Source organism: Xyrauchen texanus, chromosome 1, assembly GCF_025860055.1.
Source record: "Xyrauchen texanus isolate HMW12.3.18 chromosome 1, RBS_HiC_50CHRs, whole genome shotgun sequence".
Classification (NCBI taxonomy): Eukaryota; Metazoa; Chordata; class Actinopteri; order Cypriniformes; family Catostomidae; genus Xyrauchen; species Xyrauchen texanus.
The window spans coordinates 65,150,552-65,222,640 of record NC_068276.1 but is presented as its reverse complement, the minus strand read 5'-3'; the positions used below and the strand labels follow the sequence as shown (position 1 = coordinate 65,222,640).

Here is a 72,089-nt window from a genome sequence, read left to right as displayed (position 1 = left end):
CCCCTGGCCACCTGATCATCTTCCTGGATTGTTCATCACCTTCTGCATAATCCTACCCTCCGCATCCATCTTTGGGGCATCAGGAGCCCCCATGATAATGGAACAGCCTGCTCTGAGATATTAGATCTGCTAAATCCGTCTGTTTTTAAATCACGTTTAGAAACTCATTTGTATAGAATTGCTTTTACTTCTTTGTACATTTTTGTTTTTACCTTGTATTTTACTGATTTTTACAAAGTGTGATTTATATTTTGTGGTGGACTGCTGAAAGGTGCTATATAAATAAAGTTATAAGTTATTACTCTTATTATGTTTGATCATCCTAACTGTAGAGAGCCCCACCCCACACACACACAGTATGTAACCATTTATCAGTAATGTACAGATGTTAGTGGCTCTTTTTGCTCAACACAGGGGTAGAGGTGCGCACAGTCATTTTTTGGGTATAATTTCTGCTTATAGTCTCTCAGCAAGATAATGAAGACAATGTTACAACAATATTGCCTCCTGCACATTACTTATTTATATATGAACAGAATAAAGAATACATGAACACTGAGACAGTAAATCTACAGTATAGACCTGTGCACCCACATCACCATCATGTGTTTTCAGCAGAATGTATTTTATAACACACAGAGAAATAACAGAAGATAATAAATAAAGAAGAAAATAATAAAGATATTAAAGAAGAAAACACTCACAGAGTATAAGAGGCAGCACACTGGACTCCATACTGTCACTTTAATGAACGGTTTAAACTGTGCGGTCTGTCTAAACCAAACCCTTCCTGTGTTCAAACGTCATTTCACACTTCGGAGACTGAAATAAAAGTGGCGATGCCAAGAGTCTACAGACCAATGCATGCACAACACACAATAAGATATTTAACTTCTCTTTTCGTGCATTCAAGCTGTTGAAGATGTTCCTCTTTAATTTGAGTAAAGACTTGAACATGAACATCTAAACACACACATGCAAATCATGTCGACTGAATCAGACACACAAGTGTCTCTGAAGTGAATTAAATTCAGACTGTCTGTGATTCACAGTAAGATTTAAAACATGTTCATTTCTCCTCTAAAGGAGGTCTGAAGCACAACAGTGAGAAGTGGAGCAACATTCAGGCCTTTCTGAACACAGAATGATTTATATGTTGGTAAATGAACTGAATCTGCTGCTGTGAATCTTTTGATCTTCTGCTGAAATTTGGAGCTTTATAAAACCAAAGATGCATAAATAAATAAATATCTGTTGTTCTCACACACTGGTAGAAACCACATATTTCTAAGAAGAGGGAAGTAAAATACATTGAGGTGAATCTGCTTGTGGAATCATTCAGTACTTACTAATAAACCAATGATGCAGAAATGTATTAATATCTTTTGTTCTTCCCACACTGAAACTGCAGATGAGGAACAGAGCAGAAGTCAAACCACAATTATGAGCTCATCTCTTTTATTAAACAAAAGATATATGAAATAAATATATTAACACAATGACAAAGTGTTTTAAACACAATCATAGTAAAAATATTTCTATCGGGAAGACACGCAGGCTTGAGTGAAGTTTGAGATGCCATTTATTTGATAGATGTTAAACGGGAGGTGATGTCTCTCTCTTTGGCGTAGGCCCCGTCCGGCAGTCCGAGGGAGTTGTACCCAGAACCGTCATGTCCTGCCCGAGATAGGAGGCAGGGGCAAGGAGCCTACCCCCAAAAAGAGAGAAAGTAGTATACTACCCCCAAAAGAGATGATCCAGTTTGGTACGAACCAGGTCTTGTGTTGGGCATTCATTCTGGATGAGGAATTAAGAGATGCGAGTGTCAGAATTTGACATGAAATTTGCAATACCTCTGGCGTGGTTGTGTGAAGCCTTCGCGATGGGAAAGCAGTTTTTTTTCTTTTTTTTCGTCTCGAGTTTGATTTCATCCCTGTGCATTTCCTCTTTGTCCTCGAGTGTGATTTTGGGCACTCAGTCGAGAGCCCCTGGTTGAGCCGAATCTTTGCTTTAGGCCGGCATTGCTGTGCAGTGTCTTTGTTGAAAGATAAACGACATTTGATATGAAAACCCTCCGGCGAGGGAAAAGTTGTTTGATGCATCTTTGCCGAGGGGGACAACATGTGTAGAGCCATACGATAATGTCGATGTTGCGTGCAGTCTCTTCGTTGAAGACATTTGATATGAAAACCCTCCGGCGAGGGAAAAGTTGTTTGAGGTATCTTTACTGAAAGGTGAGCAACATGCTTAAAGCCATGTGATTATGGCGACGTTGCGTGCAATCCCTTTGTTGAAAGAAAACATTTGATATGAAAACCCTCCGGCGAGGGAAAGTAGTCCAGCATCTGAGAGGCTGCCATGTCCTGGTGCGGGTGGACAACACAGTGGCAGTCTCTTACATAAATCACCAAGGAGGTCTGCTGTCACGCCAACTAAACGGACTAGCATGGCAAATTTTGAGTTTGAGCCCAGGGCAATCTCCTGTCATTCAGAGCAATATATATCCCTGGATGCCTCAATGTGGGAGCGGATTTACTGTCCAGACAGAAAATACAGACGGGAATGGAAACTCCACACCAAGGTAGAGAAACAAATCTGGATAAGGTTTTACAAAGCAGAGGTGGAACTCTTCACCTCCCAGCAGACAGCACAATGTCCAATCTACTTCCCTCTGAGTCACCCAGCCCCCTGGGTCTGGACGTAACGGTGCATACATGGCCCAAAATGCACCTGTATGTGTTTACTCCATTTTCAAAACATTCTGCACTATTTCTCACACTAGTGCTCAAGTGAGTTTTGCAACAGATTTTTTGCAAAAGTAGTTATAAAAATCAAGGTGGGAAATTTAAAGTTACAGTTCCAGATTTGAGAGGTTGTAAGTAACAATTTGTGGTTGTACTGCAAAAATGAATTATAGAACAAAAGTTAATGTGTAATACAAGTTTGTGTCTGTAGTTGTATTTATGTGAATATCATTTTACACATTTTGACTATTTGTCTGCAATTGTAAATTCAAAACAGAAGCTTTGAATTACTGTCCATGAGTGCATATTACAACCTTCAACTTCAAATTTTTATATTACAAGTTTTCACATATGTGCTGTGTGTAAATTTCAACTTACGAGTACACATATTTAATGTACAAGTTCTCAAATGCAAATATTCAAGCTACTGATTTAACTTCATAAAAAAGTTACAGCTGGTGGCTGGTCAAATTTAAAGCAGCCATTAACCAGGGTGCGCTTCTCCGTTGGATGAAGCTCTGAAGTATTAAACCATTATGCAAAATTAAAAGTCTAACAACTCTAAGTGTGTTCATTTCTACCTTCTAATATAAATTACAAATTATAGTGTACCAATAAATTCATTAATTTCTTTCTTTCATCACATTCCCAGTGGGTAAGAAGTTTACATACACTTTGTTAGTATTTGGTAGCATTGCCATTAAATTGTTTAACTTGGGTCAAATATTTTGGGTTAGTTAACAATAAGTTTCTGGAATTTTGGCCCATTTCTCCAGACAGAACTGGTGTAGCTGAGTCAGGTTTGTAGGCCTCCTTGCTCGCGCATGCTTTTTCAGTTCTGCCCACCAATTTTCTATTGGATTGAGGTCAGAGCTTTTTGATGGCCACTCCAATACCTTGACTTTGTTGTCCTTAAGCCATTTTGCCACAACTTTGGAGGTATGCTTGGGGTCATTTTCCATTTGGAAGACCAATTTGCGACTGAACTTTAACTTCCTGTTTAATGTCGTGAGATGTTGCTTCAATATATCCATGAAATTTTCCTTCCTCATGATGTTATATATTTTGTGTAGTGCTCCAATCCCTCCTGCAGCAAAGCACCCCCACAACATGATGCTGCCACCCCCATGCTTCACGGTTGGGATGTGTTCTTCGGCTTGCAAGCCTCACCCTTTTTCCTCCAAACATAACATTGGTCATTATGGCCAAACAGTTTGATTTTTGTTTCATCAGATCAGAGGACATTTATCCAAAAAGTAAGATCTTTGTCCCCATGTGCACTTGCAAACTGTAGTCTGGCTTTTTTATGGTGGTTTTGGAGCAGTGTCTTCTTCCTTGCTGAGCAGCCTTTCAGGTGATGTCCATATAGGACTTGTTTTACTGTGGATATACATACTCATCTACCTGTTTCCTCCAGCATCTTCACAATGTCCTTTGCTGTTGTTCTGGGATTCATTTACACTTTTCACACCAAAGACATTCATCTTTAGCAGACAGAATGCATCTCCTTCCTGAGTGGTATGATGGCTTTGTGGTCCCATGGTGCTTATACATGAACGTGGTACCTTCAGGCATTTGGAAATTACCCCCAAGGATAAACCAGACTTGTGGAGGTTCACAATTTTTTTCTGAGGTCTTGGCTGATTTATTTTGATTTTATCATGATGTCAAGCAAAGAGGCACTGAGTTTGAAGGGAGGCTTCATAATACATTCACAGGTACACCTCCAATTCAGTACACCTGCAATCAGAAGCTTATTGGCTAATTGTCTAAAGGTTTGACATCATTTTCTGGAATTTTCTAAGCTGCTTAAAGGCACAGTTAACTTAGTGTATGTAAACTTCTGACCCATTGGAATTGTGATATAGTCAGATTAAAAGTGAAACAATCTAGCTGTAAACAATTGCTGGAAAAATTACTCGTGTCATGAATAAAATAGATGTACTAAATGACTTGCCAAAACTATAGTTTGCTAATATTAAATCTGTGGAGTGGTTAAAAATGTGTTTTAATGACTTCAGCGTAAGTGTATGTAAACTTCTGACTTCAACTGTACATGTTGAGATATGGGGATTTTATTTTCAACTTTAGGTTCAAATGTTGTGAATTTTGTGTTAAAATGTGTACCTGACAAGACAAGTAATTTCATAATTACACACAGGCCCGCCGACAGGGGGGGACAAACGGGTCTGTTGTCCCGGGCCCAGGGTGGGGGGGCCCAGAACTGGGCCCTCATTAAATTATGGAATAATTGTTAAAAAATAAATAAAATAGGCATATTTGTGGAAAAAATATCTAATATTTGAGTTACATAAAAGCTTTTTATTTGTTTTCTTCCTAATTGTCCTTGAAATAGTGGTCAAGAACCCCGCCCACCCCAAAACAAAAATGGTTTGGCCACTGATCAAAATTTGATGTTGTCATTTGATTTGAAGTTCAGTAGGCTAACGTTACGATCAAAATGTCCGGTCAGCACAAGTCTGGTGCTCAGAAAAGAAAAGAAAAGAGAAGAAGGGAAGAAGAAAATAGAGGCCTTCGAGATGTCCTAAACAAATATTTTAAAAAAGGTGGTGACGGAGAAGCTGGAACTAGTAAAGTCAACTTAGAGCAAGGTAAGAAACAGCGCAGCCAACGTTTATGAGTGTTGTCAAAGACCCGGTACCAAGTCGGTACTAATTTTGTTTTAAACGTCACGCCACGGTACCAGGTTTTCTCAAACCCGGTACTTGATGCGCGTGCATGCCCGAAGCGCGTGCAGTTGCGTCCTCTTCATAAAAGTGCTGAGACATTGCGACCGGCGGTGCTGCTGATGTGGTGGCTGTAAATCCACTTGTTGATAAGAAAGGAGGAAAGAGACACATATGGAAATATTTTGGATATTAGCTCATAATAGCGACGCGGCGCGCTCGTTTTTACAGGCGCGCAAGTTCATTGTTGCATAGCAACGACAGACGCCACGGGAGAGCACGCGCTTGTGGAAAGGAGAAAGCGGTGCGAACTGCGCTCTCCATGATGACGAGGAAGTATTAGCAAAGAATTCATTGATTTCTAGCCCTTGCATTAGCTTTACTACTAGATATATTTATGGAGATGAGAAATAAAAAGCCGGCTGAAGAGCAGAGGAGGGGAACAGGAGAGGAAGAGCAGAGGAGGGGAACAGGAGAGGAAGAGCAGAGGAGGGGAACAGGAGAGGAAGAGCAGAGGAGGGGAACAGGAGAGGAAGAGCAGAGGAGGGGAACAGGAGAGGAAGAGCAGAGGAGAGGAACAGGAGAGGAAGAGCGGAGGAGGGGAACAGGAGAGGAAGAGCAAGGGAAAAGGAGAGATCTGGGCATGGGGGGGCCCATCTAAGATTATCTTGTCCCGGGCCCAGGCAAGACTGTCAGCTGGCCTGATTACACATGCAATATGAAATTATATGGATTGAATAGGCTACATGGAATTTCTGCATTATAAATCTAAAATGGGTTTATGTAGTGAAAATAAACAAACAAAATATAATTAAATTGTAGTACTTCTGCACTTCAGAACCTACATTACACAAAATCAACTGTAATTTACACAAATCATCCTGTTCAAAAGTTTGCACACCCTTGTTTCTTGGGTTTGTGTTTCCTTCTTGAGCAACAGTGAATGTTTGCACATTTTGTAATTGTTGTGTCTGAGTCCATTAATTGTCCTAAGTGTCAAAAGCTGTACATCTACACTCACCTAAAGGATTATTAGGAACACCATACTAATACTGTGTTTGACCCCCTTTTGCCTTCAGAACTGCCTTAATTCTATGTGGCATTGATTCAACAAGGTGCTGAAAGCATTCTTTAGAAATGTTGGCCCATATTGATAGGATAGCATCTTGCAGTTGATGGAGATTTGTGGGATGCACATCCAGGGCACAAAGCTCCCGTTCCACCACATCCCAAAGATAATCTATTAGGTTGAGATCTGGTGACTGTGGGGGCCATTTTAGTACAGTGAACTCATTGTCATGTTCAAGAAACCAATTTGAAATGATTCGAGCTTTGTGACATGGTGCATTATCCTGCTGGAAGTAGCCATCAGAGGATGGGTACATGGTGGCCATAAAGGGATGGACATGGTCAGAAACAATGCTCAGGTAGGCTGTGGCATTTAAACGATGCCCAATTGGCACTAAGGGGCCTAAAGTGTGCCAAGAAAACATCCCCCACACCATTACACCACCACCACCAGCCTGCACAGTGGTAACAAGGCATGATGGATCCATGTTCTCATTCTGTTTACACCAAATTCTGACTCTACCATCTGAATGTCTCAACAGAAATCGAGACTCATCAGACCAGGCAACATTTTTCCAGTCTTCAACTGTCCAATTTTGGTGAGCTCTTGCAAATTGTAGCCTCTTTTTCCTATTTGTAGTGGAGATGAGTGGTACCCGGTGGGGTCTTCTGCTGTTGTAGCCCATCCGCCTCAAGGTTGTGCGTGTTGTGGCTTCACAAATGCTTTGCTGCATACCTCGGTTGTAACGAGTGGTTATTTCAGGCAAAGTTGCTCTTCTATCAGCTTGAATCAGTCGGCCCATTCTCCTCTGACCTCTAGCATCAACAAGGCATTTTCGCCCACAGGACTGCCGCATACTGGATGTTTTTCCCTTTTCACACCATTCTTTGTAAACCCTAGAAATGGTTGTGTGTGAAAATCCCAGTAACTGAGCAGATTGTGAAATACTCAGACCGACCTGTCTGGCACCAACAACCATGCCACGCTCAAAATTGCTTGAATCACCTTTCTTTCCCATTCTGACATTCAGTTTGGAGTTCAGGAGATTGTCTTGACTAGGACCACACCCCTAAATGCATTGAAGCAACTGCCATGTGATTGGTTGATTAGATAATTGCATTAATGAGAAATTGAACAGGTGTTCCTAATAATCCTTTAGGTGAGTGTATATCATGTAGCCATGGATGAGTTGAAGAACCGATATGTGCAGAGGATGCTGGGAAACCAAAGAATGTACAGTAATTGGTGGATTTTTCTTAAAAAAAATGTGGGCAGCTTCACAGTCAGGATGATTTGTGTAAATTACAGTTGATTTTGTGTAATGTAGGTTCTGAAGGGCAGAACTACTACAATTTAATTATATTTTGTTTGTTTATTTTCACTACTTAACCCCATTTTAGATTTATAATGCAGAAATTCCATGTAGCCTATTCAATCCATATAATTTCATATTAACATTAGTTAACATGAACTAACAATGAAAAATATATGTATATTTTTACAACATTTATTAATCTTTGTTAATGTTAATCAAAATAAATGTGTTAATTGTTAGTTCATAGTACAATGGGTGAAAATGTATTAGTATATGTTTTATTTGTCATTATTAATAAATGCTTAAAAAGTGTTGTTATTTCATTGTAACTAATGTTAACTAATGAAACATTATTGTAAAGTGTTACTGTGTGAATAAAGTTTAAAATGTAAATTCTTCATATTTCTTAGTTTTTATTTATACTTATTTTATACTTTATATTTTCATCTAGCAAAAATTATATAAATAAATAAAGGCCATTAAAAATATGTATTTCTATTTTAGTATTTCTCCTGTGGAAATGATGTTGCTCAATAAGTACCTGTTTCTCTTACTGGGTAAAGTCAAATGTGTCTCATTTATATATATATATATATATATGTCAATCAATGTATCAAACTCACCATAAACCTTTTATTTCTACAGGGATTTGTACAGTTCAAGACAAGGTAATTGCCACTTTGCAAGGTAATAATCCATTAGTTAAACCTTTTATATTTATTTAATGTTTTAAAAGGCTCTCGTTTCAGCTGGCAACATTTAACATGCACAATTAAACCAGTGAAACTGAGTCATGTATGTTGAGCTTTCACCTAGACACTTTATTTACCTTCAGTGGGATTTGCATGACCAAACCATGAACTCCATTTCTCAAAATTCATTTATGTTGTTGTTATAGCATACAGACAGGTTCAAAAGGCCTTTTTTAGTGTTGTGTGGGAGGAGGCACCTACTTTTTGTGATTCATTTGATGTACCAGTTCATTGGAGTGTTGAGGAAGATTTTTATTATTATTATTATTATTATTATTATTATGTCATTTGATTTGAACATTTAGATCTTTCAAATATAAGATCCGAGAGTCTAACCTTAAAAATAAATAAATAAATAAAAATGACTCCTGTAAATAAATTCTTGACACATTTTCTGAAAGGTCTTCCGAGGAATGCAGCACTAGGACGCACAACTGCACAATCATCAACAGCGTTGCTGTCCTTTTCTCAGAATGGTGTCGATGAAGACGTCTTTACTTGTACTCACACTGAAGTACAGAGCGATCCATGGTGGAGGATCTGCAGGCTGTGTACAGTGTGGACCGTGTGCTCATCACTAACAGAGAAGACTGCTGTGCGGAGCGGATAAACGGAGCAACCATTCGTGTTGGAAACGTTTCAACATAAGTGTACGGCAACCCTGTGTGAGTCTCTCTTTATTTTTACAGATGACACTTGAATTCATTGTGCGTTTATATATAATGCAATGAATGTACATTTTTCAGAATTACTTGAGTGTTTATGTGGATGCAGATTAAACATGAATACTTGTAGAAATAAAAAATGTTAGTGCTGAATATGAAAATAATAATTGATCCTTGTGATCATTTCTCTTTTTCTAGATGTGCTGTAATTCCCAGTATTCCAGCTGGTGGATCCTCTTCCTTCTCGTGTGGTGGAATTGCAGGATGTTATGTGTTTGTGGATATTGTTGGAGTTGAGAAGATTCTAACTCTCTGTGAAGTGGAAGTCTATGGGGATTTGAAAGGTATTGCTGTGGCAATTTTGAATTAAATCAAACCAATTAGAAAATTGAAATGCTCTTATAATATGTAGCTTTCCAAAGGTCATGCACCTCCTCGTTCTGACCATTTGATGAAAAATAAAAAGTGACTTGAATTCCAGGCCCTATTCTAAACCAGTTGGGTACCTCAAGTAAATACCCCTTTTATTTGTTAAATCTTCCGTCCAGCTGTTGTTATATTTCATGTATATTTTGTTTTTTTCGCCGGTGCACCACCTGAGTCTTCTCCTCATCTACCAGTGATGCTTGATTCAACTTTTGCAGATATCAACAGCGCAACTGGGTTGTTGGTTGCCAGATTGAGGTCACAAATGGGTTGAAATGTGTATGATGTGTTGATTGTGTGAGTAGGATGCGTTTCATGCAAGATCTGGCAACTGGACCACCTTGGAATAATACATTGATGTGATTATTCCCGGGAGAAATAACAAAACGGGGTGGGGTGAGTGTGAAATACGGGAGACTCCCGGGAAAAACGGGAGTGTTGATGGGTATGATGGTATGTGCTTAACAGTGTAATTATGTGTAAAGAACTACACTATCATGATTCTAAAGAGAAATATCCACCAATCAGAGAATCGTGGCCAACAAAGTGCACCAAAAGAACTATGCAATGACCGCCTACTCCCATGAAGCATTGTGAATGATATAGACGAAACTGGAACTACTTTTATATTTGTACATCGGAATATTTTGCAATAATCAAATTGTTTCTATCCTTAATGTCAACAACTTTAAATTCCATGGTTTTAAATGTTTCTATCATTTGTATTCAAATACAACATTGGCAGTGCTTCTTGGGATTGTTGTTCATTCTCTCGTGGAAGACGTTAAGTACACAGTGTGTTGTGCCTGTGTCTTTTTGTCTTATTTTCAAATACTTGTTTGCTTCAAATCATTCAAAGTTTGTAATGTTGTGATTCATCTTGGAGCTGGTTGGTTCAGTTCTTGGTTTGCAACTCTTTTATGAAGTGCTTTATGAGACATCTTTTGGAAAACATATGAAAACGAATGGAAAAAAACTTCTGGAACCAAGATGTCTGAGAAAGAGGGCGGGCACTGGTGCACTCATATGGAAAAGCTGCGACGACACTTCTTGCATGCAAACTCTTGCCATCATGCGGTCACGTTAACCAAGTGCGTTCCATTCAGAAGTGATCATCCTCATTCCCTACTCCCTTCCACTGTGAGATCTTTGGAGGGCTAAAGGGTGTGGAGCTCAAAAAAATATTTGTTCATATTAATCTGTTGAATCGTCATGTGTATTTGAAATTCGGTTTGAAAAGACACTGCAGCTTGGGTATCTTGATTAATCTCCCTACGAAGGCACATTTATGCCATTTGAAACACAGTTCAGGCTTCAAACTGTGATTCTTTGATGCTGCACATGGTGGCCGGGTACTCAATCCTGGTGTCACAGTTATTATAGTGTTCACCATCAAACCTTTTATGATTGTGGAACATTTTAAAAGTGGCCCAAAGAAACACAAATCTGAACTCTATCACTTTAACATCAGACAACGCACACCTGACAAAACTGTGCCTGATTTTTATTTTTTATTTTTATCTTTCCACAAAAGCACAGTAAAACATAGATGACGATTCCAGAAACTTCACAACATGCTTTATATATTAGAATGAACAGTAATGTGAGGAATTACGTAAATAATCGTATTTTTTTAATATTTTATAACAAATGTTTTGGTCTGTTTGTTGATTATTTGCAGTACTTGATTGTGTGTTTTTAGAGTTTATTTTAGGAAGGTCATTTGTAAAGATACAGTTTCACTCCAGCGATGATCTGACTGACCCTGCAATGAGAGACAAAGTCCTTCTGCAGGTGAGGGAGTGTCACATTCATTTATTTGTTTATTTATTTTTAAAAAGGGTTGATCCATGAACTTTCATCTTTGTTCCCAAAAACCTTCTCAGCTGGAATCTGCTTTGAAGATCCCAGATATCAGACTCACATGGATTCAAGCTCCTGTGCAAATGATTGCCAAGGATGCAGAAGAGCAAGATAACTGTATTAATTAGGGCTGCACGGTACAAAAAGTGTTTTTATTTTGTATCTATATTATTATTATTTTTATTTTATTTTTTTTTTCTTTATTTTTTTTATTTTTTTCAGAATTCAGTTAAATTCTGGGCCATTCACACAGGATGTATTTTATTCTGTCAGTGATATATATAATAAATATAATATAATATAATATTATAATGAATTATAATTATAATTAATTAAGTAATGTTCTAATGAGGTTATTTCTTATTATTTGCAGATCCCTTTTAAAGGCTGATCATGACCTGAACACAAAAACTCTTCTGGAACTGAGAAGCATGTTTCATATTTAATTTATGGCTAACAAACAATTTCTTGTGTAGAAAAATGAACTAACATACATGTACATTTCATCATACTTTGACGCCAGTACTAAGAGATTTTTAATTCAGTGCACATTAGCCAAAGCTTTTCTTTAACATTCAGATTTACAAATTAGTCTATAATGTGCTTTAATATTTATTTAGCAGGGAGTAAACAATTGTTTTTTGTTTGTATTTTTAAAAAAAAATGTTTTTAAAATGTTTTAACATTGTCATGCCATTAAGAATGTCTTTGTACCAGGGACATTTTGCAATGCAAATGAGTTTCTCTTTTGTATCTGAAATTGATTAATGGAGGACCAATGACTAATGCTTCATCTGTGATTGTTCCATTAACATTTGCATGTATTCATTTAGCAGAGGCGTTATAGAAAGTAAGTTACAATGAGAAGTGCTTCAGTTAGCACTGACAGTTGTTGAAAAATATATATAGTTTAGTCATGGTAACAATAGAATAGACATTGTACTTTAGATGTTAGATTAGCTAAATGTGACATCTAAATAAAAACAAAACAGCACATAAATAAATAAATACCTCATATTTGATTGACAGCACAGTGTGTGATGTGCATGATCAGAATGAGTATAGGTGGTCAGCACTTTGCAGTTATATAGTTATAAATCACCATAAAGAATTGCAAAAATAATTTGATTTTTAAGTTTATAACAAAATGTACTTTTAATAAAATATATTTTCAAAATGAACAAATGTGTTGTCCCTGCATTTGATTATGAACAAATAATGACTCGCTCCTCTAGAAATGTTAATGTCTAGAAACTGTACAAAGTGAGGCACTACTTGCATTTGAGCATGTATGAAATAATTGACTGTATCTTGTTAATAGACTATACTCCACCTTAGTATTGTAGGTGCTTTATATAAGAACAATGCCATTAATTATATAAACTTCAGTTGGGTTGTGCCGACACTCCCCCCCAATAAAATATTGTAAGATTTACACATTTTTGTTTCATAACAAAATTATATTTAATAAATAAAAATTGATAAAACCTAAATATTTTCATGTTTTTTTCAATTAATATAGATAAACATTGCACAATTCAGTTTAAAAGAATTTCCTAATAAAATTGAAATGTAGAAATCTGAAAAATAGGCTAATGATGGAATTTTAGAAACGTCATGGTTACTATCATAACCTCTGTTCCCTGAGGGAGGGAACGAGACGTTGTGTCGAATGAAGTGACACAAGGGGTCTTCTTGGGATGCCAAATGTACCTCTAAACTTGAGAAAAGGCCAATGTCAAGTTGGCAGACAGAATTTGCATGCCCCGCCCCCGGACATACAGGTATTAAGGGAAGCAGGCGTGCATCTGTCATTCAGGATTTGCACTGAGGAACCGAGAATAAGTCACGGCCTTTTACAGTGGCAGAAAAAGTGCTGTGGCAGTAGGGACACAAAGTCTCGTTCCCTCCCTCGGGAAATGGAGGTTACGACGGTAACCATGACATTCCTTTTCTGTCACTCACTTAATGTTGTTCCCTCCCCAACGCCCCCAAAAAAGATGTCATATACAGACCTTAGGTTCCTAGCACCCCTGAGGGGGGAACAGGTGCTAAATGAATAGCATGGGTGCAAGCCCGGCAGCCGCGGCCTTTTCTATCACTATGTCTCTGGCATAGGACGTGAAGCGGCTGGGGCTATCTTAACACTATTAAATGTGCCGGGGAAGACGGTCTTTCCCGGTCCTATACTTTCAGGGGGAAAAGACCCTGCGGAGGCCACATCCTGCCCAATCTAGGGGGAGGTAACGTGGCAAATACACCACGACAGTAGTGAAGCCATACGTGGGAGTGGTGCGGTGGTAGGTCCAGCCAAATGAGGGGGGAGCCCTACAAGCACGGTGACCGGAGGGCTGCCCAAGGGAAATGCGGGTCCGCCAACAAGGGGACCGTACTGTGGGAAAAACATCACGGGGAGTTTGCCTGAGAAGGGAACTAAGCCCGTGGAGCCTGACCCCAGTACAGGGCACCTGTGACTCGTAGCGGGTCTGGACGCAATTGCTCCGCTGAATTCGCAGGCCAGAAGGCTAGGGAGGAGAATATCCAGGGATCGATGCTTAGTGGTTTTTGGTTCGTTAAATGAAGCTGAATGTTGTCTTTATGTTTGTTTTTGAGTTGCCACAGAATTCAATAGACTGCTGGCATGTGTTAAGGTCAATATTAGGTAAAAAGAAACAGCTTTCTCTAGAAACTCATCAGTCAATCATTGTTTTGAGGAATTAAGGCTATACAAAGCTTGAAATTTCCAAATAACTGAAGATTTCATCCAAAGGTGTCACTACAGTCTTCAAAGACAAAGAACAACTGACTCTAACAAGGACAGAAAGAGATGTGGAAGACCAGATGTGCAACTAAACAAGAGGATAAGTACAGCAGAGTCTCTAGTTTGAGAAATAGACGCCTCACATGTCCTCCGCTGACAGCTTCATTGAATTCTACCCGCTCAACACTAGTTTCATGTACAACAGTAAAGAGAAGACACAGGGGTGCAGACATTAAGGGAATAATTGCAAAGAAAAGCCACTTTTGAAACAGAAACACAAAAAGAAAAGGTTCGAGTGGGCAAAGAAACACAGACATTGGACAACAGATAATTGGAAAAGAGTGTTACGGATCTGAACCCCATTGAGCTTTTGTGGGATCAGCTAGACTGTAAGGTGTGTGAGAAGTGCCCGATAAGACAGTCACATCTATGGCAAGTGCTACAGGAAGTGTGGGGTGAAAGGTCAAGTGCTAAAGGAAGTGTGGGGTAAAAGGTCAAGTGCTACAGGAAGTGTGGGGTGAAAGGTCACCTGAGTATCTGGACAAACTGACCGATATAATAACAAGGATCTGCAAAGCTGTCATTGCTGCACGTGGAGGATTTGATGATGAGAACTCTTTGAAGTAGTTTAAGAAGTTCTGAATATTTTTTTCAATTTGTAATAGTCATTTATCATGTTATTAATGTCCTGACTATACATTGTGATCAGTTGAATGCCACTTTGGTGAATAAAAGTACCAATTTCTTTCCATAAGAGCAAAATCCGTACATTATCACAAACTTTTGGCCACAATGTATATTCATTTTGCAGTTTATTTGGCATGTCAATATTTTCTTTCAATAGTTCTGTACCTGCTTGAGCTCACACTATTTCCATGCTGACTAATGTGTTTTTGAATAAGCAAATTGTACAAATCAGTCCATGCCATCCACGTTTTGCATGTAAAACAAATATACCAAAGAGGATGGTCCAGATGAAGGATGATGCTATAAACCATAACATTAATTTAAGGATACACTGATTGGAATAAACTGGATTAAGATATTTGAAGAACATTCATCCCTAACATTACAGGTAAATTGAGATTTTACAGAGTTTGTTTTAGAGATACTTTCAGTAAACTCTATTTATTAGAAAAAAAAAAAAGTGGACACTGGGTCCATTTGTCAGATGGGGAGATTTTCCTAAGGGGTAAGACAATAGTAACAATTGGTTTACTGTGAAAATCCAATAATACAAATGTGTGTTTTGTTGAGCATGTTGGTTTCAAACACTAAGCCTTTTAAAGACATATTTCCAGGCTCAATACCATTTAAACTCAATCAACATCATTTGTAGAATAATGTTGATTACCAGAATAATGTGTTTTGACTCATCCCTCCTTTTCCTTAAAAAAAGCAAAACTCTGGTTTACAGTGAGGCACTTACAATGGAAGTCAATGGGGCCAATTTTTGGAGGGTTTAAAAGGCAGAAATGTGATGCTTATAATTTTATAACCAACATTAATTCTTCTTTTAAAACTTTTAACTGATTTGAGCTGATTTGTTATGGTCATTTTAGGATTTACAGTGTTTCGTCATCATGGCAACAAAGTTATAAAGTTAGAATTAATTTTACAGAGAGTATTTTAAAGATAATGGATTGTCTCCATTCACTTCTATTGTAAGCAGAACCACCGGCTGCCAATACCGGCGGCCACAAATCATGTCAACTGAACTTAAATTGCACTGAACCCTGAATACACCTTTAAATTAGAACCAATTAGTGAATTCTGTCTTAAAAATGATAAGACAAATATCATCAAATTTTTACTCTAGCCTAACTCCAAGCAAGTGTCAGCAAATTTGGTCTCCCCTTACATTTCACGAATGTATTGATATTGATTTAAACTTCAAATATCATTAAATGTATTCCAAAATTTCAGCTAAGCTAAAAGGCTATTTGATAAAACAACATTGACGGTTGCAAACTACTTGATTTCTTTTTTTTTATTTCATCCAATATACACAAAACAGTAATAATGGAATCTTGTGGAACAAATCTTCATCTTAGGTGACACGTGTATTTTGGTTGATATCACAGCCTGTACGATGGACCCCAGAATCCTTCTCATCCTAATTTCCATGGGTATGGATTATATGTGCGCATGTTTATATTAAAATTTGCAGGTGTGTTTTTCTAATACTAATACAGAAATATGTTATTTTTTTAAAGTTTCATACACCTCATTAGACAAAATTTACTACTTTGTGAATCAATCAAAAAACTTGGATGATGCTCAACAATACTGCAGAGAAAATTACATTGATTTAGCTTCAACAGATGACTTGGCAGCAATGGATGAGCTCTTTGCACAGGAAAACTACACATACAGTGAATCTGCTTGGATAGGACTGAAGAAAATCAACCTTAAATGGTGGCATTGGGCTATATCGGACAGAGAATTTTACAAAGCAGGTGAAGCTGATTACAGAAACTGGGCACCATTACAGGAAATCGACATTGTTGATAATGAAGACTGTGGAATAATGGATTCCAGTGGACAATTCTTTGATGACTCTTGTGTTACTCTTAGACATTTCATATGTTATGATGGTATGTATTCTAACTAGATTTAACTAGATTTTTTAGAAAATATGATTGATGCAAAAATGCAAATGTCACTGCCACGATGGCTTTGCCAGGTGGTTGTTATTGTCCGCTATGTAAATATCATAAGCTTTACTTTATTCATAGAACTTTTTTCCATGTTGCATGGGTGCCAAACTTACTGCCGAAATGTTGCCAAATCTGGCCCAAAGCTGTTATCTGGGAAGTATTATTAAGTGCAACAGTGATAAATGCTTCGGCAAAGTCAACAATCTCATTCTGTATATATATATATATATATATTTATTAGTTATAATTATATATTAGCTAGATAAAAGTAGCCTTAGTAACCCTAATAAGATAATTGTATACTGTGTATTTACAAATGTTTTCCTCTTTTAATCAATTTGATGTGGTTAGCTATGTTTTATTAGTAACTTTTTAAGTAATAGAGTAGCTTGACTGTAGTTTATCTACTTGAATAATCTACTCAAGTGATTAGTAGCTACAAGGTTGGGCAGCTACAGTTCGAGGAGCAAGTAGGGCAGAGTTAACAACATTTAAGGTATACTTTACCTCATATCCTGCTTTGAAGAAGTTTTAATTAGTATTCTATTGTTTTCACAGGTAAGGACCAGAGCTATGTCTTTATCAATATGGCAAAGACATGGAGAGATGCCCAGAGGTATTGCAGACAGTATCACACAGAGTTGGTCAGTGTGAGGAATAAGAATGAGAACCTGCAGATCCAAAAGCTGATACCAGCAGGAGATAAAGTATTTATTGGCCTTTTTAGAGACGCTTACATGTGGTCTGATAACAGCAAATCGTCATTTAGAAACTGGCATCCAAACCAACCAGATGGATCAGGTGACTGTGTCATGCAACTCTTAAAAGAGCACAACCTATGGGATGATGACCAATGCAGTAATCCCAAACCATTTTTCTGTTATTCCAGTGAGTATTTTGCACATAATGTGTTGTTAAATGTATGTATACACCTACTGTTTATTATTTGAACAATTAGGCACTTCCAGGTAAATTGCAGTTAAATTTGCATCAAGAAACAGAAAGTTTTATGATATAAGAAGTTATGACATAAAATGAAGAAAACAGATGAATGCAGATTAATTAATCAAATGAATCAGTTATTTACATGTATAAATATTTGTTGAGAAGGCACCTCAAGTAACAATAATTCAATGTATGATGATTTAATAATTAAATATAGTTATATTTACATAATTATAAATATAATATATATTATAACAATATTAATTCAGATTATTAAAATGCATTTATTTATTGTGGCAGATGAGTACAGTATTCACAAGACAAAAAAATATACAATTATACAAATTATAGAGAATGTATGCATTATTAATCATTTTCATCTACTGGCACACAATCATGGCTAGTAATTGACCAGTGATTAACAGTGATTGGATCGGTGCACACTTTTATCTTGAATCGCTGCCTGTCTAGCAGACATCTCAGCATGGATGAAGGAACACCACCTTCAACTCAACCCAGCCAAGACCGAACTCCTCGTCTTTCCAGCCAACCCTGCTGTTGAACACAACATCACCGTGCAGCTGGGTCCAACTACAGTATCGCCTTCCAAAACGGTCAGAAATCTAGGGGTAACCATTGATGATGAGCTAAATTTCAAAGACCACATCTCAAAGACTGCAAGATCATGTAGATTTACACTCTACAATATCAGGAAGATAAGACCCTTCCTCTCTGTACATGGCACACAACTGCTCGTTCAGTCCCTTGTCATCTCTAGACTGGACTACTGTAATGCTCTCATTGCAGGCCTTCCTGCATGTGCTATTAGACCTCTCCAAATGATCCAGAATGCAGCAGCACGTCTGGTCTTTAATGAACCAAAGAGAGCACATGTTACACCAATCCTCGTCTCTCTCCACTGGCTGCCGGTTGATGCCCGTATTAAATTCAAGGCCCTGATGCTGCATACAAAACTGTCACTGGGTCTGCTCCACCATACCTAAAAACATTTATGCAGATCTACGTTCCCGCCAGAAGCCTGCGGTCGGCTAAGGAACGTCACCTTGTCGTACCAACACAAAGAGGCACCAAAACACTTTCCTGGACTTTCAGTTTCATTATACCACGTTGGTGGAATGACCTTCCCAACTCAATCCGTCTCAAAAAAAATTTCCAAGAGCACTTAACCAGTCACAAAAAAAAAAAAAATCTTGTTGCACTTGTTGAAAACTATTCTGATGCTAGTGAACTTTGTAGTAAGGCTGTTAGTTATAATCTGACCAAAACATGATGTAGCGTTTGGTCACGCTAAACCACTACTTGCTGGAAAAAGTAGTTCGCTACTGGAAAAACTACATTGTTTTAAAAGCAGTTGAGCTACTCTCAAGCTACTGAAAAATGCAGTTAAGTTAGTAGCATCGCTAACTGTCACAAGCTACTCCCCAACACTGACTTTATTACCACCTGCTGGTGGAATCTTTAAATTGCAAACTGTGTTTGGACTTCGTGCGGAAATTGAGGTATTAAAACGTCTCAGCGTAATGACCTATTTCTCAGGAAAATAGCAAATTACGCTTTGCTTCACTTTATCAACATACAATACACCTACAGTTTGCACACATACACCAACAATAGCACAAACACTTCCACCCAAGCCCAATTGCGCCCTGTACATTGCGCTGCCACGAAAATTGCACTTAGAATTAGCACTCTCATGAAAATTGGATAAGATATTTTGCACACAGTCATTACGCATAGCGCTGTGCTTTGCACACACATGAAAATATAACCCTAAGTGTGGTGATGCCTGTGCTCCTATCCCTAGTTATGAAGAAGAGGCAGATCATTAAAATGGTGGTGAAATCTGACCAGAATGTGAATGACCCTGGTATGAATATGGCCATATTGGAGAAGGTTAGTGTCATCCTGCAATAAAACTGTTTATCCATACGTTCTTTTGAACACAGATTGTGATCAACTAGTAGTTTTTGGTTTATTTTAGGTGAAACAGAAACTGGAGGAGATGGGAATGCCAAATGACACCAATCTGGAATGGAAGCAATCATCAGAAGGAATCTTCAGACCATTGATGAGATAGAAGAGGGGACGAAGAGATAGACGACGATTATAGTTATGCACTCTCTTTGTATATATCCACACATTTTGATTCAGAATAATCTCACAAATTCTTAGATCATTAGATTAGCTACATTTATTCATTAAACAGACACTTTTATTCAAAACAACTTACAAACGATGAACAAAAACAATTCATGCTATGGATGCATTAAGTACAAGAAGTCAATGAAATAAAATAGTTGATTGCTTCTCTTGTAGATACTTATGTAATGACTATTAACTAAACCTTTTTTTCACTGCTATTTTCATGTACTGTTGAGTCATTTCAGAAAATTTTGCAATGGGACAATTACATGAGGTCATTTGCAGTTATGTTTTTATTCATATTACAGACTGCAGCTGATTTCCTCAACCAAAATTGATGTATCAAAACCATTTACTTATATGTTACTTATCACCTCTAAAATACAGAAGGCATTTCTGATCCCTTATACAGTAAACCAGATGATGTGGATGGTTGGCAACTGTTATGGGACACCTGTGATAGTTTGTTAGTCAAACCGCAGATTTGCCAGAGCAATTTTGGAGTAGCACACTCAGAACTATCCTGGTCCTGCCGAGTAGCCACTCCAGATCTGGACTCACCTAAAATTACACATTTATTCCATTAGCTTCCACCCATAGGCATAGGCTTGAGTTTAAGTAGGTTAGATCTTTTATTTATGGACATGCAAATGGAACAAATATGTTAATCAGCATTTCTTTTGCATAATTTCAGATGCAAAAGAAAACTACAAAACCCATTTACCTACTGTAGGAACATATTTTAAATGACCTTGCTTAAACAAAACAAACAAAAAAAAAACATTCTGAACAAACCAATCCAGGTTGGATCTGGAGTCTGCTTTCTCTGTACTGAAACCCTCAATCCGCTCAATCCCATTTACACCTCAGGATTTCTTTCTCGCCGTTCTAAGACAGAATGACAAAGGTGCAAAAATCCACCGGCCCATTTAAAACTGAGGGGTTCCGTAAAAACACTTTACAGTCGCTTGATCATCCACCAACTGATTGTAGTACAGAAGCAGCTGCTCCGGTACAGAATACAGTGATTTCAGACGGGGGAGTCTGACCTTGCACATGCAGGTATGTTTTCAATGTACTTTTTGAATCCAATAAGCATATACCGCTATAATTAGTGTCAACAAATGATGTTTACCGCAATTCACGCAAACGACAGCACAAAACCCCAAACACGAGTCCTTAAAATATCACATTGAATGCGATAATAAAAATAGATATTATTAAAACCAAGTCAACAAAAGTTTCAAATGTATACCGATTGTACATTTTTTGCCTAAAATTTTGTTTTTATTTGTAGTGGGTATATATTGTAACAAATCCTCTATATCATATGGTAACCAACCTTTATTTTTTGGTACTAAATTGAATACTTAGTCTTTAACAAAATTGCATTAATAAAACTTAAGTAGTTTAATGAAAGTTGTATTAATCATTTATGTTACTCAATTCAATTTCATGGAATTTTGTTATAAAATTTCAATGCATGAATCTTAAAAATAGGCAAATGTTCTATAAAACTGCTTTGAAACTATGTCTGTTTTGAAAAGCTGTATGCAATTAAAAAAAAGTCTTGACTTGAGCATGGTGGATGTATTCTCTCTGTTATTTTATATTTTGTAATAACATCATTTATTTTTTAATGAGGCTGGTGTTCAAATTCTGAAACTTTAATAAAGCATTTAATTTGAAATGAGTTGTTTCATTGCATATGTCTTTCATAACTATCTATATTCTTGTTCAATTTTACAGCAGCACAGTATAGCAGGGTTTCAGTTACAAAATGAAGGGGTTCTTCGAGTGCTGGCTGTTAATCTTAGGTAACTTAAGAATTTAATTTACGATACATTTAAACTCTATTGTCATTTTCACCCATTAACTGAGAGCTGTGTCAATATAAACACAACAGAACTCAGAAATGACAGTTTTTGAATTGATGTACATATGTATTTGATGCTACTAAAGTGTTTTTTTTTAAATAAAAAACATCTTTGGAACTTACAATGTTTTGCACTTCAGGTATTATTGATTTTCTGAACACTTACTGCAGTTTGATTTCATTTCTATTGCATTTGCATGACACTTGACCCCAGTTAATGATCCCTCTCAGCTCACTTGAATCTGTCATTGACTGCTTTACAAAACAAATCTAACATGATTTGGAAGTTCATTGTTTTCTTTTGTCATTATGTATGTTTTGCACAGGGCTTTTTTCTATTCAAGATAAGGTAAACAGTGCTAAAGGTAAGAGTGAATGCTTATATTTAATGTTTTGTTTGTGCAAAATGAAGATTTTCTTACATAGAGTGACAAATGATTTTGCAGTCTTAAGATCCACTCAACTCGTAATTCTCATAAAAAAAGAAAGAAATTGCCAGTGTCTTTTCTGTTTTAAGTTTAAACTAATATGCAATGCTGTAGTATGAAATGAGCCATACAATCATTGTCTGTTAATGTATGCTTTATTTCTCTAGACAATCTGGCACTAAAAGGAACTGCTGTACAATCATCAACATTTGGCACGAAGTGGACAGCTGACCTCGGTATTGACGGATTGAAGGATATATCTATATTCTCTTATTCTTGTGCCCACATCGAATATCAGAATGACCCCTGGTGGAGGCTAGAACTTCAACGTGTCTATAGTGTAAATATAGTGGTCATCACTTACAGAGTAGACTGCTGTCCGGACAGACTAAATGAGGTGAGTATTGGAAACTTTGAGAAGAACAAACAAAAAAAAAAAAAAAAGATTGCATGGACAATCTCAGGTGAGATGCTATTCAAATGTAATATTAGTATTTATTGAAGAGTACTAATATAAATTATTAAAAAGAGTATAAGTTCATTGGAGGTCTGTGTAGCTCAGCGAGTATTGACGCTGACTTTCACACCTGGAGATGTGAGTTTGAATTCAGGGCATGCTGAGTGACTCCAGTCAGGTCTCCTAAGCAACCAAATTAGCCCGGTTGCTAGGGAGGGTAGAGTCACATGGGGTAACCTCCTCGTGGTGGTGATTAGTGGTTCTCTCAATGGGGCGTGTGGTGAGTTGTGTGTGGATCGTGGAGAGTAGCATGAGCCTCCACATGCTGTGAGTCTCCGCAGTGTCATGCACAACGAGTCACATGATCAGATGCGCGGACTGACGGTCTCAGAAGCGGAGGCAACTGAGGCTTGTCCTCCGCCAACGTAACCGTAATTGGGCATTACAATATTGGGAGAAAAAGGAGATAAAATTAAAAATTATGTAAAAAGAAAAAGAGTTCAACTTTGTAGAATGCAAACATCTCAGGACAGATGCTAAACAATTATAGGGTACAACAGGGCAAAAGGCTCCGTGGGGTACAAGACACATTTTATTTTATTTTTTCCCAAAACACCAAATAGCATCAACAAAAAAAAAACACCTGTTTTTCACACTTTTCAATCTCTCTTGTATTCTTTTTCTTATTCTCTAGATGTGCTGTGATCTCCAGTGGTCCAGCAGCGAGCAGCATTACCTATTCCTGTGGCGGTGAGGAGGGCCGGTCCATTTATGTGATTATTCCTGGAAATCTGAAGGCCGTCTCTGTGTGTGAAGCTGAAGTATATGAGTCAGGTAGTCAAATAAACAAACACATTTTTGCATTTGTATTACAGTATCTTGTTTACAATTTTTCTTCTTCTTGATGTGCTTTACAATTTTGGTCACCATAATTCCCATACATTACGTAGTTCAATTTGTGTTGTTACATAGATTTAATGATTTTACTATTATTCTAAAATGTTACAAAGAGTAGGGTACAACAGATCTGAAGGCACATTTGATTTGATTTTCTCCCAAAACACACTTTCCGTAACAACTGTTTGTCACAATGTACGGCAATTTTTTTCTAGTCTGTGAGATCGTTGCATGCATGTCTAAAGTTAGATTTCATCTAATATTGTATATATTATTTTTTCAGTTATTATCCCTGAAATGATCAGATCTATTTTGAGACAAAATACTTCTTTGTTATTTTCAGTTTGTTCAAGGTGATTAAGTCCAAAAAAATACAAATAAATCAATAAATGTCCAATTAGTGATAGGATAGTATTTGGGGTTAAAAGAAAAAGCTAAAGTCAAAGTGGGATCACACTGACTGACACAATCACAATTAAGAATTTATTTACAGAATACTTGGTTATGAAATATTAAATGCATTTGAAATTACAGTTTTTCTCAATTGCTAAAACACAATTTCTGAAACCATGCTCCATTTTCTGAAAACATTAAACACAAAACCTCATCTTCAAGCACTATTTACAAAACCTCTGACTCCTCTTGCAAAATGAAACTTTCGCCTCAAAACAGTTTTACCTGTGTTCAAAATCAAACACTGCTCTCAAATCATAAACAAAGTGATCAAAATGCTATACACTATCAAGCAGTCAGTAAACAATACACCAAAAAATTTAAAACACATTGTTCAAAACATATAGTTCTCAGGGAGAACTACATTTTTAATCTCAAAACAAATTTCATATTTTTTCATTGTACAGTCTACAGCAGTGCACTGTACTACAGTATACAATACTCAAAGGGACACAAATGAAAGGAGTAAACATGTGATCAATGTGCTTCTTGTCTTTGGCCTGGGTCAGGCCAGAGCACTTCGTCGACATCACAAGCAATATTGTCCCTCCTGAGGCAACGGCGGAAGAAGCCTCTTGTGTGTCGTATCCAGCCCTGACATGATTCCTCACCAATATCACCACAGGCTAAATCCATGGCTTGCAGCAGATTTACTCTGGTGTAGGGTTGTCTATCATAAACTTTCCATCTCCAAGAGGAGAAAAACTCCTCAATCGGATTCAGGAAAGGCGAGTATGGAGGGAGGTACAAGTTCATAAACTGCCCATTGATGTTAAACCATTCCCTTACCTGAGCAGCTCGGTGGAAACTGACATTGTCCCACACTATCACATATGTGGGAATGGGATTCTCATTTAGCTCTTGACCCTGCTGCTCTTCAACCTGCTGCTGAAATAAAATATCTCTTAGATTGGCCATAAATCTTAGAAGGTGCTGGGTGTTATATGGCCCGAGTGTAACATGGTGATGTAGAACACCATGGTTGCTAATAGCAGCACAGATTGTGACATTGCCACCTCGTTGACCAGGGACTTCAACAATGGCCCGCTGTCCAATCATGTTTCGGCCTCTCCTTCTCCTCTTTGTTAGATTGAAGCCAGCTTCATCGACAAAGATGAACTCATGGGGTCTGTCCAAGGATTCCAAGTCAAATATTGTCTGTGTAGAAATACAATATACTGTATTTAGAATTGTGTAAGTCGTACAGAGACAGTGATATACTGTAGAGTACAATTAGGCCTACTGTATGCACTTCTAATTCACATACATTGTATATACTGAAGAGTAATGTCATTCACATAGTATGTGTTAGTACTGTAGACAATCTGGATTACAGTAAATGTTTCTGAATGTCCACTTACTTGCACATACTGAGCTCGCAGTTCTTTCACCCTTGGTGAGTTAAGCTCAAAAGGTACTCTGTATACTTGTTTCATTCAGCATCCTGTTACGATGGAGGACACAGTCAATTGTGGAAATGCTCACACTGTCGATTCCCTGGAAGTGTGTGTTGTCTTGTATCACTCGTTCCTGGATTTCTCTGAGTCGTATTAAATTATCTTGAAGGACCATGCCCACTATAACGGCCTCTTGCTCAGGAGTGAATATAGCTGTCCTTCCACCTGCATGTGGCAGCCTTGCAATTCTAAAAAAAGTAGATGTGCAGTTACAAAAAATGCATGCAGTACTATACATACAGTAATGTAGTTTGCAAATGTCTATTGAAACAGTTGCATATAGTGTAGTACAGTAAATTTGCTATTACAAAAATACAGTAGTATACTGTACCTGTTCTCTTCTCTGAATGTCCTTACTATGGTGGACACAGAAAATCGGCTCAAATTGGGTTGCACTCTAAGTCCTGCTTCCCTCATTGTCAGTCCATGGACAAGAACATGGTCTATGACTGTTGCTCGAATTTCATCAGATATTTCCACTCTTTGTCTTCCTCTTCCTCCTCCTTCTCCTCTTCCTTGCCCCCTCCTCCTCCTCTTCTTCTTCCTCTTTCTTGCCGCCCTCCTCCTCCTCCTCCTCTTCCTCTTTCTTGCCCTCCTCCTCTTCCTCCTCTTGCCCTCCTCCTCCTCCTCCTTCTTGCCCTCCTCCTCCTCTTCCTCTTCCTTGCCCTCCTCCTCTTCCTCTTCCTCTTTCTTGCCCTCCTCCTCCTCGACGCCCACCTCGCATACGCACTCGTCCTCGTCCTCTCACATTGTTTCTTCTATCCATTCTCAGACTTTCTCCTTCCCACCTTCAACAACCTGTTTGCTCTCTGAACTGGCTTATATTGGTTGTGTCACATCATTTGAAACAGGTTGAATCAGTTTTGAGTGGTTGTGTTCAATCAAATGACATGTGTTCTCTAATTGTATTTGATTGTTGCCACTTGTGTTTACCAGTATGGATGACATGTGCATTAGAGTGCAGAATGTGTTTTGAGAATGAGAATGTGTTCAGAGTTTTGCTGAAAAGTCTAAGTGAGATCTGCAAATTGTGTTTTACCATGTGAAATTGTTTACGGTATTGACAACAGACTCCACAATTAGCTAAATGAGTTCAGGCAACTGAGAACTTTGTTCGGCCAATGGATTTTAGTGTTTTCGCAATTGAGAAAAACTGTAAAAGGAGTTGGTGCACTATTTCCTGAAGAGGTTATTTTGAATAAGCATTATATTAACCCTTAAATGGTCTTCCTGGTCATTTTTGACCGGAAAGAGCAAAAGTGTATTTTTATTTATATTTATATATATATATATATATATATATATATATATATATATATATATATATATATATATATATATATATATATATTAATATACTTCAAGATACTTCTCTGAATCAATACAAATAAAAAATATATTTGTGATTTTAAACTATTTTGATAGCATTTACGTGTACAATTATCAATTTACCTTTAATTTGCATATGCATCTATAAGTTGAAACAGGAAGAAACTATGATAGTGTGACATTCTGTATATTGGAGGCCGATTGCGGCCATCTGGTGAACAAATATATAAATAACATGACTTGATAATCATGTTGTGACAATAATAGCCAATAGATGGCTCCAGTGTTCTTCTGTGTAGTCTGATCAGTTGTTGTGAACTAATTAGATATTTTATCACAAGTTATGCATTTATAAATGTATTTAGACATTATCAAACTATTATTTGTCAAAGTTTAGGGATTTAAAATGGATTTGAATTGTTTGTTTTTTGCAGTTAACAGGAATGAACTGCTAAATTTTGGAATTTAAATTAGAGGGCAAAACAGTGAATCAGGGGAAACATTTTGCAAATTCAAACTTTCTATAGTTAACATTTATTTAAAAACATTTTAAAGTCAGTGAGATGAACAAGAATAAATGCATATAAAAGAACAGAAAATAATACAAACAATCAGTGTATGTGTGTGAGAGTGTGTGTGTGAGTGTGTGTGTGTGTGTGTGTTACACCAGTGACGATTATCTGAACCGGTCCCGGGCCTCCCCTAGGTTGACTCAGCCTAAAATGAGTACCTGGTGTGGTGTGTAAACATCGCCACTGGGGAGACAAAGGCGGTCGGGCGTGGTGCTGGCCACCCACCCCCTCGTGTACTGTTCCGGCCTTCATAGGTGCTCGCTAACAGCACTTGCCCCTACAGTCTGATAAGGCTAAATGGGGGATCTTTTATCTTTTGTGTGTGTGTGAGAGTGTGTGTATGAGTGTGTATGTTTAAACGGGCGTGGTGCTGGCCACCCATCCCCTCGTGTACCGTTCCAGCCTTCATAGGTGCTCACTAACAGCACTTGCCCCTACAGTCTGTTAAGGCTAAATGGGGGACCTTTGTCTTTATCTTTGTGTGTGTGTGTGTGTGTGGGTAGGTTTAAGACTTTTTTAAGGTTACAAACTGGTAATTACAAGGTTATTATGCTATAAATGTGGTTTATGAGGACATTTCTAGTCTCCCCATAATTCAGTTCATAGTTCATACAGTATAAAAATCTCATAACGTCTTTGGAGAGTCCTTGTAATGATAGCTGCACCAACATTGTGTGTGTGTGTGTTTTCTGCATTGTGACAGAAAACACACACACTAACCGCTACACTACCGCACCTTTATTATTTGACAGATAATAAAATGCCCTGTGTTTTGGTATTTCCCATTCATTTTCAATGGTCTGTCAATTCTGACCACAAAGACCAAAGGTGTCATGTTTTTTTATGACCAATAAGACTTATCGTATCATTACTTTGCTGTCTCAAAAGTATTTATATCAGTTTTCAAATTTTGCTCTTTATCTTTTAACCTATATATTTACACAAAATCATTATAAACTTTCCTTAAGGTGTGCCTTCATCACTGCTGCACCCTATTAATAAAGACAGGCTATGTTTAATTTTTTATTTTTTTTTATGCAACTATTTGGGCATATATGCTTCTTAGATCCTATTGGACAATCTTTTATAAAGATACAGTTTTGTTCCAGTGCTGATCTGATCGACCCTAAAGTGAGAGAAAAACTCCTTACAGAGGTGAGAGAAGGTGATTTAAGTCTTTTATCAAATCCTGAATTGATCTGTATTTACAGTACTAATGTGTTCATTGCAGTTTATATCTGCTCTGGATATGAGAGGAATCACAAATGCGACAGTGAGATGGTCTCAAACCCCTAAACAAGAGTCAATGCCATGTAAAATTGAGTCTGCAGGTGAGTCTATTCACACAACAGTGTGCAAATGATTTGGGAATAATGATATACAGTATGTGAGCGGCTTTGGGAATCACTATTATTCAAAGAGAGTTAAACAGAGTCAGGGTTGGGCAACATTCAGATTGAAGAATTTGCTCTCTTACATTTCACGAGTTGAAATTTGAAATGAATTGGATGTTACATTTTTCATAGAGTTTGACTGGGAATGACAGAAATATACATTTTCTAAACTTAAAAAACTGAAAAAGAAGAGAAAAACACATTTTGAGACATATCCTAAATAATTATACATCTCTCTATCTCTATATATATATACATGTATTTAATTTTATTTCTATTTCCTTAAACTCTAGATAATGTTTCTGCAACCATTGTTGAACCACTCAGTGATGTGCTTAACAGAGGAGATATCAAGAAAAGAGGAGTATAATGTAAAGCTTTGTAAGATAAGATCTGCAGTCTTTGTGGGTAACAGAGCTAACGTGATTTAATGTGTTATTCAAATAGCAACTTTTAGCTACAAAATTCCTGCATGAGTACTATTCTAAAATTGATATTATAATTGATTTACTTAATTTTTGCATAGAAGTTTACTTTTAAACAAATATAAATACCATTTTGTAGAAGTCATGTGTATTTGAAATTACTCAATCATTCACGGGATCTGACAGTGTGGAAAGTCCTTACTTTTCTCTTGTGATCACAAGACATGGTCTTGCTTAATATCGCACGTGGAGCGCACATGCTGTACATGACTCACGTTGTCATCGCAACTGAAAATGAACTGTGCAGTAAAACTCCCACTAAAGGTTAGGGGACAATTATATCAGATTTAGCTTTGCATTGCTCCTAGCAACAATATTTAATTGTGATAAAATGAATTGTAGTATTGTCTGCTTAGATTACAAGTTGTTTTTGAATCTGTATGTGATTGAAATGTGGCATGATGAACCAGTGATCAGAGAAACTAAAGAATTGACCAAGTGGGTGATACATTGGATCAATAAACATATGTGCACTGATAAATGTACATATATGCATACCGTATGTGTAAAAGCAATTTTATGAAACATGTAGGCCAAAATAATGGCTAGCAAGCAGAACAATGACTCATCAATAAACAAAATGAATATGTGACACTTTTGCACGAATGATTTATCTTAAACTTTTTTACACAACTTACTAACTGATCTGTTAATCAAATAATAATAATTATTATTATTATATTTATATAGTTGTGCTCAAAAGTATCCATACCTTTAGGGAATTGGTAATATATGTACATGTTTGAAAGACAACATGAGTGGGATCTTATGGGATTCATATTCAACTGTAGGTTATAACAGAATGGCACAATCATAAAACAAAACATGGCAACAAAGAAAAAATGAAATGACCCCTGATCAAAAGTCTGCATCCCCTTAGATCTTAATACTGTGTATTGACCCTTTAACATCAATGGCAGTGTGCAGTCTTTTGTAATGTTGTCTATGAGGCCCCAAATTCTTGCAGGTGGTATAGCTGACCATTCGTCTTGGCAAAATGCCTCCAGGTCATGCAAAGTCTTTGGTCGTCTAGCACGAACTGCACGTTTGAGATCTCCCCAGAGTGGCTCAATGATATTAAGGTCAGGAGACTGTGATGGCCACTTCAGAAGCTTCATCTGTTTCTGCTGGAACCACTGGAGGGTCAACTTGGCCTTGTGCTTCAGGTCATTGTCATCCTGGAAAGTCCAAGCGTGTCCCATGTGCAGCTTTCGTGCAGAAGATTTTCACAAGAACACCCCCAAATCATCAGTGAGCCACCACCATGCTTCACAGTGGAGATGGTATTATTTTCACTATAGGCCTTGTTGACCCCTCTCCAAACATAGTGTTTATGGTTGTGACCATAAAGCTCTATTTTGGTCTCGTCACTCCAAATTAGAGTGTGCCAAAAGCTGTGAAGAGTGTCAAAGTGTTATCGGCATATTGTAACCAGGCTTTTTTGTGGCATTGGCGCAGTAAAGGCTTCTTTCTGGCAACTCGACCACGCAGCAAATTTTTGTTCAAGTATCGTCGTAATGTGCTCCTTGAAACAAACCCACTGTCAGGTTACCTGTGGGGGATTTCTTTGTATCCTGAACAATTCTTCTGGCAGTTGAAATCTTTCTTGGTCTACCTGACCTTGGCTTGGTATCAAGAGACCCACGAATTTTCCACTTCTTAATAAGTGATTGAACAGAACTGACTGGCATTTTCAAGGCTTTGGATATCTTTTTATATCCTTTTCCATCTTTATTTCCATTACCATCTCCACTGTTTTGAGCATGTTCTGCTGGCTGTCTGGTGCTGTTGAGATTATAACATATTTTATTATCATTAAATGTACAACACATGTACTTTGATTTCCTTGACTCTCTTTATTGCTTCTCAGATAAAAAGCTGAGTAGCTGAATTTCATATAGTTTGACATACAGTATACAAAAATAAACCATGGTTTTACTAGTTACCACAATTTAACCACGATATTTGTGGTATAGTGGCCACAAAATTAACAATGCTTACAACAGTCATATTTACCACAATATTACTATAGTACATCCATGGTTACCATATGATATAGTTTTATAGTAAAACCATGGTTTCTGCCAAAAAAAAAAAGAAATGAAAGAAAGATTATTGCAATATTGCTATATTAATCCATGGTTTCCACCAAAAACATGGTTACTGTGTTAGAATTATGGTTAATATCTGTAAGTTATATCCTACAGTACATGCAATAACCACATCTCTAAAGTGTTTTGTTTAATTGTTTTGTCAGTACTGTTGTAATTGACATTAATAAACACAAATTTGTTTTTTATTGACTTTATTGGCCAATGCATTCCATGGTGACATTTGTGTAATTATCTTTTTGATATTATGAGGTACAAATCTACAACACCCATAAATGAATGGATTGCACAAAATATTCCATATTCACTGCTGGCACATCGGTATGAGGACGTACAGCCAAGTTGTATTTTCACTGTTAACAAATTGCCATGATAATATACTGCTCAATTATATTGATATACAAACTAAAAATGACTTTTGTATTCATCACATGCCAAGAAAACACAATACTCAAAACTCAGTATGATTTGTTACTTCCTGATCAGAGGTTGTAGACCAACAGCATGGAGCTTTAATTTTCTTATTGTCCACCTGTTAGTCTAACTGACAGTGCTCTCGGCCAATCGGAACACCTTTTGACACGTCCCATATTCCGACACGCCCACGACTCCTGTCTCACCTGCAGAGGCTCTGTTAGCCTGTTAGACTAACCTGAAGATGTGATAATCTAGAGAGAGTTGTTCACACTGAATACACACTCAACAATTGTAAATGGCTGGTTATCCTTTACAATCATGTTGACCAAGGCCCCATCAATCATTTGATTTCTGATCCCTGCATTACAATAAAGTATTTAAAATATAACTGCAGTAACACATAACAGCCTTTAAAACATGAATGTATACAGTTTAACATGCCTTATTATCATAACTGCAATAGACAAACAAATAAATGACTGACCAGAAGTCTTATACCTTGGCTGCTTGTAGCTGTTGGTCCACTTCCTGAAGATTTGTCTCATGATTAGCTCGAAAATGTCCCAACATTGAGGATGTGTTGTTATTATATGACAACTGCTGAGAACATGCACTTAACCTACAGAAGAAGCCCACATGTATTACATTGAGTACATGTCATATTTTGCATAATATATGCTTATTGCACATTGAATATACACAAACTACACATTTAAATATGTATTCTTATTATGATGTATTATTATCAAGTAGGATTCTTATTAATATCACTATTGATGTGATGCTATTATTATCATTTTTGATATTATTAAGGTTACTTTATTTGTTGACACCTCCTGAAAATGCAGCCAGACTTCAGAACAGCCTCTTTTCTTGGCTGTTCCATGCTAACAATTCAAAAGAACTCACCCTCTGTTTCCCTGTCTCAATTCACTTCCGCATCGAATGACACTAACCTGCTCAAGGAGGGATTCGCGCTACTGAAGCAGTCACGTGGTTGTGTGCGGAAGGTGAGAGTCATCGGTGGAGGAAAGTCATTCAGCCCCTAAACAAAAAAGAAAGTAAAAGAAAGTAAGAGAGAGAGAGAGAGAGAGAGAGAGAGAGAGAGAGAGAGAGAGAGAGAGAGAGAGAGACGCCATTTCGAGGATTACATCTTAAACTCCTCCATATGTTTTTTTGGTAAGTTATTCGTCATTTAGCCATATGATATTTTTGATATACACAATGACTTTTTTTGCTGGTCTTTTCTAACCCAATCATTAGTTTAATGTGCAAACTATCAGACCAAAATGGTGGAAACGTCGACGATTATAAAGTGATTTAAGTTTTTATTTGTATGTTACTCAGACTTAATCAGACTCAGACTTTTTGTTTATAATACTATGAAATATTAAGATTAAAAATCAATCATGTCAAGTTGTTTATCATGATATTTCTAGATCATTCGTCTGACGTCATTCAAATTATGAAACATTGACGGTACATTATTGTATGTTTTAAGCACTCTGCCAACACATTATATAGGCCTATATATTCACAATAATATACTGTACGTTAATGTGCTTAAACTATTCATTTCAATTAATCACCCAACCAAGAATGACTTACAAATGTGGAAATATAAATGCCTTTATTTTTTGAACAGCAATGATGATGTGATTAATCAAACTAATGAATTTATCTTAAAAACATTGAGCACATAACTTGATGTGGGTACATCCACATGAAACTCATGGCCAGTAGATGGCATGTTTGCGATGCAACATATCGAGATTTATTTATTTATTTTTTGGAGATTTTCGTTTTAGTTTCAGTTTCATTAAACTATAAGAACATTGCTCAACAGTCAGTCAGAGACAAAGGAATACAGGCAGACATAGATTCATTTCCATCTGGGCCCTATGTGGTTTTTGATTGGCTGTCACTTTGACAACCCATATGGGGCCCATATAAATTTGTCCACTGGCTCCCTTGTATCTTAGCCCATATGGGTAAACAATGGGGACATTGTGGGCACTTAGTGAGGCCCATGTTGATGTTTGTTATGTGGGCACACTTATATGGGATCCAAAATGGGTGCTTAAAACAGGGCCAAGGTGGGCTACAAATAGCACAGGTCGGGAGCCCGATGCCCTCCATCACACCCTCCCTCCCTCTCTCTTGCCCTCCGCTCAGCAGTCCAACACACATCGGCACATAAGACACACAGACTGGCAGTAGTGATGGGCAATCCAGCTCTTTTTAGTGAGCCCTTTTGGCTCCCAAACGGCTCTTTAAAAAAATATGTTTTGTAATTTTTGAAGTCAAACAGTTTGCGATAGTTTGACTATAATTGGTGTTAAAATAATTTTTATGAAATTATTAAATGAAATCATACTCTATCTTAACCACAATGTATTTAAAAATGCATTGGTTTGTTATGAAATGCTATTAAACATTTGCATTTAAACTCTAACTTTTTAATAGAATATTAAACCATATCAAATAAAAATAAATAATTTGCAAAACTGCAGCATCCCACAAATTGAAATAAATGTAAAAAAGATGCTAGCACATGTGCATTTTAAGTATAACCTTTTTAATGTATATAAACAAAGTGCATATAAATCTAACCATTCAAAACTAATACAATCTGAACAACATAATAAGTTGGCTCCGCCCTCCTCTTTGGTTCATTGGTTGACACTGCGTGTCTGATTGACAGGAACAACAGGTGATGTTGTTAGTCTGAGCAGACAGTCAGAACAAATGTGTGTGCGCTTGAGCATTTAGGACTATATTATTATTATTTTCTTTCGTTCTTTGAATTCGTTTATTCTATTCATTTAAATCTTTTGATTATTCATATCTTAATTTGTTTATATTTTAATAAATAGATTCGTATCTTCTGATATGTGAGCCGGCTCCCAACTTTCACCTACAAGAGCCAGCTCTTAGAGCCATCTCGTTCACAAACGACCTATCGCTAACAGGCAGACAGGCAGGCAGCAGCCCTTCCCAGCTCCTATCCCAGGGTGTCTTCAGGCTGCTGGCTGTTTGATGGTTCAAAAGGCATATTTAGGCTGCATAGAAGTAATCCACATGACTCTATTTGATCAACTAATATCTTCTGAAGCCAATCAATAGGTTGGTTTAAGAAACAAATCAATAATTAAAACTTTATTAACTTAAAAAAATTGCTTCCTGCCAGCAGTTGACGCATCAGTGACGTAAGCACTATGGCGCATTCACACGAGAAGTTGGAAGAGCATGCTTTGTATACAACAGAGGAACGAACATCACGCAAGAGTGAGTTAATTTAAAACAGCATCCCAACGCTGGCCGGAAGCAATGATTTAAAATTAAAAACATTTTAATTATCGATTTGTTTCTTAAACCAACCTATCAATTTGAAATGTACAGTATGTTTTTATAGTACAGTTACCTCATATGTCTTAATATCAAGGAAAATCTTGCTCAAAGAAACATTATATAACACTTAATATAACATTAACCCTCTACGTTGAGTGCCATTCAAAGCATGCTGGGAAACTCATTTTCAGTGAAATGTAAATTGCTGTAAATTTAAAGAGACAAGTTCATTAAACTCAAAACAATAAAATAATTCAGGTTACTGAAAAGGTGTCAGTTTTCAAATACTCATCAAGCTTAATTTATTAACTAATTTGGATGATTAAATTTTTCGCTATTAAAAATGTATAGTTGTGAGCATTAGTGTTTACAGTGCACCCACTCATTAGGTTACAAATCTGTTTGACTTTCTTCAGTGGAACGCATGAGTTGATGTTAGGCAGATTGAAAGCCTCAGTCACCATTCACATTCATTATATGGAAAAAGGCAAAGGAGAGACCTTTGATCAAACTTGAACTGCATCATCCGTTAATGGAAATCCTGATATAAACTCAGCAAAAAAATAATTGTCCTCTCACTTTCAACTGCTTTTATATTCAGCAAACTTGTATGAACATAAAAGATTCAATAACTAAGATGAAACTGACAAGTTTCACAGACAAGTGACGAACTGAAATGGAATAATGACAAAGAACAAAGAACAAAGGGGGGGTCAAAATCAAAAGTAAGATCCGAGCTCTTCACTGCAGGACTACACTACATTGCAGGACACTGACATTCCTGTCTTGCACGAAATCACACACAGAACCATATGGCTGGTGGCATTGTCATGCTTGGAGGGTCATGTCAGGATGAGTCTGCAGGTAGGGCACCACATGAGGGAGGAGGATGTCTTCCCTGTAAAGCACAGTGTTGAGATTGCATGCAACGACAACAAGCTCAGTCCGATGCTTTGAAACACTGCCTCAGACTATGACGTACCCTCCACCACCAAATTGATCCCGCTCCAGTGTACATGCCTCGGTGCAAAGCTCATTCCTTTTACGATAAAAGCAAGTCCGACTATCTCGTCAGCGAAGAGCACTTTTTGCCAGTCCTGGTGGGTTTGTGCCCATAGGCAACGTTGTTGCCGGTGATGTCAAGCCCTCAGTCCAGCCTCTCTCAGCCTATTGCAGACAGTCTTGTGCATTCCTGGTGTAACTCAGGCAGTTTTTGTTGCCATTCTGTACCTGTCCGGCAGCTGTGATATTCAGATGTACCGATCCTGTGTAGGTATTGTTACACATGGTCTGCCACTTCAAGGACGATCAGCTGTCCTTCCTGTCTCCCTGTAGCGCTGTCTTATGCATCTCACAGTACGGATATTGCAATTTATTACCCTGGCCACATCTGCAGTCCTCATGCACACTCACACAGATGAGCAGGGACCCTAGGCATCTTTGTTTTGGTGTTTTTCAGAGTCAGTAGAAAGGTCTCTTTACTGTCCTAACTTTTTATAATTGTGAGCTTAATTACTCTACATCTGTAAGCTGTGTCTTAATGACCCTTCCACAGGTGCATGTTCATTAATTGTTCATGGTTAATTGAACAAGCATGTGAAACATTGTTGAAACACTTTACAATAAAACTTTACAATCTGTAAAGTTGTTTGGATTTTTACAAAATTATCTTTAAAATACATTGTCCTGAAAAGGGGATATTTAGTTTATATATGAGTTTATATATATATATATATATATATATATATATGTAAAGCAGTTCAATGGAAAGTAGGAGGTGAGAACCGGCTTGCCAATATATATATAATAGTTTAAAGAAGAAATAAACCAAAAGAAACAAACACACACACATAGGACGGACAGCTGCCCGTAAATGTTCTCTCCCTCTGTCGCACCACCATCCGCAGTCAGCCTTTATCCCTCTCGGAGGTTTGATTAGCCAAATTAGCCCTCTGCCCTCTAATAATCTTTCTCTCAGGTACACCCCCCCCCTTTCCCTAGGGGAAGGCGTGCCTTACACCCTGTCTGCCAGCAGGCCATCCCTGCCTTCCTGAATCTGGGAGGGGACAGGGGGAGGGAAACAATAATGAAAAATAGGGGGTTACTCCCGGTAACAGTGCAGTACCCCCAAAAAAACAAAACAGTTTATTTAAAAGAGAGGGAAAAGGCCAAAAGGGGAAAAGGAGTGGCAGTGGGAGAGAGAGAGGAGAGAGAGAGAAAGAAAAAAAACACTTACTCACCGTTTCTCCGATACGCCGTAGCTTAGAACTCGGCCACTCCTTCACCCTTTAACGAATGACAGCCGCGGATTGGAGGCAGTCCTCCAGCCCCTGGCGGACAGAACACCCTGCAGCATTCTTGGGGAACAGAAGGGGTCTCCCCCTCCCCACTCGTGGTCGGTGGTCTCAGACCTCATCGCATTTCAGCGGCGGATAGGGGTCTCCTACGCCACTTAAATCAAATCTCTGCCTATCTCTCACAGAACAAGCTGCTGGATGACAATCAGTCCAGCTTTAAAAGTAGACACTCCATCGAGACTGCCCTGCTGTCTGTCACTTATTCGCTGAAATAGCCAAAAGCTGGATCCAGTTCATTCGTCCTGATCCTGCTGGACCTTTCTGCAGCCTTTGACACAGTTAACCATCAGATCCTACTCTCCACCCTCTCTTTTCTGTTTAATTCCTATCTCTCAGGTAGCTCCTTCAAGGTAGCCTAGAGAGGTGAGGTGTCCAAGTCACATCGGCTACTTAATGGGGTACCTCAGGGTTCAGTGCTTGGGACACTTCTATTTTCTATATACACAACATCACTGGGACCCATAATTCAGGCACATGGTTTCTCTTACATCTGCTATGCCAAAGACACACAGCTCTACTTGTCTTTCCAGCCTAATGACACCACAGTGACTGCTGAAATCTCTGCATGTTTGGCAGACATCTTGGCCTGGATGAAGGAACACCCCCTGCAACTGAACCCAGCCAAGGCCGAACTCCTTGTCTTTCCAGCCAACCCTGCTGTTGAACACAACATCACCATGCAGCTGGGTTCAACTACAGTAACGCCTTCCAAAGTGGTCAGAAATCTAGGTGTAACCATCGATAACATATACATTTTACAGACCACATCTCAAATAGAGCACGATCATATAGATTTACACACTACATATCAGGAAGATAAAACCCTTCCTCTCTGAACATGCCACAAATCTTCTTGTTTAGTCACTTGTCATAACTAGACTAGACTAATGCAACACTCTCATTGCAGGCCTTCCTGCATGCATAGTTAGACCCCTGCAAATGATCCAGAATGCAGCAGCACATCTGATCTTTAATGAACCAAAGAGAGTGCATGTTTCACCACTCCTTGTCTCTCTTCACTGGCTGCTGGTTGATGCATGTATCGAATTCAAGGCTCTGATGCTGGCATACAGAACAATCACTGGATCTGCTCCAGCGTAACTATAATCATTTCTGCAGAGCTACGTTCCCACCAGAAGCCTGCAGTCTGCTAAGAAACATCGCCTTCATAAAAATGAAGATGTTTAGAAGAATATTTCAGCTCTGCAGGTCCATATATTGCAAGTGAATGGTTGCCAGAACCTTGCCAGCTCCAAAATCATATAAAGGCAGCATAAAAGTCTTTCTTGCATTACAGAATCCTGCATGATATGAAATTGCAGGATAACGTTTCTTTAACGTGCATTCTCAAAGGACGCATCTGGAGATTTAGAAATATTTTTCCAATTTTGTGTTCAATATACATCTGACGGTTAGAGAACAGACTGTGGGTCTGAGGCTGAGACTATGACAACCCTAACACAAAAACATTTATAGGACACAGTACAAAGCCAATGATGAATACTGCACTTCTACTGCACTCAAATTACCACACTTGTACTAAAACTACAAAAATAACTGAAAATTACAAATAACAAAAAATATAAAATATCGATCTTCTGATATATGCCTTTCAGAGAAAAGAGAATAGGGGGCAACTGCCTCTAAAATGAGTCTCCGTGAGGAGATAAAAGAGAAGGACATCTGCATAGAGGAAGAAGAGTGTGATGCTCATCAGTACCATATGCAAATATCAGCATCTTCAGGATCAAGCTCTGTGTCTAAGATGTGTGATCAATCCATGGGGAAACTGCCCCCTAAATACAGTGATGGAAAATTGAGGTAAGACGCTAGCCATGTTTATATTTGTCAGACATTTTTATCTAAAGCCCAACAGTACAACACTAGCCAGTGCTCAGTACTAGAGTTGAAAGCTAAACAGCATATACAGTGAGGAAAATAAGTATTTGAACACCCTGCTATTTTGCAAGTTCTCCCACTTAGAAATCATGGAGGGGTCTGAAATTGTCATCGTAGGTGCATGTCCACTGTGAGAGACATAATCTAAAAAAAAAAATCCAGAAATCACAATGTATGATTTTTTTAACTATTTATTTATATGAGACAGCAGCAAATAAGTATTTGAACACCTGAGAAAATCAATGTTAATATTTGGTACAGTAGCCTTTGTTTGCAATTACAGAGGTCAAATGTTTCCTGTAGTTTTTCCACCAGGTTTGCACACACTGCAGGAGGGATTTTGGCCCACTCCTCCACACAGATCTTCTCTAGATCAGTCAGGTTTCTGGGCTGTCCTGAGAAACACGGAGTTTGAGCTCCCTCCAAAGATTCTCTATTGGGTTTAGGTCTGGAGACTGGCTAGGCCACGCCAGAACCTTGATATGCTTCTTACAGAGCCACTCCTTGGTTATCCTGGCTGTGTGCTTCGGGTCATTATCATGTTGGAAGACCCAGCCTCGACCCATCTTCAATGCTCTAACTGAGGGAAGGAGGTTGTTCCCCAAAATCTCGCAATACATGGCCCCGGTCATCCTCTCCTTAATACAGTGCAGTCAGCCCTGTCCCATGTGCAGAAAAACACCCCCAAAGCATGATGCTACCACCCCCATGCATCACAGTAGGGATGGTGTTCTTGGGATGGTACTCATCATTCTTCTTCCTCCAAACACGGTTAGTGGAATTATGACCAAAAAGTTCTATTTTGGTCTCATCTGACCACATGACTTTCTCCCATGACTCCTCTGGATCATCCAAATGGTCATTGGCAAACTTAAGACGGGCCTTGACGTGCTGGTTTAAGCAGGGGAACCTTCCATGCCATGCATGATTTCAAACCATGATGTCTTAGTGTATTACCAACAGTAACCTTGGAAACGGTGGTCCCAGCTCTTTTCAGGTCATTGACCAGCTCCTCCCGTGTAGTTCTGGGCTGATTTCTCACGTTTCTTAGGATCATTGAGACCCCACGAGGTGAGATCTTGCATGGAGCCCCAGTCCGAGGGAGATTGACAGTCATGTTTAGCTTCTTCCATTTTCTAATGATTGCTCCAACAGTGGACCTTTTTTCACCAAGCTGCTTGGCAATTTCCCCGTAGCCCTTTCCAGCCTTGTGGAGGTGTACAATTTTGTCTCTAGTGTCTTTGGACAGCTCTTTGGTCTTGGCCATGTTAGTAGTTGGATTCTTACTGATTGTATGGGGTGGACAGGTGTCTTTATGCAGCTAACGACCTCAAACAGGTGCATCTAATTTAGGATAATAAATGGAGGTGGACATTTTAAAGGCAGACTAACAGGTCTTTGAGGGTCAGAATTCTAGCTGATAGACAGGTGTTCAAATACTTATTTGCAGCTGTATCATACAAATAAATAGTTAAAAAATCATACATTGTGATTTCTGGATTTTTTTTTTTAGATTATGTCTCTCACAGTGGACATGCACCTACGATGACAATTTCAGACCCCTCCATGATTTCCAAGTGGGAGAACTTGCAAAATAGCAGGGTGTTCAAATACTTATTTTCCTCACTGTAGGTCTAAAACACTTTTCTTCATTTGTTTTTCTGTAAGTATCACCAGGGAGGAACAGAGATTAGAATCTCCAGAGCCCAGCGCTGTTTCTGTGAAGAGCAACAAATCATTTTTTGAGCCCCCTAAATTCAGTGATGGAACAGTAGACCCGTTCACACATGCAACCAGGTAAAATATATGAAAACCATTAGTTTGCCTTTACTGGAAATGTGCTTTTTACACATACCATCAATATGGAAATGTGTAGGTAATGATACAACTTCAGACGATACGGGAAATTGCCAGAGCAAAATGTACTGGTATTTTCAAAAATGTAGTGTTCACACATCACCTCTAACCTGAAAAATGCAGTACATTTTCTGGAAAAGGCTGTATGTGTGAAAGGGGCTAATGATTACTCACCCCAGGTAGGACACCTGCCATTTTTGCATTTGTCAGATGCTTTAATCACAAGAGACTTACGTCTTTTTTTCAGTATTTCCAGAAAGGTGGGACATAGATCAGAGTCTCCAGAACCCAGCTGTGTTTCTATGAAGAGTAAACTATCTTTGTTTGAACCCCCTGATCTCCATGATGGAACAGTGGATACTCACTCCAGGTAGGACACTAGCCATTTTTGCATTTGTCAGATGCTTTTATCCCAAGAGACTTACAGCGTATTAAAGCTATGCTGCTCAACACTAGTCAGTGCTTGGACTAGAGATGGAATGATAACCAGCAGATAGGTCTAAAACACTTTATTTTTCGTATTTTTTCAGTTTTTCCAGAAAGGTGGGACATAGATCAGAGTCTCCAGAACCCAGCTGTGTTTCTATGAAGAGTAAACATTCCTTGTTTGAACCCCCTGATCTCCATGATGTTACAATGGCTACTCACCCCAGGTAGGACACTAGCCATTTTTGCATTTGTCAGATGCTTTTATCCTAAAAGACTTACAGCGTATTAAAGCTATGCTGCTCAACACTAGTCAGTGCTCGGACTAGAGATGGAATGATAACCAGCAGATAGGTCTAAAACACTTTATTTTTCGTATTTTTTCAGTTTTTCCAGAAAGGTGGGACATAGATCAGAGTCTCCAGAACCCAGCTGTGTTTCTATGAAGAGTAAACATTCCTTGTTTGAACCCCCTGATCTTCATGATGGCACAATGGCTACTCACCCCAGGTAGGACACTAGCCATTTTTGCATTTGTCAGATGCTTTTATCCTAAAAGACTTACAGCGTATTAAAGCTATTCTGTCCAACACTAGTCAGTGCTCGGAACTAGAGATGGAATGATAAACAGCAGATCTAAGGTCTAAAGGTCTAAAATACTGTTTTGTTGTCTTTTGTCAGTATCACCAGGATGAACCGTGTTGGTTTGTAATATGGTTATACAATATGTTCCATGTTCTGAAACATGGCTTCTATAGACACTGTTTCATTTATTCTACTAAAGCACATGGGAGAGAAGACAACAAAACAAACAGCTTTGTAACAGTTTAGTTTAGTTTGCCATTGTAATAATCTTAAAAATGTATGAAGTATTAAGTTTCTCTCACTGTCCATTGTGCAGAAAGAGATCTAGAACAAGTTCTGGTCTACAAACACACAAAGTCATGGGAGGATCCCGTTATGCTCACTGTTACACTAAACGAGCCCTGGTGGAGCGGACTGGGTACATGAAGCAAGAATCTCGCCAACCACTGGATGACATCTTGCAGAGAGTCAAAGACACTCATAAAACCAGCATGAAGAATATTTATGAGAGCTTATTTGAGGGAATCAATCTGCAAGAGAATCAAACCCTCCTCAACAGGATCTACACACAGCTCTACATCATCGAGGGCGAGACAGAAGGGGTGAATGAAGAACATGAGGTTTTACAGATGGAGAAAACACCCAGAACACAGCACTCACAAGACACTCCAATCTTCTGCAATGACATATTTAAACACTTATCTCTACCAGGATGTGAGGACAAGAGAAGAGAGAGGAAAGGCAAAATAAAGACTGTTCTTACTAAAGGCATCGCTGGAATTGGAAAAACAGTCTCTGTGCAGAAGTTCATTCTAGACTGGGCTGAGGGGAAAGCAAATCAGGATGTACATTTCATGTTTGTGCTCTCATTTCGAGAGCTGAACTTGATTAAAGATAAGCAGTACAGTCTTCACAAACTTCTGCTGGACTTTCATCCTGAACTTCATGATCTGGTATCAAAGATTTATGATGGGTGTAAAGTTGTGTTCATCTTTGATGGTCTGGATGAAAGCAGAATTCCACTTCTGTTTTCAGACATTGAGAAAGTTTCTGATGTGACTCAGACTTCACCAGTGGGTGTGTTGATGTCAAACCTCATCAAAGGAGATCTGCTTCCCTCTGCTCTCATCTGGATCACCTCCAGACCAGCAGCAGCCAATCAGATCCCCTCCAAATACATCAACCGTGTGACAGAAATCCAGGGATTCAATGACCCTCAAAAGGAGGAATATTTCAGGAAGAGAATCAGTGATGAGCATCAAGTCAGCAGAATCATCTCACACATTAGAAGAGCAAAAAGCCTCCACATTATGTGCCACATACCAGTCTTCTGTTGGATCTCATCCACTGTGCTTCAAAACATCCTGAAACAGGAAGGCTGTGCAGAAATACCTCAAACTCTTACTGAAATGTACATCCACTTCCTGCTCATCCATATTAATATGAGGAATCAGAAGTATGATGAGAAAGATGGGAGAGATCCAGAGAAACTCCTGCAGTCCAACAGAGAAGTGATTGTGAAACTTGCTGAACTGGCGTACAAACAGCTGATGAAAGGCAATGTCATGTTCTATGAGGAGGACCTGAGAGAAAGCAGCATAGATGTCACTGATGCTTCATTGTATTCTGGAATTTGCACTGAGATCTTTAAGGTGGAATCTGTGATTCACCAGAGGAAAGTCTACAGCTTCATACATCTGAGCATCCAGGAGTTTCTCGCTGCTTTCTATTTATTTTACCATTATATAAGCAAAAATGTTGACACATTGCAATTTTTGGATGTAGTGCATAGTCTGCATAAGGAAGCAGTAGATAAAGCACTAACGAGTGAAACTGGACACCTGGATCTTTTCCTGCGGTTCCTGCTGGGCATCTCATTGGAGTCTAATCAGAAACTCTTACAAGATCTACTGACACACACAGCGAACAGCTCAGAGAGCATCAAGAGAACAACAGAATACATTAAAGACAAAATACAGGGTGACAAACATCTCTCCACTGAAAGATCCATCAATATGTTCCTCTGTCTGTTTGAAATGAAAGATCAGACTCTGTACAAACAGATTCAGGAGTTTGTGAAATCAGACAAACATTCAGAGAATAAACTCTCTCCTGCTCACTGCTCAACAATTGCCTACATGCTCCAGATGTCAGAGGAGGTTTTGGATGAGCTGGATCTTCAGAAATACAACACATCAGAGGAGGGTAGAAGAAGGCTGATACCAGCTGTGCGGAACTGCAGAAAAGCTCTGTGAGTGTTAAATCCATGTGTTACAGTGGAGAGACTTTTCTAAATGGAATAATAATTTCTGTTGTTGTGCCAAGGACCTTTTTTCTAACTTTTTTTAGAATATCTTAAATAATCTGAAGCTAATATTATTAAAATACCAATAGTAGAATGAGGCTAGGAATTTATTTATCGTGTTTCTGCTCTATTTCAGTCTTGTTGGTTGTAATCTCACTGATCGGTGCTGTGAAATTGTGGTCTCGGCTCTCCGATACCCAAACTCCCTCCTGAGAGAGCTGGACCTGAGTAACAATGATCTGCTGGATTCAGGAGTGAAGTTGCTCTCTGATGCACTAAAGAGTCCAAACTGTACACTGGAGATACTGAGGTGAAACTTTAAATAATACAAGATTTTTATGTCTGATAGTGTTCTTAGCTGTTCAGAACTTTATGGTTATAAATTCGAAATTTTGTTAAATTATAAATTAGTTCTTGTAATTATCAGGTCTTTTTAATTTTACCTTTTATTTTTTAAGTTTAAAAATTCTTTTTTGTAGATTGTCCAACTGTTGAAGTGTGTGTTTGTAAATTATTTTATTGTCAATGTGTGTGTTTGTAGATTATCCAGCTATTGACGTGTGTGTTTGAAGATTATTTTTTTGCGGTGTGTGTGTTTGTAGATTATCTGACTGTTTATATGTTTGTTTGTAGATCATTTTATTGTCAATGTGCATGTTTGTAGATTATCTGACTGTTTATATGTCTTTGTAGATTATCTGACTATAGTTGTGTGTTTGTAGTTTATCTGACTGTTTACGTGTGTGTTTTTAGATTATCTGACTGTCATTGCTTGTGTTTATAGATTATCTGACTGTTTATGTGTGTTTGTAGATTATCTGACTGTCGACGTGTGTGTTTGTAGATTATCTGACTGTCAATTTGCATTTTTGTAGATTATCTGACTGTCAACATGTTTGTTTGTAGATTATCTGACTGTCAACGTGTGTGTTTGTTGATTATATGACTGTCGACATGTGTGTTTGTAGAGTGTCTGACTGTCAACGTGTGAGTGTAGATTATCTGACTGTCAACGTGTGTGTTTGTAGATTATATGACTGTTGACGTGTGTTTGTAGATGATCTGACTGTTTGTATGTGTGTTTGTAGATTATCTGACTGTTGACGTGTGTGTTTGTAGATAATCTGACTGTTGACGTGTGTGTTTGTAGATTATTTTACTGTTTACGTGTGTGTTTTTAGATTATCTGACTGTCATTGCTTGTGTTTATAGATTATCTGACTGTTTATGTGTGTTTGTAGATTATCTGACTGTCGACGTGTGTGTTTGTAGATTATCTTACTTTTGATGTGCGTGTTTGTAGATTATCTGACTGTCAATTTGCATTTTTGTAGATTATCTGACTGTCAACATGTTTGTTTGTAGATTATCTGACTGTCAACGTGTGTGTTTGTTGATTATATGACTGTCGACATGTGTGTTTGTAGAGTGTCTGACTGTCAACGTGTGTGTGTAGATTATCTGACTGTCAAAGTGTGTGTTTGTAGATTATATGACTGTTGACGTGTGTTTGTAGATGATCTGACTGTTTGTATGTGTGTTTGTAGATTATCTGACTGTTGACGTGTGTGTTTGTAGATAATCTGACTTTTGATGTGTGTGTTTGTAGATTTTCTGACTGATGATTTGCTTGTTTGTAGAGAATCTGATGGTCGATGTGCATGTTTGCAGATTATCAGGCTGTATGGTGACAGAGGAAGGCTGTTATAATGTGTCTTCAGCTCTGAGTTCAAATCCCTCACACCTTAAAGAGCTGGATCTCAGCTACAATCACCCAGGAGAATCAGGAGTCAAGCTGCTCTCTGATAGACTGGAGGATCCAAACTGCAAACTGGAGATACTCAAGTATGTTGTGTAGTATGATACATGAGGCTTGGTTTTTGTTGGATTTGGACAATACTGTAAATGTCAGATGAGTAAAATAAATTTAACATGGTGGAGTCCAGACCAGGGATGCACCGATCCGATACCTGGATCGGTATCGGCTCCGATTCAAAGTTTTTAGACAGATCGGGTATCGGTCAGACGAGCCTTATCCAAATCCGATACTGTGTGTTAGTCATATTCATTTCTGTTAAGCTCCAAAACTGACATAAAAGAACCATAAAAGCACCTTTAAAGTAGTCCAAATACATACAGTATGCTAACTTTATGAATCGCAAAAGGTTGTGTTTAATAAGTTTCAGACTGGCAAGATAGTCGAGATGCTTATACACTTCACAGACCATTGCCTCTAATTTTTAAAAAAGAACAGGTTTGTGATGTTTGGTATCAATACACAGATCCAAGTCAATCTGGTAGAACTGTCCACTTATTCTAAGGAAAATGATGGTAACACATTTTTGCTCACGTGCATCGATGTGTTTAGTAAATATGAGTGGACACGCATTGTGAAGAACAAGACTGGGGAGGTGGTGGCCAAGGCCTTTGAGGTAAATACTCCTAGAGGGCAGAGTCCAACAAAATATAGACTGACAAGGGTAAGAATTTTTTTATGCAGCTGTAGCACCCTCTGATGTCATAGACTTAGACAGAGTTCACATATGTACGCATGCGCACAGGCACTGTCATCTATCAACCAAATATTCTTGAATGTTACTAGAGACTACTGTGTAACATTAAGTACTGAAGAGGTGGCTGGCACGTTTAAAACCTAAAGACAGGTATGTAGCCAATATATAACAAAATAAGCAAGGCAGTTTTGCATGGCATGTGACGTGACATTTTGTGCAGCCAAGATTTTGCTTGCATTACTGTTTAAACTTCAAATCAAGAACTTAATTGAGTCAAGTCACCCACATTATGTCTCTCACCATTTACTTAAAACAACATATGAAAATACAGAAAAATAGTATTAATATTTGGCTATTAAGTCTTTTTATGTGTAGTGTATCCACATATGTAGGCTATTATTTCTGTCTTTTGTGGTCCATGTGTAACGGTAGCCAGCTGGTACGTGCTGTGCAGTGTGTGTAAACTTCACTCCCCTGACCTCAAGAGGCGCACTAGCAACTGATGCTAGAAGCTATAGCCTTTAGCCTCCTCGTTAGCATGCCCGCCTTCCATGCTGGAAATACCGGTTCGAATCCCGTTTGGAGTGGATTGAGCAGGACCGGTTACACATATAGTGTTGTCAGCATGAACTGGTCCATAATAACTAGATGAATTAACTTTTTAAATAGTAGGAAAAAAAACATATTGCTAAAGTAGACAGCAACTCTAAACAGATACATTTATTATTGATTTATTATAGTATTTACAATCTGCTTAGGTGTTTCCAGAATGTGTCTGTGAAGTTTCAGCTTAAAATACCCCATGGACAATTTATTATACCATGTTGTAAATGTCTCTTTTTGGGTGGAATCAAAAACACAGCGTTTTAGTACATGTCTCTTTAAATGCAAATGAACTGCTGCTTTCCGCCCCCTTTCAGGAATTGGGCTGTGCCTTTACAGCTTGTGAACAGCATAAATATAAAAAAAAAAAGTCTGCTCTCTGCCTCACATTACTTAAAGCAGATTTTCACAAGCGACAAAATTGGCAAAAAAGGTTAGTTTTAAAAAATTCTAAACATAAAAAAAAATAAATAATAAAAAAAATAATTCATAGTATTGCTATCTAATGTTTATTTAGCAAGTTTCACAGAAACTGCCTAAAACTTTATATAAAAAGAAGAGGCTTGCCGATGATGGTCACTACAGTATACTGCATACACTATAGCAACAACAAATCAGAACCATATGACTGACAGCATAAATACCAGAGTTCAACCATATATGTTTGAACCAGAGTCGGACACTGATGAAGGAGAGACTCCGGCAGAAGTCACAAGTGTGAGAATGAACCAGGGCATTTCTGAATGGTTAATTGACACTACACAGCTGCAGTGAGTCAGTCTGGCAACCAACATCCCTCGTGGTACTGATATGTTGTGCAGATGAGCTGGCCTTTGCAAGTAAACGTTCCACTTTTAGTACATCTCACTTATGTTCACAGAAAACGTACAATCACCTTACTGTATTGTGCATAATAAAGGTGCGGTTAAATAAAATAGGGAGCAGACCACTGACGTCCATTGCGCTCACTTTGCGCCACATGACCGGTCGTGAGAGACAGACACAAAGACGACAGATTATTGACGCGAGTGCATGCAGCCAAGATGATACAAGCACGATGCACCCACGTCAATAACAGAGACAAGGAGTATGAATGTCTGGTTCCCGACATAGACCGAAACAGAACTAGACAGGAAGTCAGAACCCAGACGCCACACTTCAGACATGAAACACAACAGACTGAAGAGCGCACAGCAGGGAATAAAACAGAGGCTGCGTGTTTACACAAAGACAGACATGGATGGATAATGCCACGGTCGTGTCAGACCAAAACCCAGACTGACAGAGTGAGAGGACCATGACACCAATGCGATAGAAATTCTGCCTTTATCAGCAATATCGGATACTGCAAATTTGGAGTTTTATATTGCAGGAAATGATGAAAAGTTCGTAGATCCGAATAACACGTTGTACGTGCATGTTAAAACCACAAATCCTGATATGTCAAAGGTTGATGTATCACTCTGTAAAAGGTTAATTTCACAGAGTATATGTATCTATACTGTGAGACTGGGACATGCTCACAATTGCTCACAAATTAGTCCATACGGACAGGGTCTCGTGTATCAAACCAGGAAAATCTGTTCTTTGCCCAAATGTATAATTTGCCTACAATAACAATCCATTTGCAATAAACAATATGATTTGGAGTGCCATGTCCTTTGGCACGCAACAGCTTGCTTGCACCAGCATCAGCAGTTCACGTAACATGGTTCAGTGTCGTGGCATTATTGGGTAGGGACCCCTAGTGTCACTACATCGACACAACGACGAGTGAGTGACAGAAGGGGAATGTCTAGGTTGCTGTCGTAACCCCCGGTCCCTGATGGAGGGAACGAGATGTTGTGTCCCTCTTGCCACAACACCGTACCAACCACTGTAGCGGCTGAACCTTGTTCTCGGCTCCTCAGTACAAAACCTGACTAAACAGATGCACGATTCCGTCCTTTTATACCCGTATGTTCGGGGAAGGGTTATGCAAATTCTGTTCGCCAATTTCTCATTGGCCTTTTCTCAAAGTTCAGAGGCAACCAAGGCTTTCAAGAGAGACCCCTTGTGTCACTACATCGACACAACATCTCATTCCCTCCATCAGGGGACGGGGATTACGACAGTAAACTAGAAGTTTTCTAACCTAAGACAGGCATTGACTGCTGTTAATTGGAACATAAACACCATACAGCTCACCACTATTATGGAATGAATTTTATGAAATACAAATTTTCTTGGTGTACTATAATTTGACCATTTGCCGAAAGCACTGTTAAGGACGTTTCCCACGACAGCCATAATCAACACATCATGAGGTATTGGGTTTGATTTTTTTATTACATCTGAGGATTTCTGGTAAAACAGTCAAACAAAAATCTAACAGTAGCAAAATAATGTCAGGATCCTGCTCTTGTTTTATTTTTACTATTTTTTCATGCCAGGATCCGATCACCTTGGTTTTGTTTGTATTTGATTTCCATGTGTTTCATTTAGTTTCTGGTTTGTATTTGATTTGATTCATGCACATGGTTTTGTGTGTTTTCCTCTAACACAATTAGTTACCACAGTTAATGTCACATGTTTGCTTATTTGATCACTGATCACGAAATTAGAAATATTTCTTAAATGATGTCATACATTTTTCAAAATCACACAGAGGGGTAATCACTAGCATTCAAGCAACAGCGAGAGGAGCAGGCTAATTTATTTATATGTTATAAGTGTTTCGCACCTGCTTTCCAGTCTTCATCTCGAGGTAATCCTTCCTCGTGATCACGCATGTTTTCATCAGCTGAATGGGAGTGTGACGAAACTCATGTTACATGTGCAACCCATTCATACATCACAAGCCTATCAACTATTTAGCCCTTTTCGGTGAATCGCTCCTAAAAAATCCTAAAACGTTATTTCGAAGTTTAAATAATTTTTTAATAGACTCTTATTTTTTAACCACACGATGTGGGTTTATGTTTTCTCTTTTAATCGTTTAAGGTTATTTTGAGTGTGACCATGGTTTAAGAAGGGTGTAACTGAATGCTGGGTTGGACATCTCAAGGATTAACAATGGTGTTTTCTTTATTACATCACTGTCATCCACGCAGCCTGACTAAAGCAAAGCGGACACGTTTACATGCACAATTAACCGAAAGTGAAGCACTGCTGGCATGTGCTGCACGAGTCTGTTGGGTATCCTGCAGTCTCGTCACATTTGAACTTTTTGTTCAGCCTCCCATTCAACTCACGAGAACATGCGATCATGAGGACGGATTACATCAAGATGTAGATTGGAATGCACGTGCAAAATTTCATATTGATAAAACGCTCTACTCCCCTCTCGCCATTGCTGGTGTGCCAGTGATTACCCCTCCTCGTGTCAATGCTGTCATATGTGCCATAGGTTGCCGACCCCTGTTCTAGATCATCCAAAAGCACTTATCAAGTAAATATTTACCGTCTGTGTATTTGTTTCTCTTGAGCTTGGACCATGGAAGCCATTTCAGGATCACACCAGGACTGCGAAAATGTAGGTCTTATCTCTCACTCTGTCTCACACACATATGTAAAAGTATTGTGAACCGTTGTGAACATTTCTTGTTTCTTCTTATGTCCAGATGCCTTTGATCTCACAATGGATCTAAACACCGTAAATACTCGCCTCATTCTGTCTGAAGACAACAGAAAGGCGACACGTGTGGAAGAGAAGCAGTCCTATCCTGATCATCCAGAGAGATTTGAGAGCTTTGAGCAGGTTCTATGTAGAGAGAGTCTGACTGGACGCTGTTACTGGGAGACTGATTGGAGTGGGAGAGAGGTTGTAATATCTGTTACATATAAAGGAATCAAGAGAAAAGGAGGGACTGACTGTTGGTTTGGATACAATGACAAATCCTGGAGTCTAATCTGCTCTGATATCAGATTCACTGTCTGTTACAATAATATCATCACTGACTTACCTGTCCCATCACCCCGGTCACACAGAGTAGGCGTGTATGTGGACTGGTCGGCCGGCACTCTGTCCTTCTTCAGCGTCTCTGACACACACACACTCACACACTTATACACATTTAACACAACATTCACTGAACCCCTCTATGTTGGGATTGGGGTTTATGGCTCCACTGCGTCTCTGTGTCCGATTACACAACTGAATACACTTTTCACTAAATAGAACACACTCAGGGCTAAACTAGTTATTACTCTTATGTCTAGCTATGTATTAGTGTTACGTTCCTGTGGGTGTGCCTGTCAGTTTCGTAGGTTCATTACCTCTCTGAATTCCCATTGGTTCCAGAAGATGTCAATCTTCGTTAAGTGGTATGACGTCAACTCCTCCGCTGCCAATCAAGTTTCCCAGTCAGTGTTTAAAAGGCCTCTTAAATTGAACGGGAGCAGATCTCTCTTGGCTCCTCTGTCTTGTTACTGTGTTGTGTCGCGCTTATCACGATTGTTTGTTCTGTGGCATTCTTAAATCCCTGCCACTTTTGGTTTTGCCATTTTCACGTGGAGGGACGTTGTATTACTACTCCCTGTTTGTTAATCTTTTTGATATTAAAGGCATGTTCTCTTCCCAAGAGAAATGTGGACAGGTAAGATGTCACGTGACATACACCGTACAACATTTAGGTAACTTGATGTTAGACACCCCAGGTAAGAAAGTGAACGCCATCCTCAGTACGTTTTGTATTTGTTAGATAGAGTAGGTAAGTTACGGCGTTTGACGCTAAAGACTTATTTTCTCTGATTATTTTTATTTTAGGTTAGAGGATTAATCATTCAGTTAGATCTGTTTTCTTTTCTTTGGCCTTACTCTTGTCCCATTTCTCTTGGGCTAATCACTTAGAATATATTTATTCCAATTGCACATATTTATATATATATATATCTATTTGCTTATTGTTCATCTTTATCATTATATCTTGTTACACTTATGTATAATAAATCACCCTTTTGTCTTTGCATTACTTCATTTAGCGTTGTCTCTTGTCACCACCATCAATCCAATTTTAACGCAATCTCAATGTTACCTCTTCTAAACCTAGACCAAAAAAGAGTTCGTAACAATTAGTATGTGGTTTATCTAGTTTTTCCTGTTTTTTGGATAGTCAGGGATAAATAGCCTGGCTAACCCCTGAAGTTTTGCTTCCATGTGGTAATTAATGAAAACAAGAAAGAATAAAAAAGTTTACAGTTTTTATTGACAGTAAATTACACCTCTTAAATGTTTCTGTTAAAATACTGTGTGACCACTCACTGGTCCAAAAACAGTATCCAATGGAATGGTCTAGCTCAGGGGTGACCAACCCTGCTCCTGGAGAGCTATCTTCCTGCAGAGTTTAGCTCTAACACACCTGCCTGTCATTTTCAAGTAATCCTAAAGACCTTGATAAGCTGGTTCAGGTGTGTTTGATTAGGGTTGCATCTAAACTCTGCAGGAAGGTAACTATCTAGGAGCAGGGTTGGTCACCCCTGGTCTAGCTAGCCAGAATCACAGCCTCAAACTCGTCTGTTTGGGTCAGAAGTCAGAGGTAGTCGACTTAAAACCATTTAGATAACCCTACCTGCTTACCTTTAAATGGTAGATGTGTTTAGTCCCTATTGACCAGTTTCATGTGTTGTCACTGTAAGACTGCGCCACCATGTCTTCAGTGTGCTGCAACAAAAGCCGGTGACATTCTTGTTCCTATTAATCTTGAAAAGTTAAAACTTCTGTTTAATAACCAATAAAATGTTATCTTTGAAGTGACAAAGTCAAGAGACGATGAAGGGGAAGAGCAGAAAATAAAACACTTGTGGGTATTTGCTCATTTATTCAGATGTGTCGGTTATCTTTACACATGTAAATTATATTTATAACATTGATTCAGAAACAATTAAACTGATAAAGCACAGGGTCGGATTTACTGTTTATTGTGACACAGGCGAGAGTGATTTTGAGCCCCAATAAAAAGCGTCTTTGCAAGTAATAAATTGTTATTGTTGGTATAATAATAATTATTATTAGCATATAATTTCTGCAAAATTTCCATTTGCAGTTTATTGTGCACAAACAAATGGAGAAAATAAACCTAAGCAGCTTTAAAAAATGCTTTACATCTCTGGCTGGTCACAAACAGGTGGTGAATATGTGAATAAATTATGGTAGCAGAGCCTTTTATTACCCACATTTGGCTGAACAATCAAAATATAAATAAAAAATCAATTTTTGTATAGTTTCTGTGTTTTGGCCTTGTAGTGCAGTCCGGTCCAGAATCATCACTCAGTGATGCATCATCGTGCATTACAAGAACATGTTTGGATTTCTTTGGGCAGTATGAAACAATAACGTCTCGGTTACGTACGTAACCTCGGTTCCCTGAGACTAAAGGAACAAGACGTGGTTTTTGGTAGCACATATGGAGAGTGTCCTTTCACACGACCTGGGGACCTAACTTGAAACCTCTCTACAATAACGACAATATTCTAATATTGGCTATGGTGTTTGAGCCCCGCCTTTTAGGCATGAAGCTGTTCACTATTAAAGCAAGCGTGCAAACACCGTTCCTCAGAATTTCCTGACTGAGGGATAAGAGGGCATCGCACGCACCTCAAAAGAACTCTTGAGTCTTGATGTGCCGCCAGCGTTCACAATGTCTCGTTCCCTTCATCTCAGGGAACTGAGCTTGCATACATAACCGAGACATTCCCATATGACTCAGTACACTGGACATTGCGTTTGCGTATGCATATGGGGATCAGAATCCCATTACGCCACGACATGACAACCTACTACACGACAACCTTCCAGAGAGGAAACATGATGGCGCAGTCCGTCATGAGTATGCCACAAGTGAGTGACTCTCATGTTGGGCCAGGAGGGGAGCACTATAGTCACTATTGGGCGGCTGTGGCTCAGGTGGTAGAGTGGGTCGGCCACTAATCGCAGGGTTGGTGGTTTGAATCCCAGCCCACACGACTCCACATGCCGAAGTGTCCTTGGGTAAGACACTGAACCCCAAGTTGCTCCCAATGGCAAGCTAGCACCTTGCATGGCAGCTCTTCCGCCATTGGTGTATGAATGTGTGTGTGAATGGGTGAATGAGTCACAGTGTAAAGCGCTTTGAATGCTGTTAAGGTTAAAAAGGCGCTATATAAGTCCCGACTGTTTACCGTGAACTATAGTCATATGGGATGAATTAACCCCTTCACAAACCTAGCCGGGACGAGAGTTTATTTAGAATGAAAGTGCTTAAATGGAGGGGCATAAGTATATGTTTGGCAAACGAAATAGCAAGTGCTCTAAAGAGAGGAATTGTAAAGAGAGAGACATTACATCTAGGTTGCAAATGTGTTTTGAGAAGACCATCCTGCTGCAAAACATATGTAAAGACACACCATTCATCCATGCCCATGAGGATGCCATGCCTCTAGTTGAGCATTCTTTAACACTAATTGGGCAAATCTTAACCTGCGATTCGTTAGCCAGATCAATCGCATCAACAGTCTGGAGACGGACTTTCATTTTGTGTGTCTTCCATATCACACAAAGAGCTGATCAGACAGTCTGAAATGGCAAGTATGCTCAACGTATGCGTGTAGCGCCCGCACATGGCATATCCAATGACAGGGGCCAAACTCCAGACATGAATTGTCAACTGAGGACACCGACCCGAGTCCAAAGGCTCGAGGGGGGGGCGTTTTGAGCGCTTTTAAGACCAAAGTTATGTCCCATGTCGGGACTGTAGCTAGCCTGCATATTATAAGAAATGCATAAACAAAGAATAACAGAACTAATTTCAATATTTATTGACTGAAAATGTCAAAATGTGCATGTACGTTCCTGAAGGAAGTCATATTGAATTGGGCAGGGGCATCTGACATTCAAATACTTTCTTTGTTCAAATTTACATGAATCGTAAATTATGACATTTTTGTATTATTAATAATCACAGTACACATTTCTTCTTGGAATATTGTCTAATTATACAGCATATTGGTTCATACATAATTCAATTGATATGTGGTCACATGTGTTTGGTATTTGACAAACAGCTCATCCATGCAGATTCAGGGCTGAAACTATACGTTTTATAAATACCTTGCAAACCTCATCAGTGCTGCACATGTGAGGCAACTTAGTTCCTAAAATAAATGCAGTAAATCAATAATCACCAACCGCTCACATGCAGGTTTGACTATAGTTGGTATTGCTATGCATGAAATGAGACTGAAAGGAAAGAGACATAGATAAATAATCCCTTTTTTGGGGGGGATTTGTGAGGGGCATGTTACAACTAGACCTTGCATTCACATGTATAACATTCATAAAGATTGTATGTTTTGTGTGACACCCCTATGCAATGCATATAGTGTGTATATTGAAGTTGCAACTAAAGTTAGCACCTACTATTGCAACTGTACTTGTGATTAGAGTGTTTATTGCAGTTGTTTTATTATAAAATTGAAGAGAGAGAGAGAGAGGAACAGTTCATAAATAATTCAGTAATCAATTAAATAAAAAAAAGGAAACTACAATGAAGACAAACTGAATAAACATGAGCAACTTCAAGTAGCGTCACTGTAGAAACTTTGGTTGTCCCCATAAGACAGATTGTGCGTCCAGTTTATGGTATTTTAACACATGGTCCTGTAAGTAAAACATATTTGTTTTACTTACTTGACTTGGATTAGAACTGAGTACATTCCCCCACTTTCCTTTTCACATAATAGTGTATTATATAACCCCCTTGGGGCCTCATGGATGAGACGTTACATAGATTCAATCCTTAAAGTCCAATTCAATGAAAAGAAAAAAAAGAGTTTTAATTTCATTACTTGTCCACTGGAGTTGTCTAAATGTGTGCTGTTTATAACCATGGTCAGAAGTGTACAGAACGTTTTTTTATTTATGTATTTATTTATTTGTAATCCTGATATGTGTGTGGGAAATGAAGTACACCAGTTTGTAAATGTAGCCTACATTCAGTACCTTTCCCTGCATCTTTCTCTTCCACGTGTTGTTGAGGAAGATGTGTCCAGGACAGTCTGACATTGCTGATCCCTCTTGATGCCAGAACAGACTGCAGCTAAATATAACATCATATATATATTAACCAAAACAAACGTAACTTTTAAAGCACAAAATCCTGTGAAGCCTTCGTGACAGAACTAACCAGATAAAACATGCTGAACTGAGGTTCATTTTTGCCTCATTTATCTTGATTTTAAAGTGCAATAAAGTGCAACAATAAAACGAGTGGTGTATCATTTTGTTGCACTTTACCACTACTACTGGAACGCCAACATTCACTCTCCTACAACATCCTCTGTCGCATATGTAACATTAGAAAATCTCATTCACTGAATCTTTCTTTTACATGGTTCATGTAAATGAACCATTTTGAAATAACGATTCACAAATTTGTGTCCCTCTGTGGCATTTACTTCTTATAGTGAAATGTTTAGTTAGTGTAAATGCTGCTGTTCACTATGGTATAGATGTTAGCATTAGTGGCTTTGCTATCTCTTACCTGATAGAGAAGTCTGTCATTCATTGGACCAGCTAAATCAAAACTGGACTGAAGTTTCATCCTCACAAAGGTTTTCTTTACTGAAAAATACAAATCATCACAAGAGCAAAAACACACACAAACACACGTTATATTTAATTTGGCATGAATGAAAACTAGGATGTGAGAAACGGGCATAGGCCTACTGTCATTCGGTTGTGTACCTTTATGCTGATCGTTCGGTGAACAAAAGCATACAGTAAATGTAAAGAATTGAACAGATTGTATAATGACTGGAAAGGAGAGGATTTGGATTGAAATTACAATAAGATACAATAAGATTAGCCGATAAGCTGCTGATCTTTTTTTCAAAGGCACCTCAAAACCTGTTAAACACATCGTAGAACCAGGAAATGATGGAACCCTCTTGATCAGCGACCGATGGAACTAAAATATAGATGTTTATTATAAAATAGACGTCTCTCGTTGATCAATTAATTAGCTTTAATTACCATAAGGCAGCACTTTCCCGTGGGTGCTCAAACTTCCTTTTGAACGCAAACTCAGAAACAGCCACGGGACGCCCCATAGTGTTACTTGTGACTCAAATGGACTGACCAAATTTGGATGTGAATAAATGTTTCTCCGCGACCCGACTTCGGATAAGCGGTTGAAGATGGATGGATGGATGGATAAATGTTTCTGCCACAGACATTCTTTAAATGCAATAATTGTTTAATTATCAAAGGAACAAACTTTTTTGAAGTTAAAATAATGAATTAAAAATCCTCGTGATCAATATTATTATATATTATGTCACTATTATTTTAGTATTTAGTATTATTTTAATACTCTCACTATGCAATGAAAATAACATGAAGAAAAAAGGCAATAATTTAATGTAACACACACACACACACACACGTGCACATCCACACACATGCACACACACACACACACACACACACACACACACACACGTTGTGTTTCCATGTTTTATGGGGACTTTCCATAGACATAATGGTTTTTATACTGTACAAACTTTATATTCTATCCCCTAAACCTAACCCTACCCCTAAACCTAACCCTCACAGAAAACTTTCTGCATTTTTACATTTTCAAAAAACATAATTTAGTATGATTTATAAGCTGTTTTCCTCATGGGGACCGACAAAATGTCCCCACAAGGTCAAAAATTTCGGGTTTTACTATCCTTATGGGGACATTTGGTCCCCACAAAGTGATAAATACACGCTCACACTTGTGCACAAACACACACACACACATACACATATGCATACACACACACACACTCTCTCTCACATACACACACATGTGCACAGACACAGGTGCACACCCACACACATGCACACACCTGCACACACACACACACTCTCACGTGCACCCACACATACACACACGCACACACTCTCTCTCACATACACACACGTGCACTCACACTCTCAAACACACTCACACACACACACACACACACTCTCTCTCACTCACACACACACACTTGCACACACACACACACACTCTCACACACACACACTCTCTCTCTCACACACACAGAGACACACGTGCACAGACACACGTGCACACACACACACACACACACACACAGAGTATATATTTTAGCCTTAATTAATACAGAATTACCATCTAAAATGGGATAGACTTCCACCTCACACAGAGTGAGATACTTCCTGTCTCCAGGAATCACCACATTCACATATCGTCCCTCCATTCCACCACATGAGTAGTTGTAGGATTTGCCTAATGGAATACTATCAATTACAGCACATCTAGAGAGACACAGAGAAAGAGATGCATGAGAGATGATTCAGTCGTTTCATGCCTTGTCTAAAAACATTAAATGAAAATAAGTACAATTCTAAAGCACCACTATGACACTTTGAGGAAGATCAAAGCTCTGCAAATCACAACAAACATCTTCCTGGATTTCCAGTTGAGTAAAGTATATCTATCTTTTAATGAACAAATTATCAATAGTCCTGTTAAAGAGTTAACATTTGCATTGCAGAAGTAAAAATCACATTCATTAAGTAAAGAAACTGATTTTTAATGAAACACGTAAATCGATCCAGAACGAGAAGTTCTAAGGTTTTTAAGTTATATATGCACCTGTGCAAGCCATAAAGTCAATATTATTTCAATTTCTTAAAAAAAAATAAAAAAAATGCTGATATTCCAGCAATCAGGTAATTATATGGAAATCAGGGCAAATCATACTGACTATCTCCATCAATTCCCCAGTAAACATATCTCCATTGATTTCTATAACCTGGAATTGTTGTTGCCGTTGTTCTCCAGGGAGTTTCCAATGCGAATCTCCGCTCCATTGATTCGTTCAGGACAGCAGTCTGCTCTGTTAGTGATGACCACGGTGCTGACAAAATAAATACCCAAAAGATCCAACCTCCACCATGGATTCCTGTCCCCACTTGAATGGGTACAAAATGAGGCTGCACCTGGGGCAAATTTTATTCCATCGACAGCACGTTGAGGCCCCCAGTATTTAAATATGGATGATTGATCAGCATTTCCAGTTAATGATACATTATCTAGAAATGGATTAAGCAGTAGAAAAAAATCATCAGCATTTTAGGGCATACACTCAAAAAAAGAATTCATTAGCTTTACTTAATTTACATTTTTAAACAGTTTAATTGAGTTTCTTCTAATTAATTATTAACATAATTTAGTGGGATTAGGTCAAATCGATTTACTATAGTTGGTCTAACTCTACATCATAAGGTTAATCAAAGTTATTTTTTGTACTGTATGTTGGTCTAATGTAATTTTATTAATTTACTTTAAGGTTTTTTAATTACTTGTCATATGTTGGTTCAAATTAACAACTTTTTTAATCATTAGTATATTCAAGGTGAGCAACTGTAAGGCCAGTGAAACTATTGCATCAGTTTGATAGCAACTGCTTATTAACCAACATCACTTGAGAACTAAAGTCCAGCCTCAACCACAGCATAACCACAATCACAGCACAACCACTGCACAACCATAATCACAGCACAACCACTGCACAACCACAATCACAGCAAAACCACTGCACAACCACAGCACAACCACAATCACAGCACAACCACAATCACAGCACAACCACTGCACAACCACAATCGGGGCACAACCACCGTACAACCACAATCACAGCACAACCACTGCACAACCACAATCACAGCACAACCACTGCACAATCACAGCACAACCACTGCACAACCACAATCGGAGCACAACCACAATCACAGCACAACCACCGCACAACCACAATCACAGCCACTGCACAATCACAACCACTGCACAATCACAGCACAACCACTGCACAACCACAATCACAGCACAAACACTGCACAACCACAACCACTGCACAACCACAATCACAACCACTGTACAATCACAGCACAACCACTGCACAACCACAGTCACAGCACAACCACTGCACAACCACAATCACAGCACAACCACTGCACAACCACAATAACAGCACAACCACAATCGGAGCACAACCACAATCACAGCACAACCACCGCACAACCACATCACAGCCACTGCACAATCACAACCACTGCACAATCACAGCACAACCACTGCACAACCACAATCACAGCACAACCACTGCACAACCACAATCGGAGCACAACCACAATCACAGCACAACCACCGCACAACCACATCACAGCCACTGCACAATCACAACCACTGCACAGCCACAGCACAACCACAATCACAGCACAACCACTGCACAACCACAATCACAGCACAACCACTGCACAACCATAATCACAGCACAACCACAGCACAACCACAATCACAGCAAAACCACTGCACAACCACAACCACAGCACAACCACAATCACAGCAAAACCACAATCACAGCACAACCACTGCACAACCACAATCGGGGCACAACCACCGCACAACCACAATCACTGCACAACCACCGCACAACCACAATCACAGCACAACCACTGCACAACCACAATCACAGCACAACCACAATCACAGCACAACCACTGTACAACCACAATCGGAGCACAACCACAACCACCGCACAACCACAATCACAGCCACTGCACAATCACAACCACTGCACAATCACAGCACAACCACTGCACAACCACAATCACAGCACAAACACTGCACAACCACAACCACTGCACAACCACAATCACAAACACTGTACAATCACAGCACAACCACTGCACAACCACAGTCACAGCACAACCACTGCACAGCCACAGCACAACCACTGCACATCCACAGCACATCTACTGCACAACCACAATCACAGCACAACCACTGCACAAACACTGCACAACCACAATCACAGAACAACCACAATCACAGCACAACCACTGCACAACCACAATCACAGCACAAACACTGCACAACCACAAACACAGCACAACCACTACACAACCACAGCACAACCACTGCACATCCACAGCACAACCACTGCACAACCACAAACACTGCACAACCACAATCGCAACCACTGTACAATCACAGCACAACCACAATCACAGCACAACCACTGCACAACCACTGCACAACCACAATCACAGCACAACCACTGCACAACCACAATCACAGCACAACCACTGCACAACCACAGCACAACCACTGTACAACCACATCACAACCACAGCACAGCCACAGCACAACAACTGCACAACCACTGCACAACCACAGTACAACAACTGCACAACCACAGCACAACCACTGTACAACCACATCACAACCACAGCACAGCCACAGCACAACAACTGCACAACCACAGCCAAACCACTGCACAACCACGTTTGCACCAGTCTTCCCCAGAAAAATAACTCTTAGTTTCAACATTTATTCACACCATCAAGTCCCTTTCAAAGCATGCTGGGAAATTGAAATTCCCTGGCCAGTTTCATCAGTGCTACAAAAATATATTAATGTAGACCTTACTCAAATGGATTAAGAAAACTTCATTTATACAAATGTAATTGAACTCAATGTAATGAATTTAAGTTAAGACAAAGTGTTCATTTGAATTCAGTTAAGTGAACAACCTGCAAAAATCCTTTTTTTGAGTGTACTGCATTTAAATCATGTTAAATCTTTATAAACTCTCAATGCTCTCATGCGTTCCAACAAAGAAATGCAAGAATCAGAAAGATATTGAATTACTTTTAATAAAACGTATAATTCTAGCTTTAAATGCTGATTGGTCAATACAAAAACACGTCAGGAACTTTATCTCCCAGTAGAATGATTGCATTTAATATATTTACTTAATAAAATATTGTAGTAATAAAAATGTCATCTCTTTCTCACCCTAAAGCTGTTGTAAACCCTTGACATTTTCTCCCATGCAAAATGGGAGCGATGGGGGTGGGGGTGGGGTTATGATTGGTCAGTTAAATGGTGGCATTTATCAACCTGATATTTTTGAGTAACGACCGCAATCCTGGGATTAAGACATCAGTATCAGACAGGTCATCTGGGCTACTTTGCCGGTGCTACTTAAATGTTTCATTTATCACGCCAACACACACAAAAAAAATATATATAAAAGTGTATATATTGGGTTTCTGCAAATGGTCACAACTCGAGTACAGTGGGGAATAAAGGTGGTCTGCTGATTGGTCAGTTTAAATGTAGCAGCTCTAGTTTTGGTCATGTGGTCAAGGAAAGATAAAAGAAATAGAGGATCAAAGCAAAGAAACTAGCAAAAAACTGAGCTCCTTATGGGTAATGACTTCTCATAGAAGATTCTCAAAGATTGGCTAATTGAGAAAAAAACAGATTAAGACACGTATGGGGCAGAAGAACTATTGTCATTTAATACATCTGTTAAGAATCATTCAATAGCCATCTATTTAGGGCTGGTATCGCCAGATATATATATATACATACACGTACATCCTTAAGAGTGCTACTTCTAACTCCAGCAATTATGTTTTTAAATATATCATGAAAAGTATTAGCAAAACTAGGAAGAGTTTTTTGTTCTTGGCTGACAGAAGTGGAACCCGACGTGGTCTTCTGCTGTAGCCGATACACTTCAAGGTTCGATGTGTTGGGCATTCTGAGATGCTATTCTGCACAATACAGTTGTACAGAGGGGTTATAATACTGTATGCCGTGCCATTATAATACCGTAGCATTACTGTATAATGATAATTGCCACAGCTTTTCTGTCAGCTTGAACCAGTCTGGCCATTCTCTGTCGATGTCTCTCATCAACAAGGTGTTTCCAGAACTGCCGCTAACTGGATGTTTTTTGTTTTTGGCACCATTTTGAGTAAATCCTAGAGACTGTTGTGTGTGAAAATCCCAGGAGATCAGCAGTTACAGAAATACTCAAACCAGCCCGTCAAGCACCAACAATCATGTCACGGTCGAAATCACTGATAACACATTTTATCCTCATTCTGATGGTTGACGTGAACATTAACAGAAGCTCCTGACCCATATCTGCATGATTTATGCATTGCACTGCTGCCACATGATTGGCTGATTAGATATTTGCATGAATATGTAGGTGTACAGGTTTACCTAATAAAATGGTCAGTGTGTGTATATTGTATATTATATCATCGTTGTCAGAATATACCTGTTCTAAAAACTTTCACTTCACACAGAGTGAGACTCTTTGAATCTCCAGGAATAAAGACATTCATGTAACGCCCCTCCATTCCACCACATGAGTATGAGACAGATTTACCAGCTGGAATACCAGAAATCACAGCACATCTAAAAAGAGAGAGTTTACGGCACATGTATCCATCAATTCACATACATTTAAGCAATAACACACAAGCAAGTGTTCTGTTGTAAACACACACACACACATACACGTCAAATACATTAAAAGCATGGTCCCATTCAGTAAAGTGCAGAATATAACAGAAAATGTTTCCCATAGTTCTTTTCCTAGTGGTAGAGAATTACAAATAACTTTTGTGATTGAGCTCTTATGTGTATTCTGATGAATTATGATTGACAGCTGATGCTTAAAACAACTTTCTTGTTTGAAAATCAAGATAAATGAAAATTATCTCTAAATAAATGTGAATTAATAAATGTAACAAACAAGCCACCAGGTCTTGTTATAATAATAATAATAATAATAATGATAATAATAATAATAATAATAATAAAAGAGTATGTCATGTCCCCTTTAACATCAAGAACTTAACCTAGGATTGTTGTTGCCGTTGTTGTCCAGAGAGTTCCCAATGAGAATTTCTGCTCCATCGATTTGCTCAGGGCAGCAGTCCACTCTGTTAGTGATGACCACTCGTCTTATGGTGGATGAATTCAACAGATCAAGTCTCCACCATGGGTTGGTCTCTGTATTGGTGTGGGTGCAGGACGTGCCACCATTATCAATGGCAATATTTGCATGGAAGTAAAATGTAGATGACTGTTCAGCTTTTCCCTTGATTGCGACATTCTCTAGAAAGAGTATAAGAAAAAAAATTTATGGAATGCATAGACTAACAATTGCCAACAAAAGCCTTCATCAGCCAATTAAGGACAATTGCATCTATGTGAACTTCTGCAGTTAAACATGTGAAGAGGAAGCACATCGTGAGTGCTGCGGGTGAGCCGGTGCAGAGAGTAGATGGTTCAATGTTTGAATCTGTTCGGCAAAGCACATGTAGACCTGTTTGCATCCCGGGAATCCTCCCACTGCCCGCTCTGGTATTCCCTAAACGGAGCCCCCCTCGGCAGAGACGCCGTGGCACATGCTGGCCACAATACGCGCTCCCCCAGTGAGCCTTCTTGCACAGACCCTGTGCAGGTCAGGGAGGACAAGGAACAAGTCACCCTCGTGGCCCCATACTGGGACACCCAGACTTGGTTCTCGGACCTCACGCTCCTCTTGACAGCACCTCCCTGGCAGATTACTCTGAGGAAGGACCTTCTTTCTCAGTGACAGGGCACAATCTGGCACCCGTGCCAAGACCTCTGGAACCTCCATGTCTGGCCCTTGGACGGGACGTGGAAGATCTAAGTGGCCTACCACCACCAGTCACAACCATTTGTAGAAATTTTTGTCAACAGTGCCACTACTCTCCCTGTTGTGACATGTATGTTCTGTTAAATATGTTTATATTTTCTATTGGTGTTTATATTTAAAGATTTTCTGATCGCTTCAAGTGATAAAAGCTCCAAGTAAACATAAACAGACGCATGACAAGGCAAACATGAATAACCCATCTATAATGATTCTAAGGCCATTTTAAGGTATTACTCCACCGATGTGCATTAAATGTGTCCAACCTTACAGGCACCTGGACGCACGCACAGCAGCACCGCTGCTGAAAAAAATCCTAGTGGAAACACTGCATGCTTTGTGTCTTCCTACCTCTTCAGCTTTAGAAGTCAGCATATTTGCAGCCAAATGTCTCAGCCCTTCCATGTATATAAATCTATGGAATTTTTTATTTATTTATTCTGTTTCAGATGTGCCCTGGTGTAAACAGCATCCGCCACACAGAGCAGCTATTTGCACCTTAATAGTCTGGTGGAACCACAGCAATATATAGCAAACTAGAAAATAAGTGTCGCTGCAGTGGTGTGTGAATGTGTACTGTTGTCCTAGCGACCGTGGTTCGAATATGCCTTTTGTCCCACTGTTTTTCCAATCCGATTCCCTGTTTCCACTTTTAATATTTCCTTTAATACTATTTAAAATAATAGATAAAAATAATATAAATGTTGATTTCATCGCAGTGATTTGGTCACGGTGAATGTCGAGGATTGAATAGGAGGGTTTGATCCGGATCTGTTGATCGCGCTCGTTCCCGCGGCTTGGCATCGCATGTTTGTAGATTGCATCACTGCATTACTAATATTTTAACAGCTCAAATAATACATGAGTTTTAACAGAAGAAAACTGTATTTATGCCTTTATAAAATTATAAGCTTCACATTTCTGCCTTTAAAACCCTCCAAAAATTGTCCTCATTGACTTCCATTGAAAGTGCCTCTCTGTAACCTCAATTTTTGCTTTTTGTTTTAAAAAAAGAAAAGGAGGGACGAGTCAACAGTAATTTTTAAAGTAATCAACATTATGCCACACAAACCAGGATAATTCTAACAAGACAATTGCTTATTTGCAAATGAACATTTCCAAATTACTACTGGGTGGATGCTCACATGGGCCATTATTACAAGTTCAAATATGCAAATTTGTTGTGATGCAAATCGCAGAATTTTCAGAATCTCATTATCATAATATTATCAGAAAACGTAACGTGACATGCACTCTGTACACATGTTCATGTCTAAATTGTTTTAGTGCTTCCCAACTGGTTATGCTTCTGGACACTTTTTGGTGATATTTCCTTTAAAAGTAAACCAAAATTTCCTTTATCTCAAGAATTTAAATGTTTATTTAAAATATGTAACTTTATAATCATGCATTGAAACTACGCACAGTTTGTTTCCCTGCTGTCCATCTATCAGAACAGAAACTTACCTTGCAGGTAATTGGTATCAGCATGAATGGATGTTAAACCTGTTGCGAAAAGAAATAACAAAAGGTTATTTCTGGAAAACACAAATTTGTATCAGTGGATTTGCCAGACTTCATATATAATTGAACTCAAAGACCACCATGTCTGGCAAGTTAAATATACACAACATACAATGTATTTTCCCTCTTTTAACATTACACCTCACGTTATTGAGTTATTTGACGTGCAAGTACAACAAATTTTCAAACACCTAAACTTAGTTCCTCACACAAGTTGAAAACAGCACGTGCATGGACTACTTTTATTATACTGTTTTGTTTTTGTTGGCACTTACAATGGAAGTGAATGGGGTGAATTTTTTAAGGGTGTAAAGGCAGAAATGTGGATGATTAAAAAAATTATAATTCTGTTAAAATGTGTGTATATTTTAGTTTTAAGTTGTGTAAATCATAATTTTCACAGTCAATTTAGGGTTTACAGCATTATGTTGTCATGGCAATGAAGTTGAATTTGGCGATAACTTTACATTACTCTACAGTAAATTATTTTATCACACTAAAATCATGTTTACACAGATATTATTTATGTCTGGTGGCTTTTGAAACAGTGAGTATTTTAATGTTTACAGATTGACCCCATTCACTATCATTGTAAGTGTCTCACTATAAGCCAGATTTGTGACTTTTTTTTTTTTAAAGAAAAGGGGGGACGATTGAATTATTTTTATTTTTTTGGTTATCATCATTATGCCACAATTACATTTGATAGAGTTTAACTTGTATGTATCATCGGAACAACCTGTCCCATGTACAATGTTTTGGCCTAACTGTATATGGTTGACAATCAATAGAATGTCATTATAGTCAGTTCGACACTCGAACGTGGTTCCTCCAAACAGAATTTTGAGTGTGGAACTATCCATTTTATGATGTTCATTTTTAAATGGTTGTTCTTAATATTGTTGCAAGTGCTGACTGCACTTTAGACTTTGCCTACTAAACTGTTTCACTGTAGGGCATTTCTGAGGTATACTCACAAAGCAGTAAAAACTGGTAACCAAGCAGCCACATGTCACTTTTTTCAAGCAGGACTACCACCAGGTACGGAGATCACTTAACATACAATATAAATTACTAATTAATTCCAATCTACATGACCAATAGCACATGTTATTATACTAAGCATGCCATAGGGTTAAGTGTTGATAACAAGGAAACAAAGACACCACATACCTTGATATATTCTTTCTTTTTGATGGTTAGGTTTGAAGTTGAGGGTTTTATTGAGTTCCTCTTAAAACCTCTCTGCCACACTCCTCACCTTTTGTCCTCTTTATATTGCGCAAACCCCACCCCTTACATTTACATTGCACATGTAAATGTTTCACTAAACTGATGTAATTGATTTCAAAATTCCTCATTACAGTATAAAGCAGAAAATACAAGTTTTGTGGTTCAAAATATTTGCTGTAGCAGTGGTTTTGTATGTCGATTTGAGACGTCTAGTTCAAAACCCTAAGAATATTTATTGTTAATTCTATCCTGCAAAATAAAATGTCAATAACATCATATATATATATATATATATATATATATATATATATATATATATATTTAAAAGTGGTTGGATTAACAAGTATACAAAATAAAACCACTCTGTCATACACATACAACGGTCAACTATAGAATGAACAAACATTAGGTCAAAATGTCAGGTTGGGGCAAGTATTCACATGTTCTTTTAATGTAAAAAAAAAATTATAATAATTAAAATATTTGTAAGCGGTGATTGGGTTTGCTATTTTTTCTATTTGCATTATTTTGTGTTTGATAAATGTTTTGTGGTTTTAATTCAGCTTAAATGCGTATGCTATCTTGTTGCAGGTTCCATCGTTACATCTAATTGACATATAGCGTGACAACATACCCCGCTATACAGTATCTTGCAAGCCAGATTCTAACTTGGACATTACCCTGCAGGACACATCAGCAATGCTGAAAGCTAAATAAGTGATTGCTGCAAAAAATCTTTTTCATGTATCAAATGAAGCATACTCTATACCCTTAAAATATATTGTAATATGTAAATAAAACAGACAGGGATGAGCATTCATCTACCCATTAATTTGACATGCAAAATGAGTTCATTTGGAAAGCAAAATGTACCATGTGACCTTAAAATAATTGAAGACATCCTCAACAACACTATGACCACAGTCCTTAATGTCAACAATGTCAGACCATAAATGAAAACACCAATAGGAACTTCTGTGATTTTTATTTTATTATTTTTTTTTTATGATAACCAGAGACAGTTTTAGGGTAATTGGATATTTGGGGCTTAGCTCAGACCTCTGTGGTTACATATGGGGCCATCCTTTAATGAAATATCAGAATATAATTCACTTTTACATGGTGTTTGTACATAAATGTGAGTCAGCAGTGTGTGAACTACAATGTTAAAAGTCCACCCACTCCTCTTTCTTATATTTCTATGAATCAAAAACAGTGTGTCAAAATCAATGGTTTTCATTTCTGCTCTAAAGTGACATCACCTTAGAGCAAGCCCCGCCCACAACTGGTGACGGACTCCACCCTATTATCATAGATCCTCCCCTGAGTGATCTACACCTAGTCCGCCATTTTTTCCTTGCTGGAGCAGATAGAATTTATAGCCTCTCTTGGTGACATCATCAGAATGCGCCAGTAGCAGGGCTATAAATAGATGTGCCACAGGTGCATCATCAAGTCTTTTGTCTTCAGACCACTCTGTGATGTGTTGTGCTTCTCAAGCCTCTCAAATTCTGTATTTTCCTCTGTTAGGAGTTAGATTTGTCATGCAGTGTGCAGAAATGTTTTTCTTCTTTTTCTTCTTTCTTCTATCACTTAAGTGTGAAAGACAAAGTGAAAATGAGTGATAAACAAAGCAAACCGTGTGTTTTTCCCTGTTTACACCATATGGCTGAATCAGACACACACCAGTTTTGTTTTGTTTGTTTGGGAGAAGAGCATGGTGCTCTTGCGTTAGAGCGAGGCAGGTGTGAGCTTTGTGAGCTGCTCACAGTGAAGATGCTGCGCACTCGTCTCGCTTATATCCAAGAGCCAGCCCCCACCATTTCATCGTGGGGCTCATGTATGGATCTGGCGGAGGAGCGAAAGATGGGTTCGTCCCTATCACTCGCTCTCTCTCCAGATCCAGCTAGTCCCTCGCATGATCTCGAAGTGCACCTCGGCACCTCTTCAGTTCATAAGAGGGACGATGAGTCTCTTGGGACCATGGATGCTGAGTTGCCTATCTCTGAGCATTCCTCACGTAATAATAAAGCGGTTTAGGAATTGCTCGAGGTAGTTACTCGTGCGGTGGCCATACTACAGTTAGACTGGCCGCATGAACAAGAGACCCCCAAAAAAAATCTAAATTAGAGGATAGATTTCGGTCTGGAGGCCAGGGAGAGGGAACTCAATGTCAGTCTCTCCCCTTCTTTGATAATCTCCATGAAGAGTTAACTCATTCATGGAAGACACCTTATACTTCCTGTGTCTTTGTGCTCTCACTGTCGACATATTAGACTATCGTGGGTTCTAAGGCTCGGGGGTATACGACGATGCCATGGGTAGAAGAGACGCTCACGGGCTATCTCTCGCCTAGTTGAGAGGAACCGTTTTCAGAGCTTCGTCAAGCCACAGATTTATCTCTCCGTGTGACCAAGCAGACGGCTTGCGCTATCGGCCGTTCAGTGGCTGATTTGGTCAGCATGGAGAGACATCTGTGGCTAAATCTTTTAGGTATTAAGGATAAGGACAGAGTGTTCCTCCTTAATGCCCCAATTTCACCTTCTGGACTGTTCGTTGACTCTATGAATACAGTTATTACCAGGTTTCGGGAGGTAAAAAAAAAAACGAGGAAGCCTTTGTGCAATTCCTTCCTCGCCACACTCAGAGGGAGGGGCTGTTGGCCACCCAGCTTCCCCCCTCTAGAAGGGAGGTAAAAATCCTTGGGACGGCATGCAAAACATCTGCCGGCACCTTCCCGACACCCCCACGGAATCTCTCTATTCCCGCCACCTCCGGTGTTTCGGGAGCTAGAGGTTTCAAGCTAAATGTTGGGTGTTCCGTTGCTTCTTGTTGTCACCCAGGACGCGGAACATCCAACATTCCCTCAACGGAAAGTATCAAGATTAGTACCCATTTCAGAGAACCTGGCAGCTTGGAAGTTGCCGCTGAGTTTTTCTGTGTGGGTCCTAAAGACAGTAGAAAAGGCAAAACATTCTATTAGTTTGCCTTCCTTAGTGTTTCAATGGCATGGTTCCCACTACCATGAAACCGGAACAAACACATTTACTGTCACAAGAGCTGCAATATCCTCTGGTCAGAGGGGCAATAGAAAATGTTCCCCTTCTAGGGAGAGAGTCAGGTTACTACAGCAGATTCTTCCTGGTTCCCAAGAAGGATGAGGGATTGCATCAAACCTTAGATCTTCGAGGCTTGAACTGTTTGGTCAAGGAATTCAAGTTCAAGATGTTAACTGTCAGAATCTCTGAGCATTCCTGACGTAATAATAAAGCGGTTGAGGAATTGCTCGAGGTAGTTGTTTGTGCGGTGGCCAGACCACAGTTAGACTGGCCGCATGAACAAGAGACCCCAAACAATCAAAATTAGAGGATAGATTTCTGTCTGGTGGCCAGGGAGAGGGAACACAATGTCAGTCTCTCCCCTTCTTTGATGATCTCCATGATGATTTGACTTATTCATGGAAGACACTTTATACTTCCCGTGTCTTTGTGCCCTCACTGTCGACATATTAGACTTTCATGGGTGCTAAGGCTCAGGGGTATATGACGATGCCACGGGTAGAAGAGACGCTCACAGTCTATCTCTCGCCTGGTACGACATCATCATTAAAAGAAGTCACAAATACAACATCGCGATTGATTAGTCATCATCGATCTCATAGAAACATTTTAATTTTACCACAACACAGGCAGTTCCTGAGGTTTGCTTTTGGGGGTAAAGCTTATCGGATTCTTCCATTCTGCCTAAATTTATCACCTCGTACATTCACAAAGTGCATGGATGTAGTACTTGCTCCATTATGACTCCAGGGCATCCGCATTTTGATTATACAGACGACTGGCTGGTTCTAGCACAGTCACGAGAACTGGCATTACAGCACAGGAATTTTGTCTTAGCTTACCTGGTTGCTTCAGTGTTGAAAGTCAACGTCAAGAAAAGCATTTTCTCATACCCAGAGAACAACGTATTTAGGGATCATATGGAATT

At 38.7% G+C, this 72,089-nt stretch overlaps 3 protein-coding genes across 8 annotated transcripts; 2 read left to right on the top strand and 1 right to left on the bottom strand.

Annotated features, from left to right (window-relative positions):
* The first annotated feature begins 15,300 nt into the window (after nt 1-15,300).
* On the top strand, nt 15,301-21,540 carry LOC127643325 (macrophage mannose receptor 1-like). Of its 2 annotated transcripts, XM_052126026.1 has the most exons (6): nt 15,301-15,357; nt 16,337-16,411; nt 16,499-16,879; nt 17,501-17,830; nt 19,713-19,801; nt 19,890-21,540. In XM_052126026.1, the coding sequence occupies exons 2-6, from the start codon at nt 16,375-16,377 to the stop codon at nt 19,983-19,985; spliced, it is 933 nt and encodes a 310-aa protein (XP_051981986.1). In that variant the 5' UTR covers nt 15,301-15,357; nt 16,337-16,374; the 3' UTR covers nt 19,986-21,540. The 2 variants fall into 2 exon arrangements, with proteins under 2 accessions (XP_051981986.1, XP_051981988.1); XM_052126028.1 differs by lacking the exon at nt 15,301-15,357 and having other exon boundaries at nt 16,383-16,452; nt 16,642-16,879.
* An 11,403-nt stretch (nt 21,541-32,943) lies between these two features.
* On the top strand, nt 32,944-52,752 carry LOC127642945 (NLR family CARD domain-containing protein 3-like). Of its 5 annotated transcripts, XM_052125420.1 has the most exons (12): nt 32,944-33,105; nt 38,211-38,365; nt 39,251-39,455; nt 41,202-41,330; nt 41,638-41,760; nt 41,921-42,043; nt 42,204-42,326; nt 42,718-44,652; nt 44,843-45,016; nt 46,378-46,551; nt 51,290-51,336; nt 51,425-52,752. In XM_052125420.1, exons 3-12 carry the CDS (start codon nt 39,283-39,285, stop codon nt 51,979-51,981), a joined length of 3,558 nt encoding a protein of 1,185 aa, XP_051981380.1. In that variant the 5' UTR covers nt 32,944-33,105; nt 38,211-38,365; nt 39,251-39,282; the 3' UTR covers nt 51,982-52,752. The 5 variants fall into 5 exon arrangements, with proteins under 5 accessions (XP_051981380.1, XP_051981374.1, XP_051981407.1 ...); XM_052125414.1 differs by lacking the exon at nt 38,211-38,365; XM_052125428.1 differs by lacking the exon at nt 32,944-33,105 and having other exon boundaries at nt 38,277-38,363.
* Nucleotides 52,753-53,284: 532 nt separating this feature from the next.
* On the bottom strand, nt 53,285-67,919 carry LOC127645934 (uncharacterized). Its single transcript, XM_052129528.1, has 9 exons — nt 67,847-67,919; nt 66,813-66,851; nt 64,522-64,780; nt 63,936-64,075; nt 59,607-59,886; nt 58,961-59,106; nt 57,320-57,399; nt 56,779-56,875; nt 53,285-53,316 (listed from the first exon to the last, which is right to left on the bottom strand). Exons 1-9 carry the CDS (start codon nt 67,878-67,880, stop codon nt 53,285-53,287), a joined length of 1,107 nt encoding a protein of 368 aa, XP_051985488.1. The 5' UTR covers nt 67,881-67,919.
* Between the last annotated feature and the right edge of the window lie 4,170 nt (nt 67,920-72,089).

Bases quoted from the DNA above. Each gene is read 5' to 3' on its own strand.
- LOC127643325 (XM_052126026.1), top strand. From the start codon at position 16,375: ATGGACCCCAGAATCCTTCTCATCCTAATTTCCATGG. The intron at 16,412-16,498 runs GTATGGATTATA...ATTTTTTTAAAG, and splicing joins TCTCATCCTAATTTCCATGG to TTTCATACACCTCATTAGAC. The intron at 19,802-19,889 runs GTTAGTGTCATC...GGTTTATTTTAG, and splicing joins ATATGGCCATATTGGAGAAG to GTGAAACAGAAACTGGAGGA.
- LOC127642945 (XM_052125414.1), top strand. From the start codon at position 39,283: ATGAGTCTCCGTGAGGAGATAAAAGAGAAGGACATCTGCATAGAGGAA. The intron at 42,327-42,717 runs GTAGGACACTAG...TCCATTGTGCAG, and splicing joins ACAATGGCTACTCACCCCAG to AAAGAGATCTAGAACAAGTT. The intron at 45,017-46,377 runs GTGAAACTTTAA...GCATGTTTGCAG, and splicing joins TGTACACTGGAGATACTGAG to ATTATCAGGCTGTATGGTGA.
- LOC127645934 (XM_052129528.1), bottom strand. From the start codon at position 67,880: ATGTGGCTGCTTGGTTACCAGTTTTTACTGCTTT. The intron at 64,076-64,521 runs GTTAAGTTCTTG...CTCTCTTTTTAG, and splicing joins AACGGCAACAACAATCCTAG to ATGTGCTGTGATTTCTGGTA. The intron at 56,876-57,319 runs GTAAGAGATAGC...TGTTATATTTAG, and splicing joins ATGACAGACTTCTCTATCAG to CTGCAGTCTGTTCTGGCATC.